We start from the raw sequence: 72,089 nt of genomic DNA on the forward strand, positions 1-72,089 counted from the left end.
ATGTTGCACTATCGGTTTTTCAATCCGATTTAGTGGTTCTTTATTTTCCCAATACCTTGGAACAAAGCAAAAAGCACCTCTAAGGGTAAGTGTCACACTGATTGTAGGAAGGTGGAATCTGAGTGCATGGTCGCCCCCACTTTTTTCCTGGTGTTTTGCTGGTCCCAGAGGCCTACCAGGTGCTGCAGCATGTATTATACCACCCATGGAAAGCCTTCCAAAATGACACCACAGGACTGCTGCTGCAGCCTGGGTAAGGTGGTGTATGCACCCCTTACTAAGATATAGGTTCACTATATCTCTCCATATCACTGCACATGTAAAACTATCAGTCACCCCTATGGTAGGCCTTAACAATCCTGAAGGCAGGGTGCTGGGTTTCATGTGAGAGAGTGCCCATGCATGAGCAGAGCCCGTCTGCAGCTTTCGGAAACTTTATTCTGGGGTGGTTTGTGATGCAGCCAGACCATATACTCTTAAGCGCATTATAACCAAACGGTAAATGCTAACTTTGGAATGGCTGCATGGAAACATGTCGTGTTTGGTGTCAAACACCTTAGAATCATACACCCACACCAGTAACTGGTGTGGGTGTATGATCCCACCCTTCTAGAGGGAGAGACATGACAGCACCGGTATACCCGGTACCAGCTTAACAGACCCTGGCATCACAAAATGGATGCTGCCAGCAACACACACGAGTCTGCCATCCGGCTGCTGGACGAAACCCCGGCAGGGGAGGCCTGGACAATAGGTTTCCTGTCACAGGGAGGTGTCACCACCTCCCAGACAGGCTTTAGTGTATTGGGGCTGGGTGGGTGCACTCCAAGAGTGCTTATAAGTCTGCACTGGGGGCACATTTGGTGTCGCTGTGCATAGTCCAGCTCAAACTGGTTGCAGGGGCTACCAGCCCCTGCTCTGTTGCGAAACTGGACAAAGGAAATGGGTGTAGCCACCCCTCTTTCCTGACCCTCCCATAGGTGGGCCCCTAGAGTTTGTCCCACCCCTTCCTTGAGTATAAGATAGGAACCCCTGGCTACAGGACTTTAGATTTACCTGGACGAAACTCTGATACATAATCCTGGAACTTCGACGATCTACAAGGCGCTAGATGACTGAAGAATCTCCATTGGAGTAAAGGAGTTACTCCCCTGATGGCAGGCACCTAAGACGCATCTGACCGGTTTGCATCTCCAAAGCTCCCGCCAGACTCCGAAGAATTTGCAACACAGGAGGTGGGTTCCCAGACTTCCCAGAGGCTGACTCAAGCTCCCAGCAAAGCTGAGACCTGTAGCCCTCACGGGGACCATGGAACCGGAACCCCTGGACACAGTGCACATGCTTCTCGTCGATCCTTGAGGCTGTGCTTTGGGCTACTTGTAGTCCACACCCAGAGCAGTGTCTCTACCGACGATTACTGGCCTACACCGAGTGTCCCGTGTGCTGGTATTGTGTGATTCCTATCGAGGTCCCTTCTCAATCCCTGGTACGTCGACTGATGGGTCTCTGTGAAGGCAACTCTGACTTTAATTGGGCCTACCTGGTTGTTCCAGACGTGCCCTGAATCTCCATCGCTTGGGGAGTCCCCAGGACCTTGCTTGTACGCACCAAAGCATCTTTTCGCTTCCTGAGTGGGTTGTTGTTGCCAAAGCTTGTTGGGTTCAATCTGAGCACCGACACTGCAACACTCAACATCCTTCATGGGGAAGCTCGAATCCAGCTCCTGGTCGTCGACACCTCCTGGTCCTCGTGGCTGCAGAGCCAAGCTTCACCTCTTCGCACCTGAAACAGCCGACATCGGTGGGTATTCGTCAATCATGCCCCTGGTCACTTGCAAGTGACCCAGACACTGTCCCCTCTGCTTTCAGGTTCTTCTGATCTTCGATCTAGGCTTGGATCACACCGGACACTTTTCTTCTACCCGGCAGCAGCACTTTGCAGCAGATCGCCATTGAAATCAACGACGATTCCCGACACCATTTGACACCTATGCACCCAGCTTCCCTGGGTGAGGTAACTCGAGTACTCCGGTGCTCCCGTGGGTGTTGGCCCTAGAACCCCGTATGTCTAAAGGGGTTTGCTCAAAGGCCTCTCCTAAGTGTCCTTAACTTCCAAAATTCCAACCGCGACTTTCCCATAGAATAGTACAGGGCTCGCGCCAGTGTTCTCACGCTGCACGTGTCCCCCGTGGGTCTCCTGTGTCACTACCATGGGTGGTTCCTTGGGGTCCCAGTGATTCTACGTGCTTTAGCACTGTGTCTAGTCAAGTCGTGGTTCTTATACCACTTTCTTAATATATGGTTTGGTCCGCCCCTGGGGCCCATTGTATATTGTGCGATTTACTGTCGTTTTAGAACTGTATTATTGTGTATCTTGGATTCTAATCTCATAAAGAGATTAGTAGTGAGTGTTTAGAAGGAATATGCTACTTACCAGTATGCATCTGTTCTTGGCATGTAGAGCTGCATATCTATACACTGTGCAGAGCTCGCCTTCTGGTGTTGGGCCCGGATGTTTGCAGTTTGTTTTTCCTCTTGGAAAGTCTTTGGAGGTCACGAGTTCGGCGACTCCTCTCTTGGTTCGTATTGCGCATGGGCTTCGGCTCCATCCTCAGATTGTTTTTCGCCAGCAGGGAAAGATGGAGCGTAGTGGAAACAGTAAAGAAACCCATGTGTGTTGTATCTAAATAAGATAAGACTGGAATGGATACAGATAGCCGGGGAGGCGGGTGGGCGTGTATAGATCTGCAGCTCCACATGCCAAGAACAGATGCATACTGGTAAGTAGCATATTCCGTTCGAGGCATATGAGCTGCAGATTATACACTGTGCATAGATTATATAGCAGTACCCAACCCTAGCGGCGACCACCGGCATCCGTTGCAGTTGTTTGGAACAGTGTTTTTAGAACAGCCTGGCCCACACTAGCTTGTTGCTTGGTTTGCACATCTACACAGTAATGTTTTGTGAAAGTGTGCGGTGTTGACCATGTGGCTGCTTTGCATATGTCATCTAGTGGTATGTTTCCTAGAAAGGCCATAGAAGCCCCTATCTTTCTTGTAGAGTGGGCTTTGGGGGGAACCGATAGCGTTCGCTTTGCTTTGTGGTAGCAAATCTGTATGCATTTTACAATCCACCTAGCTATCCCTGATTTAGAAATAGGGTTGCCTTTATGTGGTGGAGAGAAGGAGACAAATAGCTGTTTGGTTTTCCTGAAAGGTTGTGTACATTGGATGTAGTAAAGTAGAGCTCTTTTAACATCCAGTGTGCGTAACGCTCTTTCTGCAACGGTTTGAGGTTGTGAGAAAAAGACTGGTAATTCTACCGACAGGTTTAAATGGAATGGAGATATGACTTTGGGTAGAAATTTTGGGTTGGTGCGGAGTACAACCTTGTTGTGATGCATTTGGAGAAAAGGTTCCTGTATAGTGAGTGCTTGTATTTCACTAACCCTTCTAAGGGAAGCGATGGCCACTAGAAATGCTGTTTTCCATGTGAGAAATTGCACCTCACATTTATGTAATGGTTCGAAAGGGGGTCCCATTAACCGTGTGAGAACGATATTCAAATTCCAGACAGGTGAGGGTGGTACTCTGGGTGGAATTACTCTTTTGAGGCCTTCCATGAAGGCTTTGATGGCAGGCACTCTCAAAAGCGATAGGTGTTGCCTGTTCTGCAAGTAAGCAGCAATGGCAGCGAGGTGTAACCTAATGGAAGTATATGCTAGGTTACACCTTTGTAGGTGGAGTAAATAACATATGATGTGCTGTATGGACACAGTTAAAGGATTGATTGTGTTGTTGTGGCAGTAAACAACAAATCTTTTTCACTTTGCCGCATAGCATGCCCTAGTAGTAGGGCGTCTAGCTTCCCTGATAATATTCATGCAATCAGGGGGAAGGTTAAGGTATCCGAATTCTACGGCCTCAGGAGCCAGATCTCTCCATGGTTCTGGGTTAGGAGGCATGGTGAAAGGTGTAGCTTTTGGTGTGGTACTACCGAGAGTTCCAGCAGCGTGGTGTACCACGGTTGTCTGGCCCATGTTGAAGCTACTAGGATCAGTGTTAGGGAATGCTGTTGTAGCTTTCGCACTACTAATGGAATTAGTGGGAGAGGTGGAAAAGCGTGTGCAAATTTGTTTGATCAGTTCATCCATATCGCATTGCCTTTGGACAATGGGTGTGGATATCTGGCGGCGAAGCTTGGGCATTTTTTGTTTTCGTGGGTGGCGAATAGGTCTATGTGTGGATGCCCCCACTTCTGAAAGAACGGGTGAAGAACTTGTGGGTGAAGTCCCACCCGTGGATCTGCTGCGTTTGTCTGCTGAGCAGATCTGCCACGGTGTTTTGGACTCCTGGGACGTGTTGGGTCAGGAGAAAGATTTTTTGTGGAATTGCCCATCTCCATATGCTCTGTGCTAATTGAGAGAGCTGTGGAGAGTGTGTGCCCCCCTGTTTTTGAATGTAGTACATGGCAGTCATGTTGTCTGTGCTAATAAGGACTGCCTTGCCTGAAATCTTCGCCTGGAAGGATTTTAGGGCGAGGAAGATTGCAAGTAACTCCAGATGATTGATGTGGAGTAACTTCTGTTGCGGCGTCCATGTGTGCTGTGAGATGTAACAGATGAGCTCCCCAGCCGGAGAGCGATGTGTCTGTTGTTAGGATTATTTGTGGGACCGGGTCCAGGAACGGTCGACCTCTGGAAAGGTTTGTGGTGTTCCACCACTGCAGAGAGCGATGGGTGCGACCGTCTACCAACACCAGATCTGTCAGTTGCCCATCGGCCTGGTTCCACTGGCGCGCTAAGCACTCCTGGAGTGGACGCATTTGGAGTCTTGCATGGGGCACTATAAAGATGCAAGAGGCCATCATCCCTATCAGTTGCATAAACACTCTTGCTGGGAGAGAGTGTTGAGATATGAATTTTTGACGCAGAGCCTGTATCCTTGCTATCCTGGCAGGATTGGGATAGGCTATGGCTTTTGAGGTGTCTATGGTGGCACCGAGGTATTGTTTTGTGTGTGATGGTACCAGGTGGGATTTTTGATGGTTCACCGTGAAACCTAGCTGATGGGAGTAGTTGGACAGTAGCGGCGGTGTGTTGCACACATTGATCGTAGGACGTGGCTTTTATTAGCCAGTCGTCCAGATACGGGAAGACGTGAATGTGCTGTCTTCTGAGGTGTGCGGCCACTACTGCGAGGCACTTGGTGAAAACCCTTGGTGCTGTTGTTACCCCGAACGGGAGCACCTTGAACTGGTAATGTTGCCCGTCCAGCACAAATCTGAGGTACTTTCTGTGAGACTGGTGTGCTGGGATATGAAAGTATGCGTCTTTCAAGTCCAGAGTGGTGAGAAAATCGTTCTGGGAAAGAAGTGGGAGAACTTGTTGAAGGGTTACCATGTGAAATGGTCCGAATGTATGTAAGTGTTTAGAGGTCTGAGATCTAGGATAGGTCGTAGAGTCTCGTCTGTCTTTGGAATCAGAAAGTACAGGGAGTAGACCCCTAAATTTTGCTGATTTATGGGGACCTGCTCTATGGCTCCTTTTTGCAGGAGGGAGATCACCTCCTGTTTTAGTAGTGCAGTATGTTTTTGAGACATAGGGTGGTGCCTGGGTGGAATGTTTGGGGGGGCAAATGTTAGTTCTAAGCAATACCCTGACTGAAGAATTTGTGTCACCCATCTGTCTGAGGTGATTGTCTCCCAGACGTGAAGGAAATGTTGTATTCTGCCCCCGACCGGAGTGGAATGGTCTAGAGGGAGTGGGGGAAAGTCATTGGGTATCAGGTGTGGCAGAGCGGGCGGTATTGGTCTTGCCTCTGCCCTTGTTATTATTTCCTCTGTATCCGCCTCTTTGATAACCCTTTGTGAAGGTAGATTGAGGAGGGGATTTGTAGGACGTGGATGCAGTATCCGAGGAGTAGCCTCTGCTCATGCCTCGAAAGGAGGAGCGGCGAAAGGAGCGCCTAGGAGTGTGTGACTGTAGGGCTCCCATGGATTTCGCCGTGTCAGAATCTTTTTTTCATCTTTTCGAGGGCTTCGTCAGCTTTTGGGCCAAATAGATGATCTTGGTCGAACGGGTGATTTAATATAGGGGCTTGTACCTCAGGTTTAAAACCTGAAACTCTGAGCAAGGCATGGCGACGTAGAAGGACACTGGTGTTTATGGCCCTGGAGGCTGTATCTGCTGCATCTAGGGCACAGCGAATGGAGGTATTAGTTATTAGTTTTCCCTCTTGGATTAATTCATTGGCCCTGTTCTTATATTTTTCAGGGAGATGGTGCATGATGGTCTCTAACTCATCGTAATGTGCCCTGTCGTATCTGGCCAATAGCGCTTGCGTGTTGGCGATACGCCATATGTTGGCGGCTTGTGACGCAGTACACTTCCCCAACGCGTCTAGGAGCTTGGACTCTTTGTCAGGTGGTGGTGCTTCGCCTGACGCCCGAGAATTGGAGCGTTTCCTAGCTGTAGATACCACTAGGGAATCCAAAGGTGCAGGGCCTTTAATATATGAAGGGTCTGTGGGGGCGGCTTTGTATTTCTTCTCTATACGGGGTTTAGGACCCTGGCCCTGACTGGGTCTTTAAAGACCTCCGGTGCATGTTTAACCACCCCTTTTAACATAGGTAGGATGGCAGTAGACCTATGTGCGTCGTCAAAGGTGTCTAGGAGAAAATCCTCCTCTACTGGGTCAGTGTGTAACTCCACCCCATGGTAGTGTGCCGCCCTTTGTAATAAGTGGTGAAAACCCAAGGAATCTTCAGGTGGGGATGGCCTAGATGGGTAAAGGTCATCCTGTGGGACATCTGGGATGTCCGGGTTATTGTAGTCGTCCCATGGGTCTGGAGATCCAGTAGGGGTGGGATCCTGTGGCACATCTGCTGGATCGTAAAATGGGTCTCCTAAGTCGTCTGGGACAGGAGACAAAGTTGGGGAACGATGTGGGGGTGGAGAGGGTGGGGAAGGTGGAGGAGGAGGGGAAGGCACTTTGAAAGGAGAGGTAGCAGTGTCCTTCCTCTTTGGAGGTGGAGGTGGAGCTGGCTAGTCCAAGTGCCTCTTTTTTGTAGACAATGTCAAATGTCCAGTTTTTGGATCCTTAGTGAGAGTCTTTTGGAGAGGATCCGGTGTAAAAAGTTCTAGCGACACTGGTTGCTCGGCCGGCGCCGAAGTTTTTGGGGCCGACGGCTTTTTAGGCTTGTCCAAGCCGTGCTTCTTTGGGACCTCCGATCTTTTGGTCGGCGCCGAAGAAGGCTTCGGCACAGGAGTGTCGGTGCCGAGGGCCTTGTGACGTTTGGTCGGCACCGGCAGGGCAGGTTTCGACACCAAAGGCCTTGGTACTGGGTTCGGTATGGAGATGGAGGCCGATCTTTTCTTCGGTGCCGAAGGGTGTTTTTCGGTACCGATAGTAGGCTGGCTCGAGCCCGAGCTGCCGGAAGGCTTAATAGGCTTCTTTACCGGGGGCCCGAAGGTGGGTTGTAGACAGTATCCTTGGTCTTACCTAGGCCCGAAGGCGTGACCGAAGCCTTTTTGGGTATCGGCGTGGGAGGGGGTATTGTACTCACGACCCTCTGCGCCGGGGTGATGTCCTCCACATCAGAGTCGTCGGCCTCGGAAGCACTGACGAGGTAGTCGTCCTCTTCCTCGATGTTCTGCTGTCCTGGAACTTCGACATCGTCCCCGAAGATGTCGACTGGAGCGGAGGTCGAGGAGTGCGCCATGTTGAGTCTAGCCCGTCGATCTCGAATAGTCTTTTTAGAGCGAAAAGACTTGCAGGCGGGTCAGTCTCGAGCCTCATGTTGAGGGGAGAGGCAGAGGTTGCACACCTCGTGTAGATCGGTGTGGGGAAACTTGGACCCACATCGAGGGCACTTCTTGAAAGGAGTTCTTTCCATCAGCCGAGACCGGAATAGGCCCGAAGGCCGCCGTCGACGACCGGAATCGAAGAAGTGCCAAAGAGAAGGTGATTAAGATGATTTATTATCTGAAGGATCTCGATGAGCGAGGATTTTGCGTCGATCGTTGACCTGGAAAGTTCGGAACCGGAGCGCGAAGTATTACATCCGAGCCCGATGGCGGAAAAAAACAATCTGAGGATGGAGCCGAAGCCCATGCGCAATACGAACCAAGGGAGGAGTCACCGAACTCGTGACTTCCAAAGACTTTCCAAGAGGAAAAACAAACTGCAAACATCCGGGCCCAACACCAGATGGTGAGCTATGCACAGTGTATAATCTGCAGCTCATATGCCTCGAACATAAATATATATTTTATATATACCTTGTGTGATTCTCACTTCATTTAGTGATTCAATAGGTTATAGTCTGGTAAACCAAGCTGCTTTACACTCCTTCAAGACTTAGCCTGAAGGCTGCTCTCCATAGCTACCACTAGGATAGCTTTCAATAAAGGTTGTCTTTAAACCTATCATCAAAAAGGGTTGTTTGGACTGGTACAAGGTGCCCACTATAACTAATGGACAGTATATACCAGGCCAACTTCTCACACTGATCATTCACAGATATTTGGTCAATTATTTGGCACAAGAATTTCAAAAGTCCTGATTTAATTGCTGACTCGAAACCAGTTCCTGTGGCTGCCTTCACGATGTATACTTCTATCTTGAGCGAGTGCTCATCATGTGCAATTGGAGGAGAGAATACACCAAGACATTTGAGTGTCTTTGTCAATCCATTTGCAGGTGCCTAGGCCCGGCACCCTCCCACCTCCTACCTAAGCCTGGTTCTCCGATCAGTCCAAGGCCCTTTCAGACCCAGCTCGCTGCCTCGAGCCTCCTACCTCATTCCTTCGGCCCTCTCCCACACACCTTAACATCCCTCTCATATTTCATGGTCAGCGTTTCTCTTTTGCTCATCGCTCAGCCCTTTGAAGTTTTTTCTGGCCCAGGCTATTTTTCTCTTTTACTTGCGCTCTTTTGACTTTCACCCCATTTTGGCTCTTTTGATCTAGCTCTTTTCAGCCCAGTTAAGCTCTTTCTGCTTTCACCCTGTTTTTACTCTTGGGCTCTAGCTGTTTTCAGCCGGTTTGCTTTTTTACTTGTTGTAGGAAATGTAAGCTATGAACACACTGCAGGAAATGTAAAACGCGAGAAATTAGCACAACAACAAATGCATTTAGAAAGCACAGCTGTATGTGGTTTAAAAAACACTTTAGGCCCAAGTCTTGTTCTGACAAGAGCAAGGTGACAAGTTGACTTGTGGACACAATGGGATAAGCAATTTGAAAGGGGTTTTAATTAAAGGCCAACTCGGACTAAGTTTCCTGAACGACTATACTGCACTACAGCCATTGTTTTTATGGGTAAGAACTTGGAACAATCCAGAGGCTGTTCTTTGTAGGACAATGTTGGTAGACTGTATGAAGTTGGAAAACAGCTTAGATATACGCTGGTTAAGGTTTATTAAAATGAGAAATGTTTCATCTGACACAATCAATTCACTTTTTTTTTAATCTAAGCTGTGAGCGGGTAAGCCCAATGTGTAATTTTACCGGACATTCAGAGCCCTTTTTTAAGCCACAAAGACAACTCGCCCTTTATCCGCAAATAGATTTGAATGAAAGGCGGACATTTTTGCTGACCAGGCGCCGTTTAAAAACAGTCATTTTTTTGGTTGCTTTCCCTACTCAGGGTTCATGGTTCACATCACTCCCCGTCTGCCCCTGTGACAGATTTTCAAGTCAAAGCACTAATTCTTATTTTGTAGATTTTATACACCCCAGAGGAGACAGTATATGCATCTATTGCTACTTGCAGCAGGGATTAGATCTCATGAATTGGCAATGGAATATTTACTTTCCCTACGAACTACAGAGATTATACATGGGATTTAAACAGATTTCATATTTTTATTTTTTTTAAGATGTGCAGCAAATACTAGGCACTTTTAACAAATCTGTATTTTCTGCGGATGACTGTTTTTTAATGAAAATGTATGTATGTAATATTTTATGGCTCTTTTTGAGTCAAATAAAGTATATTGATTGATAATGGCCAACACATATTTAGCCAGCATGGGTATAGCACACAAGATCACCGGCACACACTCCGTGCTTCCAAACAGATTGTAACCCAATTAGACAATGCATGCAGGGACATTAGATTGGCTTAGAACACACGGACGTCTTAGGTGCACAATTATAAAAGCACACACTCCATTTAAATTACATTTACCACAGACACATGCATTCACGAGCAGAAAAATGCTTTGTTTGTTTAGCATTGTTCGAAGTGCAATTAAGAATGTGCAGAGGATTAGGTCAGAGTTTGGGGTCACAAGTTTTTAGGTGTTTTCTGTCTTCAATATATAACCTGCAAGTCAATTATTTACTGTTTGCAATAAAGTATTGTAAAAGAGGTGTTTAAGAAGAGCTGCCCGTGAAGCAGCATTTTGAGAGAGCCCAGCAGCTTGCCTGTCTGTAAGGAAGCTCTGTCTCTGTGTCGCGACAGTCATTAAAGAACTGTCCTTGCATTGCCAAGGAGTTAATGTCGCGCCTCCATTTTGGCGCTTTCAATTCTTCCTGCAATATACTTGTGCTCTCTCCACTTTCACTACATTTTTGCTATTGTGCTTTAGCTCTTTCTGCTTTCACCCCGGTTTGTTCCTTTTCAGGTCTTTAGCTCTCTTCCTCGGTGCGCTTTGTGCTGCCCTTAGTCCCCACCGACACCATCTCATGCTTTTTCTCTGCCTCGCCTGGTTATCACCAGAGTTGTCTTCCCAAACCACTTCCCCAGTGCTTCTCCCCCTCCCAGTACCTAATTAAGGCAGCAGCTGGGCTTCCTTGCTTCTGGCATGACAAAGACAAGCTCATCCACACTGATCCGCAACTGGACCGCGCCTAGCACTAAAAACCCTGGTCCAACCACCCCCAGCGCTGCAGTGCAGTGCTCTTTTTTTGCTAAACCCGGGACACCTCATCCCCCCCTCTTATGCCATGCCACACACCCCAATAAGAGGTTTCACCCGCACCAGCCTACTTACACCATAGGCAAGCACCATCCACAACAACACTCCTACACAGCTTTACTTGCAACAGCAAGCATGCAACCGAAATCTGGGTCCTGCTGTGCAGCAACTCACTGAACCTCCTCTTCCTCACGGAAAACAGGCTCAACCCAACATCGGCACCCAACACTGCAATCCCAGCAGGCTGCAAGATTACACGTCAAACGCCTTCAGAAGCTAGGAGGACTTTCAATCATCTACAAAGAACCATCAAGTGTTCAATGACCATAGAGAACACACCTCGATTCATGAAACAGCTGCACTTTAAGCTGCAAATCTTCAAAAACGTCACCCTAAGCAGAACCCACGTCTATCGGCCATCGGGAGCAGTAAATCGTCAAAAACGTCACCCTAAGCAGAACCCACGTCTATCAGCCATCGGGAGCTGTAAATCGTCAAAAACGTCACCCTAAGCAGAACCCACGTCTATCAGCCGTCGGGAGCTGTAAATCGTCAAAAACGTCACCCTAAGCAGAACCCATGTCAATCAGCCATCGGGAGCTGTAAATCGTCAAATACTTCACCCTGCGTGGAAACCTCGTCTATCAGCCATGGGACCACGCGCCACCCTCACCAACCACATCACGGACTTCATCATTCTCTCACCATTGACTCGAAAACCTTCATACTCTTCAGGGACTTCAACTTCCACCTGGAAGACCCAACTGACCCGTGCTCCAGAGCACTCCTAGAAAGCCTGAACAGTGGACTAATCCAGATCATCACAGAACCCACACACATCGTAGGGCACACACTGTCCATTAAGAGGCAACTGAGGTTTTCATTTTCAAAGCCCAAAGCACCCGTGTATAAGTTGAAGTCTTTCATCCAGCAACACCACACGGTACCACGATTATCGGTGTCACTCAAACTGAATGGCTGCAGTGTCCTAAGTGATAGTGCTCCATGAACAGCACGAGATGACTGTGTCGCTGTAGGTAGGAACACAGAAAGATTTGATCCTGCTGCTGTGATGGGTTTGTCATCCAATGTTGATGCAGCCAAACCGTTGTGGGCCTCGTAGAATTCACTCAATGACACAACTTAAATGCTCAGCACACGCATCTCTGCAGCCTTCATCGCCAGTGAAAGATCACTATGCAGGATCTTGGTCTTAAGGTTCTCTTGTGCCAGCGTGCTCTCCTTGTTAACGATGTACAGACAGCAGGTAAGTGCAATTAGGCACTTCTTTATTTAATATGATACATGCAATGCTATATTCACTGCAGGTCCATAACAGACTTGGATGGAGAGCATGCCGACACGCTTCTGTACGCAATACAGTTGGAGTCCAAACTGCATTGCCTGTTGCCTGCACTGGCCTTCCAGCGTGGAGACAAACATCAATGCACTAGGATCCAGTGCAACTGGAAGATAGGCAATCCATTATACACTACAGGGAGCCGGAGTAGGAACATCATTGCTCAGACCCTTCCGCCAGCTGCAAGGGCTCGTTTTTTTTGTCTGAAGCAACCAATCCAAGGCCTGCAGTGGGAACAGCACCAGAGCGCCACGGAAAGTAGTTATGTCCACAGGAAAGCCAACTCCGCTGCCCCCACACAACTCTTAAGGTCACTGCAGGTGTCTGCTTAATTTTTAAAAGTCTTGTTGTTTCCATTTAAAAAAAACCCAAAAAAAAACACTTTTTGCACAATCTATTTATTGTGGGCGATACATCTTCTACCCGAAATAGACCCTGTATCTCCACAACAAACTCACAGTTGAGCCAGAACCCCTGATAATCTGAGCGCAAATAGAAGCCAGAGTAGCACCTAGCTTCCAAACTCCTGGGACAGCAGCAATACTTGTAACAGGGACTGAAGAGGCCTTCTCTGCAGCTGTGCGGGCTCCAGAGTACTGGCCTGACAAGAACTTTACAACAAGTCACAGACCGAATCAGTAACAGAACTTCTGAGACCAACCAGAGGAGTGTGTTGAACGCAATGCATCTGAAGGAGGAGCGTATGAGTTTATTGAACAGAAACAAAGTAAGGCCTATGACCCTTACCTTGAACAAACACAGATTTGATACACATTAACTAAAAGGTCATTTTTATAAAAACAAGTTAAACTTGAACAAAAATATGTATACAGAATGAAACAGAGGTTGATCAAATATTCCATCATGAGAATCACCTTTAAAATAGGTTTTCAAAAGTGAAAGTATTTGCTGTCTAGAAGTGTTCGAATGGTTTTAAAACCATAGCTGGAACCGTTTGAAAATGTACTTTAACACGTCAGAAAATGCTATCCTCGGCAAACACTAGAAGCTGCTCAACTCCCTTTCATACCACAGGACCCAACTACAGACACCAGTCAAGTTAGGGAGGATCTACAGGCAACATCGAGGAAACTAAAAGAAGTCACTAGAACTAGCACAAGTTGATCAAGTAACATTTTAACGTCGGTCTTTTTAATAGTAGTCCCTTCCTTGGCTTCCATCTACTTTCATCTTTACATCAGGGCATACCCTCACATTACATCCTTCTGCAGGGTGACGGGGAATGCAATGGGACCTATCCACCCCTTCGTGGTCTCTCCGTCTTGCCTGACGTGTATCCATTGACACAGGTTGTACTGCTTTTTGTTCTTTGGAGTGGTGCTGGTGGCTGGGCAGCATAGGGGGATCTCGCTCCTCAGCAGAGACAGGCGAGGCAGAGAATGGTATGGGGTGGGGGAGGAACACAGTGAACATCAGTTCCTGCGTACCGCTTGCTACAAATAATATCGGGGAGCAGATTGGGAGGATTATATCAGGGGGTGCCTTTTAAGACTGTAGGGACTCCTGAGACTTCTGACCTAAAGTCTTCACCAACACTTTGCCAGCTTTGTGTCAAGGCGATGGATGCCTTATCCTTGACTGAGGTGGGCTGCGCCCTGTACAGCGGTGCCCACAGAACCTGCACTGGCAGTAGCCAAGTAGTGCGCACCAAGGGTGAAAGCAGGAGTTTGGTATCAACAGTACAATACTGGCACGGTGTTTGGGAACCACTCTACAATAACTTCTCAGTGAAGGAGCAAAGAAATCACACGATTCAAAGAAAGGGAGTAAAGGAGTCAGTAGATTGCTGCAAACTTGCAGAGTTTTTGCAGAGTTTTTGGAGCTCTCTTGGTTTGGGACCAAAAGACAGTTTGGGGAGTCAAGACTTCTAGCACCTTTTCCAATCTTCACCATCATCGAGACAGCCTCCATTTCAACTCCACAATAGAAACATTGCAGGTGAGACAATGACAGATGCTGATATACACAAAGGCAGGTGTGTCTGGTAAATATCAAACTCGGAAGAAAAACATTCAGTCTCTCACTTAACCTATTTTACCCTTCGTTCAAGTATTCAAATTAAATATTCCACAGCTAAGCACAAAAATGGAACACACTGCTATTGACACAGTCCTGGGATCTATCTGAGGTATACATTAAATCCTATGACCAGTTCCCTGAACCAGTATCACACGCCACTTCGGTGCACAGCTTGAAACATTCCAATGTTTAGAGCGAAGCATGTCAAAAGTCTTAGTGCTTGAAAATAAAATACCAAAATAATTCATGTAAGCTTATTTCACAAAAAATTGTGCAGCGCTCCCCAATAGCAGCATCCTAATGTCCAAAATAATCACAGAAGGCCAATAGAACAAAACGTAAACTGAGGAAGTGATGATGGAATAAACAATAGACCCATTAGTTGTTTATGGACACTTCCTGTGAGGTCAGCTCTAGTAGTAGTCTTGCCGGGGCCTCTGGTTGTAGGAGTTGTAGCTGTTCTGTTGCCCATATGATGAGTAGTGAGACTGCCCCTGCCGGTGGCCCTGGTAGTGGTTTCCCCATCCCCTTCCGTGCCACTGCTGGTCCGGCCTGCTGGACCAGTCGCGCCTCTCTCCTCTTTCTCTAAATTGTCTGTTGTCCTGGAACCTGCAACAGAATGAATTCAAAACCAATTTAATCAAAGAAGTGGTTGGTTGCAAAACAAGGTATTCATTTACGGTATGCCTGGCAGGTGCTATGTACAATGTACAAAGAATGTAGTTTAGAACTAGAATTTTGCAGTTGACTTTGAGGTCGGCACCCCACCCCTCCCTACTGTGGCTACTTACAGAGCAGTCCAAAATCCCTTACTGTGGCACTCGAACAGGGAACCATCACAGGAGCCCAACAGTGTGGTGTAGGGCCTGTAGGATCAACATGCATTTTGAAAATACTAATCTGTTCGGTAGCCACCCCTGTAAACCATGACTACATATGCCACAGATTGGTACATATGTTGACAGACTCTGAACCGATGGCTTCAGCAGGAAGACACTGGAAAACAGCACTGCTGGTTAAGCCCCTCCTCCCCCCCCCCCCCCAAGCACTCCCAAGAGGAGTCTTTTTCAGGTAATCTATTCACCTGACAGCTCACACTAGTCACTTCATAAGGTACAGTTCAGACTGAAGACCACTAAGCTCTTCAGTTCTCAGCTCTAAAATCTGACATTTCATCAACCCCACTCCTGTCCCGACAACATTTGATCATTTTTAATATTCACTGAAAGATCCTCTTGAGACTCAAGGAATATTCACTGAAAGATCCGCTTGAGACACAAAGAATATTCACTGAAAGATCCGCTTGAGACTCAAAGTTAATGGGACCTAAGGCCGTCCCCTTGGGTATCAGAAAAAGAAAATCTAAATAATGCCTCGGATGTCCTTCACTCCCTCAGCACTTCTTCAGTCTCAGCTTGAGACGATCTGCCTCTTAGGGACCTACCAAACTTTCTGGATTCCACAGAACCACGGCCGCGACATTCAAGAGGTGAAATAAGGCAACAGCAAGAAAGGGCAGAATTAAGGACATTAAGCTGTTTCCAGCTTCTGTAATTCCATCCAGATAAGGGCGCATCCCTACTCCACAAGACCCTTCTCTTCAAGCAACACCTCCTTCATACACAACCTGGCCTTGGTTTACTGCTTTTTGACCCAGTAAAACCTTCCCTTTTCTCCTTTCCTTCTGTATTCTTCTCGTACCCTCTGCTTTTCCCCACTCTCTTTCCCACACCCTGTATAAGTCACTCATTATTTGCTCTCTATTGTACTCTGTTTTGTGCAGCACTCGGATGCCTACCTAGGTAGTTTTGTGCTATAGTTGAGTGACATGCATACATACCACACACAAAATCCCCCAGACTTCAACAACAATACCTTCAGCTAACCTACAGGACTGTCCTTCAATCACATCACAAAACATGGTGGTCATGTTTGATTAAAAGCTTTGATTGTCAGAATAACACAATGCAGTTATCAAGGGTGTCACTGATCAACTTTCCTTGTCCCTGTAAATCATCCATCACCTGCGGCTCAAACATGGGATGGAACCCGCTTGGATCCTAGGGACTGTGCAACCCAACAATAGGTTGGGTGTTGCTTACCAAGGAACTCACAAATGCTACAAAACAGCCAGCCAAACTAGGTCTCAAGCTTTAGAAACTAGATTGGTTCAAATGGCTCTCTCTGGAGTCAAGTATCAAATTCAAAACTTCTTGCACCATCCAAAAGGGGCTTTGGCATCAAAGATCACAGCCACGTGCAAAAGATAGCTCCTCGTTGCATCCCCATCGTACTCCAGTCAAAACCATAGGGTCACCCGACTCAGACCCGATTGACTGATGAACAGTCAACTGTCAAACAGACAGAGGCAGGGCTTTGTGTGTAGCCGTGCGCTCCACAAGTGCGCATCATTCATTTATTCATCCACCAGAGGGAGATTGCTATACACCAGCTTCATCCGTTTCAGAGAGTCTTGAAGATCGCTGACACGCAGAGGCTCGCTTGCATTAAGATCCTCGGTGAAGCGCCACGAAGGACCCCGGTGAACCCCTCCTGTACACTAAGACCTCGGTGAAGGGCCACGAAGGACCCCGGTGAACCTCTCCTGTACACCAAGGCCTCAGTGAAGGTCCGCGAAGGACCCCGGTGAACCTCCCCTTCTCCTCCTAAGACCTCGGTGAAGGGCCACGAAGGACCCCGGTGAACCCTGTACACTAAGAACTCGGTGAAGAGCCACGAAGGACCCCGGTGAACCCCTCCTGTACACCAAGAACTCGGTGAAGGGCCACGAAGGACCCCGGTGAACCCTGTACACGACGACATCTGTGAAGGGCCACGAAGGACCCCGGTGAACCCCTCCTCTACACTAAGACCTTGGTGAAGGGCCAGGAAAGACCCCGGTGAACCCCTCCTCTACACTAAGACCTCGGTGAAGGGCCATGAAGGACGCCGGTAAACCCCTCTTGCACACTAAGACCTCGGTGAACCCCTCTGTACACCCAGACTCCTACGAAAGACCCCGGCGAACCTCTCCTGTAAACTAAGACCTCAGTGAAGGACCCCAGTGAACACCTCCTGTACACCAAGACCTTGGTGAAGGACCCCGGTGAACACCTCCTGTACACTAAGACCTCGGTGAAGGGCCACAAGGGACCCCAGTGAACCCCTCGTCTACACTAAGACCACGGTGAAGGGCCACAAGCCAAACAGATGGCATCTTCATTCTTGGTAGAGCCTCTTGGCATCTGTCTCCCTGCCTCTTCTCGCACTTCTATTCTATCTAACTGCACGTCCTTCCACTTTTCTCGCTTCTTTTCCTTCTTTCCTCGCACTTTGTCCTCTGCTCTTCCATAGACCTCAGTTTTTCACTCCAGAGATTCTGTAAAACGTTGTCATTTTCTTTCAGATTTTCTAACTTTGTTTCTTCTTTTACCACAGATTCCCTCTGGTTTTTTAAGCCACTCACTCCTCTGTCCAGCTGTTCTTTCCCTCTCCCGCTTCCCTGGCACCACGCCCCGCTCCCAGGTGACCTACTTATTGGAGGCCGCAGCGTGGTCCAATTGAGCAGGTTACCAGGCCAGCTCTCCACTGCTGCTCGCTACAGCAGGCTCTCTCTCGCTCGGCTTAACCGCTGCACTCCTCCACACTTGGTCCCTCAGCTTGCTCTCCACAGTTTGCCATCTCTGTCTCTGCCTCTTCCCGCACTTCTCTTCCGTCTAACTGCTTGTTCTCCTGCCTTTCTCACTTCTTTTCCCTCATTCCTCACACTTTGTCCTTTGCTCTTCCATAAACATAACATGACATAACATGTGTGTTAGACCTGGCACCATTGGCGTAGGTCTTCCTTCCATTTTTGTCATTGTCTCCTTCATGGTTGCGGGTGTTAGATGTTCTGGGCGCTGTGCCACTGCCATTCAGTAACACAGCACAAATGCTCCTTATTATAAAATAACTGATGAACCGATGTAGTCCTAGTAGTACCAAGGAACATGCTAGGGAAGTCGAATTTGGTATGCTTCCACTCCAAATATTAACGTGCATCTGGTAGTAGTGATTGTCTTGTTGTTCTGCGTGTGCAACTGCCGCTTTTGGAAAGTAGGTATCTTTTTGTCTAAGTCTTTGTGTGTTTCACTGGTATGTGTATTGGTTGTCTGGTTTAGAGGGCCAGGGCAGGCCGGGGCCGATCTGGGTCGAATGGAGCAATCTGCTGTTGAAGTATGGGGAGGGGTGACACCTTTGATCTGAGCAGGGCTGTGCCTGGCAAGGTGAATGAAGGCTCCACCTCCCGCTGAGTGTCTGATGGTGGGCCCCTCTCCCCGGAAGGGAGGATGCAGCCTCGTAAATAAAGTGACCCAAGTCAACACCAAAATGGTTCTGGCCGGGTTGAGTGATTTGTGAATTTCTCAAGAACAAAGACTTTTGGGGTATAAAGATCTGAGCTGAAACCCCTTTGTGGTGTGTAACTTCGGGATGCCAAGATGAACCTCTGGCCGTGTAAACGAGAGGGAAAGGACTTTGAAACTTTCATACATCCACTGAAGCAACTACCCAAGGGCCTGAATTGAGCTTGCCCCCTGCCAAAGTTTCAGGGACATTAGACTTCATTCCTCAGCATCCCCGATTCCTATTGAGGGAAATCCTACTCACAGGCGAGGCCTCTGTCGAGAAATCCAAGGCCTCTGGATCTACTGTGGGAAACGCTGTTTTTGCTTGTCTACGGAAACTATTGCTATCGCCATTGTGGGCCGCTGCAGCTGAGAAGCTGTGCCGCTGAGTGCCCGCATTTGCCTTGCCTACGGAAATTATTGCTATCGCCATTGTGGGCCGCTGCAGTTGAGAAGTTGTGCCGCTGAGTGCCCAACATTTGCCTTGTCTACGGAAACTATTGCTATCGCCATTGTGGGCCGCTGCAGCTGAGAAGCTGGGTCACTGAGTGCCCGCATAGGCCTTGCTACGAGATCTATTGTGGACGCCATTGTGGGCCGCTGCAGTCGAGGAGCTGTGCCGCTGAGTGCCTACCTGGGCCTTGCTACGAAAAACCTTGTTGTCGCTATTGTGGGCCGCTGCCGCTGAGAAGCGGTGTCGCTGGGTGCCCGCATTTGCCCTACTACGAGAATCAGAACCACCGCCACTGTGGGCCGCTGCAGCCAAGGAGCTGTGTCACTGCAGGCCCGCATTGGCTTTGCTACAAGAGTTCTTGCTATCATTGTTTTGGGCCGCCGCCATCAAGAAGCTGTGCCGCTGAGTGCCCATCCTTACTTTGCCACAAGAATCATCGTTATCGCTATCGTGGGCCGCTGCAGCTGAGGAGCTGTGCCGCTGAGTGCCCACGCTAGTCCCACATCAGGAGTCTTGTCAACTTCCGCGTGCGCCGCTGGGTGCCGCTTCTACGCCGTCCCAGGATTATCGTGAGTGCACGCTGTGGATTGCCACCGCCCAAGAACTGTGGCCGCTGTGAGTCCGCCTGCCATCCCGCACCTTCCCCGAGGAGCTGTGCACCGTGCCCCTTTATATCCCAAGTACCTTGTGCATCACCGGGTCGCATAGACCCTGGCCCGAACTAAGTTCGTTCCGCACGCACAAGTGCTCCCATCGCTCGAGACGAATCTGTAATTATGTGCATTGTGGTTCTTTGAGCATTCCTCAGTTTCGTGTTTAATCTATATAAAGATAACATTTTTTTATAACTGCTTGTGGTGTCTATTTTTGCAGCGTCTTTCCTGTGTTATTGTGTATGGTCCTAAATGCTTCACACACTGCCTCTGAGATAGGCGTGTCTGCTCGTGCTACGTTACCAGAGGGTTGAGCAGGGGTTATCAAAGGGTGTAGCCCCCTTACTCTGACTTAGGAAGAAGGGTCACTATTCGACATCGGCGCCAGCCACTGTCGACTAGAGGCCCACATTTCTAACAATGTGTATTTGTAAAGCGCACGTTCACCACTAACGGGGTATCTTGGCGCTGATGATTATTGTTACCCAACTCAATGGTACCCATTTTATCGACCTCAAATGGATGAAGGGCTGAGTGGACCCGCCAGGATTTGAACCTGTGACCATGAGGTCAAACACAGGCCCCAGCAGTGGATGCATTAGTCCACAGAGCCACCAGACCCGGCTAACCTGGTTTTCTCCTCACAGATTTCCTAACTTGTCTTTTTCTGTCAGATTACCTAACTTTGTCGTTTCTTTCAGATTCTTTAACTTGTCTTTTTTTTTCAGTCTCTCAAAATGTTGTCGTTTTGTTTCAGATTCCCTAACTTTGTTTCTTTTTTCCACAGATTCCCCCTTGATTTTTTAAGCCACTCACTCCCCCCGTGCCTCCCTTCACCTCCCGGCACTGCCCTCTCCATTGCAACATCAAATCTGCCACACAGAAACCCCACCTTCACCGACGAGGAACAACTACACTGTCTACTCATCAACACCCACTCTCTCCACAAACATGCCAGTGAAATCTGAGACACCTTAACCTCTCTCATGCCAGACCTAGTCTTCTCACCGAGACATGGCTAAACCCAGCATCAGCTCCCGTCATTGCTGCAATGTTTACCAGTGGATACAAAAGAATACACTGCAACCTCATCAACAAACATGAGGGCGGAATAGCCATCATTCACAAAGAGGACATCAACTGCACATCAACCACGGATGCTCCCACTTCCACCATGGAACACCTCAATTTTCAGATCAACTGTAACAGCAAAACCACACTAAGAGGCACCCTCGATTACCGAACCCTCCAGAAGCCCGCCTTCTGAAAGGACATCACAGATTTCATCACCCCACTAGCCATCCACTCCAAAGACTTCCTCCTCCTAGGGGACCTCAACTTCCACCTGTAGGACCCCTCTGACCCAAACAACACCAACCTCCTCAAGATCCTGGAGAACCTAAAACTCGACCAGTCAGTAACCAACCCGACACACACCGCTGGACACACACTGGAAACCATTTTATACGCCAGCATCAAACTCACCTACAGCCAAATCAGCACAATCACCTGTTCCGACCACTCTATGGTGCACTTCCTCATCTCCTCCACCACCAATCCATTGACCAATCTCTCCAGCACCCCTCACAGTAGCTGGAGCTCAGAGGACCTCTGGGGACACACGCTTGATGCATCACTACCTCCTCCCCCCCCCCCCCCCCCACCACAACCCTGACAAAGCAGTCAAAAACTTCAATACCTGGCTCACCCACTGTACCGAAAAACTCACTCCCCGCAAACACCCCAGACCCTGCAAATCCCCATACTGAGCCAACTGGTTCACAGACAAACTGTCAACACCAAACTGCAAGAAACAGGCAAGCCAACAAGACCCCCTTCCAACAGGAAAAATCTCACAAGAGAACTAAACAAATACCACTCCCAACTATAGAATGCAAAGAAAGAGGTCCTCAACAACCGCCTCAAAGCCAGCTCCAATCACAGCAAGGAACTCTTTAGCATCGTCAAGGAGTTAACCAACCCAACAGCAACAGAAAACGCCATCACCGCCACCCAGGACCTCTGTGACTCCCTCGCAGAGTTTTACTACAACAACATACAAACACTTCGACTCCCAAGCCCCCGATGACACCCTCAGCACTCTATATACCAACAAAGACAACACCCCAGCCACCATCTCAATCTGGGAACCCCTCACCATGCAGACCACCACCACCCTCATGAGCTCCATCCACTCCGGAGCTCCAAGGGACCCCTGCCCTCACCACACGAAAAAAGGAACCAACTCCACCAGCAAGGAGCTCACTCCCATCCTGAAAGCCTCCATCACCCATGCCTACTCCCCACCGCATGGAAGCCCACAGAACTCAAACCTCTTCTTTAAAAAAAAAACTAAAAATAAAACTTCCTCGCACCCAGCAGTCCTTAAAAATTACCGAACCATCTTGCTACTACCCTTCGCAGCCAAAGTCCAAGAAAAAGCAAACACCACTCACTTTATCAACCATTTTGAAACCAACAACCTCCTGGATCCCTCGCAATCAGATTTTGGCGCCAACCATAGCACGGAAACTGCCCTCATAGCAGCCACAGATGACATTAGAGCCCTCATGCCAGAAACCGGTCCTAGGAAGCTTGTTTCCGGTCCAGGAAAGACATGGCTTGGCAGTTCGGGCTGGACTGTTCCCATGAGGCACAGGGTCAGACTGATTTGCATATGGCCATGTCTGAACTGGGGTGGCAGAGTGGGCTAAAGAACGGTGATGGATTAAACCCAGATCAGTTGACTGGGGGTGAGTGCTTGCAATGTTCAACACTCCATCCATCATTTCCTTTGGTTTTGCTTTGTTCGCCATAAGTTGGCAGGGTATGTCAGACGTGAGTCCCTTGCTCCCTTTGCCACTGGATTCAAGCAAGCCTGGCTGAAGACGGCTGACATGCCAGAAACCGGTCCTAGGAAGCTTGTTTCCGGTCCAGGAAAGACATGGCTTGGCAGTTCGGGCTGGACTGTTCCCATGAGGCACAGGGTCAGACTGATTTGCATATGGCCATGTCTGAACTGGGGTGGCAGAGTGGGCTAAAGAACGGTGATGGATTAAACCCAGATCAGTTGACTGGGGGCGAGTGCTTGCAATGTTCAACACTCCGTCCATCATTTCCTTTGGTTTTGCTTTCCCTCATGGACAAGGGTGAAACCGCTGCCCTCAATCTCCTAGACCCCTCCACAGCCTTCGACACTGTATCGCGCTACACTCTCCTCCACAACCTCCACCAGTTTGGCATCCAAGGAAATGTCCTCAAATGGATTGCCTCCTTTCTCACAGGCAGAACCCAAAGCATCTACCTTCCACCCTACTCCTCAGCCCCAAAGTACATCATCTGCAGAGTTCCCCATGCTCCTCTCTAATTCCCACCCTCTTCAACACCTATATGCCCCCCATAGTCCCTTTGGTTAAATCTCATAACATGAACATCATATCCACAGCGGATGACATCCAACTCATCCTGTCCCTTTGCTCTGACCCTACTAACACAAAAGCCAACTTCCACAGGTGCATGACCAACGTCAGTTGGATGCAGTGCAATTGCCTCAAACTTAACACCGATAAAACCGTGATACTCCTCTTTGGGAGCACAGCCTCCCCCCTGAGATCACACCTGGTGACCCACCAAACAAGGCCCCCACTTCCGAGCCAACATAACATGCAAAACATCTAGGCATTATTCTCAATAGCAATGTATCCATGAAAAAAATGTGAATGCCATCTCCTCAGCATGTTTCCACATCCTCCGCATGTTGAAGAAAATCTTCAAATGGCTCCTCACAGACACCAGAAGCACCATTATCCAGGCACTAATCACCAGCTGCCTGGAATGCAGCAGCACCCTCTATGTAGGGATCAACGCCAAACTCCAAAAAAGGCTCCAGACAATACATAATGGAGCCACCGGGCTAGTCCTCGACCTCCCGTGATGGACACACAAGACGACCCCCACCTCACAGCACTGCACTAGTTCCCACTAGCAAACGCTGCCATTCCAAAATCCTCACCCACAGTCATAAAGCCCTCGACAACGAGGGACCAGCCTACCTCGATCAGAGAGTGAACTTCCACCAGCCCACAAGACCTCTTTGCTCCTTCTCCCTCCACCTCTTCCACTCCCCTCAAATCATCAGAAGCAGCAGCCGATACTTCTCTCACCTAGCCCCCAAACTCTGGAACGACCTCCCCCTACCTCTTCGATTAGCACCAACATTATTGGAGTTCAGAAAGAGACCGGAAACCTGTCCCTTCAACAAAGAGCTCGGAGCAGCAGAATTCCCCCACTCCCCCTAAGCATGTGGAGACCCTCATGGGTGATCAGTAGAGCTCTATAAAGTGAGTTTGATTGATCTCTCTATTTAAAGAACAAGACCCAGAGCATCTGGACGAATGACCTTGAGGTCAACACCCTAAATGCTACTTTATCCTTATTGAGAAGGAAGATGCTCAAAAGATGCTCCATTTGTGCTAGAACAAGGACATGAGGCAGGGACTCGAGCTATAAATATTGGTCGCCGACCTTTCTCAACAATTTATTGGCCAAAGTGGATCAAGGAAGCACCTAGGATGAGGCTTCCAGCTTGCACCATTGCTTCTCCAGCCAGTGATATTAGCCGGATCATAAAGAAGCCCCCAGAGTAGAGAAGATCTGCTGAGGCCTTGAACATCATGGAAGACAATTCTTGGTCTAGCTGCTGAATTTCTCTTTACGTTTGGGAGAGTCCACCTGAGCATACACTCGGTCTTGGGCTCATGAATGGAAGTGTTTGGATGAAGCCTGGGGGGGAAGGAGGGGGGGGGGGGGGGGGGACACTAGAGCAGCGCCCAAAGGTGTATTATTCTTTAATAACATCTCCTTGGCCCTTTAGCGTGTCCCACAGCTTGTTTGTTAAAGAGTGCTATTCAGATCACGAAGCTGAATGAAAGGCAGCCTCCCGGGGGATCATGACAGTATGACGCAAATACCTATAGTGGCCATCGAGTGCCTGTGAAAGGCTTTACCAAGCTCAGTTTCATTCAGCAAAACGCTGCTGCGGTGATGGATCTTAAAAATGTGCTCTTGCAAAAAAAAAAAAAAAAAAAAAGGCAACATTAAAAAGACCCGCTTTTCACCCGCTGCTCATACAATCATGGTTTAAGGTTATTCAACCATGAATATGATACCTCGGACAGAATACACTCCTTAACCCGAAAATTGCTAAACTGGACCAGAAGGGTCCGCGGAGATACATATATATATTTTTTTTTACTTTGTCATTATTTATCAAAAAACAGAGACATGGTTCATTCGTTATAATCGTCCTTGGTAACTGCATCATATACACAATGCTATTGTTAGACCTGGCACCATTGGCGGGAGTCTCCCTTCCATTTTTCCGCTGTGTCTCCTCTGTTTTTGCTGGTTATAGATGCTCTAGGCGCTCTGCCACGGCCATTCAGTGCCACAGCGCGAATGCTCCCTTTGTAAAGATGACATGTGAATTGGTACATCCATGATTGGCTTATTTGGTTTACCTGTTAGTCCCTAGTAGCGTGGCCTGTGTGTGCCCAGGGCTGGTAAACTGAATGCTGCTGGTGGGCCTGCAGCACTGGTTTGTGTCACCCACAGAAGCAGCTTGTAAAGGGTGTCTCAGACTTGCCACTGCAGTGTCTGCGTGCAGTCCAGAACTGCCACCTTGGCTGTGAAGTGCACCCACTTCCCAGCCCCTGAACCTTCCCTTGGCATCCTGTAAGCCACCCTTATGATAGGGTGGATTGTATGTGTAAGGTAGGACATGCTCTGATGTGTGTAGAATGTCCTAGTAGTGAATTACACCCAATTTCGTTTTACACTACTGTAAGGCTACCTGTTCTCCATAGGCCAGAATGGGAGGTCTGGGCTATTACATCCTATAGTCCTAACTGACCCACAGAACATGGTAGAAAAACGAATTTAGTATGCCTGAGCTCAGAATATTAAAATACATATTTTAGTGAAGGTTATTTTTATATTCTGTGTTTGAAACTACCACTTTTAGAGTATAGGTACTTTCTTGCCTAAGCCTTCCAGTGTGCTCTGCTATTATGTGTATTGGATGTCTGGTTTTGGAGGGACAGGGCAGGCTGAGTCAGACCTTGGTTGAATAGAGAGATCTGCCTTGGAGTAAGGGGAGGGGTAGCTCCTGCACTTGAATAAGGCTGTGCCTGGCAAGGTGAATGCTGGCTCCACCTCCCACTGTGCGCCTGAAGGCAGACCCCCTCTTTCTGAAAGGAAGGATGCAGCCTGGTAAACAAAGTGCCCCAGGGCTGGGCAGAACTGGTTCTGGCTGGGTTCAGAGACTTGTGACTCCTAAGAACAAAGACTTTGGGGGTATAAATATTTGTGCCCAAACCCCTACAATTGGTATTGCTCCTGGACAACAAGAAGAACCTCTGTCCGTGTGACTACAGGAATCTGCAGGAGAAGGACTGTCCTGGTGCTTGTGTGCTGTTTCTTGGACTGGCCTGCAGAGGAAAAGTACTAGGAAGGAACTTTGATTTTGTGGCTACAGCAATCACCCAAGGGCTAGAAGAGAGCTAGCCTCCTGTAGGAGTCTCAGGCACATCTGACTCCACCACCAGCCTCCTTTGTCCTCCCAGCGAGGATTTCTATCTGCAGGTGAGGCTCCAGGGCCTCTAGTTCTACTGCTGAGAAAAGAGTGCTGAAAATCGTCGCTAACCCCTGTTAGCGAGCCGCTGCAGCCGGTGAGCATAAGAAAAATTGTCGCTCTGCTGCCGCCGAGTGCTCGCTACCAGAGATCCTCGCTTCATCTGTCAGCGGGTCTGAAAACGCCCCGCTATAACGAAGATTATCGCTTCAGCTAACAGCGGGCCTGAAAACGCCCGCTATCCCGAAGAGTATCGCTTCATCTGTCAGCGGGTCTGAAAACGCTCGCTAACCCAAGTATTTGAATCGCCTGACGGGGGGCCTGAAAACGCTCGCTAAATCCAAGGATTGTCGCATTGTTTGTTAGCGTGCCCCAAAGCGCTCGCAAATCCCGAATTATCGCACCAAGCTCATTGCAGCGCGGACGCCGAGCGTTCGCCATTCCCCAAGCATCGCATCAGGATCGTCGCTCCCTCGTGGAGCGCCAATTTCTTCTATCGCAGCAAGATCGCACACGCAACAGGCTCGGTGCATCATCCTCCCTTAGCGGCAAGGATTTTATCGCATCACCGGCTTAGCGTGAAGAAGTTTGTCGCTTTGTCCTTCCCGCAACCCAGCGCATCATCCTCCCTTGCGGTAAGGATTCAGCGCATCGCTGGTTAGCGTGAGGAAATTTATCGCTACAACTCTTTAGCGACATTTTTGTTGCTTTGCTACAGTATCCAGATACCTTGTGAGTAAAAGGGTCGCAGAGACCACTGCATTGAACTGAACATCATTTTGTGCACCTTGAACTATTTTTGCAGCATTTTTAAAGTAACCATATTTTTCTCGTATTGTGGATTTTTACTGTTATTGGTCTTGTGATTAAGTCTATATAAATACACCTATTTTTTATAACTACTTGAGTGGTGTCCATTTGTAGTGTTCCTCATTGTATTACTGTGTATGGTCATAAATGCTTCACACACTGCCTCCGAGATAAGCCTAGCTGCTCGTGCTATGTTACCACAGGGTTGAGCAGGGGTTATCAAAGGGTGTAGTCTGCTTACTCTGACTTTGGAAGAAGGGTCCCTACTTGGACAGTGGCCAGCCATTGCCAACTAGAGACCCCCATTTCTAACAGTTATCATATAAATCTCACATTGTAATAAACAAAGGCATCTTACAATTTCTTAGCTTAAATGCTCTGAGTAATACAATATGTGTCGTACAATTTCAACAGGCCACTCAAGTATCTAAATGTCCCTTCAAAGTCTGTCGAGGCAGCAGATCCTGGCCATCCATCAGATGTGGTCTGTATCTCAGAATAATAGAAAAGTGCTGATGTGGTGTGCGTAAGATGGCGTTAAATCCAGCAGTGCAATATGGAGCCGTATATGACTTGTCAGTGTGGAATCTAAATATGCTAACCTATACCCGTAGGTACTAACCCTGAGTTGGACTGGGAGGCGGTGAGGTCCGCAGATATTTAGCGTTAGAAGGCTGAAATGCAAGGACACGATACACGTTTGTGAATAAGTTCCGTAATCAATTTAGTTACAGTCTGGCCATTCTTCTGCCCTTCGGTATCCCTGTGAATTGCAAAGTGAAGGGTGTGATTTATTTTCTGCATCACCTACTTTTAGTTCTGCCAATTTAGATTGCAGTTTAAGGGTTCCAGATTCCTGTTTGGGTTTGAACTTTACTTCATGTGGGAGATCTGTGTTGTGAGCAGCTGCATACTGGCATGAATCTGACTTTTTAATTGTTAATTTGATTTTCTATGTGCTTCATCTTGGGAGATTTTCATTACCCTAAGTTCTCCTAATATCTGGTGTAGGATCTAGTCTGTTGGAGGCCCCTTATACATCCGAGGTTTACAATACTGCCATTACTTGCGATTGTGCAGATTCCAGCGCTGCCCATTGAATGCTTACTTGGGCACTGTCTTGGGAACTTTCGAATACCATCCACGATGCTGAAGTAGATGCCAACATAGGTGAAAAAGTAGAAATGTGCTGTGTCTCAGCGGAATCTTTGCAAGCCACGCCATCATTACTTGCCATGTTATACATTGACTGTAGGTTTGGCTCTTCTTTGCATGTCTCCTTAGAACCAACCGCGGAAAACATAGGGTAAGCTGGCCATTTTTTAAATATTGCATTATTTCTAAACAAGGATCCATGTATGTCATTTTCGGGTTCAGGTCGTTCCACGGGATTTGAATCTACATTTTTCCCTTGTTGAATCCATCTTATGATTGAAATGTCGAGAAACCGCTTTCTAGATTCCACTCCATCAGCCTCATTACACCTTTCTTCAAGAGCAGCCTGGCCTCTCAATGTGTCTGATCTTTGCACGCCCTTTTCCTGATAGGATTGATGGTCAATCAATCGACCAGGAGAAATGATCTGTTGCACCATTTCTGAGATCCTGACGCGTACCCCAAGGTGGAAGAGGTATGGCTATGATACTTAGTGCTGCATGCCGTCTTGCCAAGCTGTCGGGTCGTTATCATGGTGTCTCTTGACATTCGTTTCATTTGTCCCCAAGAATTGAGAACAACTACTTGTGAAGTAGGTATGCATCGGATTTCAAAAGTAAAAGTGAGAGCACAATCTTGAGTCTTGAACTGACCAAGGGAATTCTGGAGGTCCCCCGAAGGGTTACAAGCCACATCCGTAGCTACACGGACGGCCTCGGGCACACGAGTTTAATTGACCTAGAAAGGTGCCTATTGCATCCCCCTAGGCCGCACACCTACCAGCAGTCAGTACTTGTTGATTTTTGTTTTTTTTTATTGCTCCACCTTGCCTCTTATTGTTTTTTAAACATTTAGCAATTTTGGTAATAGTGTGAGGTACTGCTTATACGTGCTGTGCTTTCATTATACCTCCTTGTACCTTGATACGATACAACTTTTGAGAAGCATGTACTGCTGCGCTAATATGCACTGCTACGGGGCAAGGGGACCTTGAAACAATCCAAGTTATATTTCTTCCCAATATCCCCCAGTACCTCACCAAGTGCTGCTGTCCAGTCCTCCTGCAGTATGCGATTTGCATGGTACTTTGCTGGAGGTTGGAAGGTTACAGGGTAACAAGGTGTACCATGCTTTTGCCAGACCTCTCTGCTCAGCTGATTCGAGATGCTTACCACAAATCCTGGTCTGTGGCTTCTGCATGCTTGGAGATGTGACATAGCCTTCTTTCCGAGCGGACCGCTTGCGTTCTTTCCACCAGTTCAGAAACCCCCCTGGTCTAGGAAGGGCTAAAAACAAAGGCTCCCAGGGAGGGAGGGGGTGGTTGAGCAAGCCACAAAGGCGCAAAACAGCGCAAATGGAGATCGGGTTCACTGAGAAGGAGTGGCTTGTTACACGCCTGCTATCTTGGATGCCGTCATTCACCTGGAAGCAGCCTCAACCACGGAGCATGACGGGTGCTCCAATGCCATAAGGGAAAACAAGTACCAGATTACAGAGAACTATTCCTTCAACATTTTTTCTAACACGTCAGTATTCACCACTTGGTGGCGTAAGGAATTTAAAGGCTTGAGTGACAGTTTATAAAAAGATCAAGGAGCTCCGGCGGGAATTGTCCAGCAGTCCAGACTGAACGTACTATAGAAGGGACAGTCACACCTTTTCCACTCGGTGGACCAGGCGAAGGACTTGCTGCAGTCTATTCAATGAATTTAAGGGGGGGGGGGGGGGGTAGTGACCGGGAAGGGGGTGGTGTAAGCAATACATGTTCGATTTTTAAGTTATGGTCTTATGTTTTTTTGATTAACTCTGGTTAAGCTGCGGTGCCGTCCAGGACGCCTTCAGTTTCCACTCAGGGAGCCTTATAGGTGCAATGTCAGTGAACCATCAGGGAGCGAGGGGGTGCCAGGAGGGTGTGCACAATAGGAGTGGATGGAGGTGGTCACTGGTGAGCCAAGGACTGGCATGGCTCCAGAGGTGGCAGGGATAGAGGGTCAATTCAATTCAATTAAGCTTTATTCGGTTCAAATTAATGACCATAAAAGCACAAAACATACACATTATAAAAGTACAAAAGGAGAGTTACAGTGAACATTGGCAACCCTTTAAAAATCACAATAAATTGGTTAAAACACAGAAAAACACAATTTGTTAAAAACACATACTTTTCCTGGAGTTGATGCATTTGTTTTAAAAAGTTGCAGTATAAAAACAGATGTCCGCAGATTGCAAATTAAATATTAATTTCATTGCATGCTCAACTGTACGTATTCCATTTTTAACAAACAAAGGTTTAAGAAAAGCGATACGAACATTTGTGTACAGTTTACAGAACAAAATAAAGTGCAGTGTGCTTTGTGTGGAGATCCCATCACATCTACAGGGCCCAAATGGATGTTTACTCGCAATCGGATGGGCCACCAAATGGTGTGCCGTTCCAAATCTGAGTCTTGTTAACACAAATTTATGCGAGGGCCTAGTAACCAAGGTTAACTAGACAGGAAATCCTTCCATAGATAGGTACCTATTGTAAAACATAACAGTGGACAAAGTACTGTCTGCAACTGCCCTCTTTCTCCCAGCAAAATCCAGAAAAGCCCTTTTTAGCTCAGCTTTAGGGATCGATAAAACTGCTTTAGGATCTTTTACAATATTTATGTTAAAAATATCTGAAAAGCATACAACGATGTATTTAATCCAGGGTATTGCTACAAATTTATCTAATCGCAGACAGTCCTGGATAATAGATCTAGTAAAGGACTTCTCATCCTTCAGCCATATAGACCGCCAGGTCATCAAAGGCCTAAGGGATAAAAAGTCAAGTAAGTAATTAACAGATAATTCACGGTGACTCAGAGCATTAGAGCCCGAGGTAGGCAAGCATAGAAGTTTAAGGAAAAGATTTTCTTCCAGCTGTAAATTCTGGGCACAACAATAGCCCCAAACTCCTGCCCCATACAGTGCAATAGTTACACATCTGGCCTGATAAATCTTAAGCATGTCCCTGGTCCTGCGGTCCCCGATTTTGGTGGCAAATCTGAAGATGCCGTGGGCATTTCTAGCCATTTTATTACGAATATTATTAAATTCATGAATCCACTTCTTATCACAAGAAAAGGTAATACCTAGGTAGCAGAACTTATCCACTTGTTGCACCTTTTCATTATCAATAAAATAACCTTTATTAGTATGTTTTAAATTCTTTAAACCACAAATCAAGGTGTGTGTTTTCCCTTTGTTAATAACAAGTTTCCCATCTTTAATAAAGGACGAAAAACTGTCCATCAGCCACTGCAGTCCCACAGATGTTCTAGATAACAAAACAGCGTCATCGGCATATGATAGCACCGGCACTGGAACACCATTGATCATGGGAGCATCTGCGTTTACTTCCTTTAAAATAGCATCAATTCCATTAATAAATAAAATAAATGAGGAGCTAAAACACAACCCTGCCTTAAACCACGTTTGACGCCAAAGTTTGGGGTACATTCTCCCTTATTACCAAAGCAAGTTTGGGGTACATTCTCCCTTATTACCAAAGCGCACACAAGTTTTTAATTTCTCGTACGTTCTGGCAAGAAAGAATATTATACCCTCTGGTGCTCCCATTTTCAACAAGGTTGGCCACAAGATCGAGTGGTCCACCATGTCGAAGGCGCTGCTCAGATCTGCGAAGCACAGGTACATAAGGCCTGGTTTTGCATCAGTATACTTCCCGATCAGCAGTTCTAAATTAACACACTGATCAAGCGTACCCCTGCCTTTCCTGAATCCGTACTGGCTATCTGCCAGAATACAATCCTGTTCCACCCATTCCTCCAATCTTACAAGCATGACTCTACTCATAACCTTTATAGAGGAGTCCAATAGAGAGATAGGGCGGTAGTTCTTTGCATCGGACCTGCTTCCCTTTTTATAAATTGGGACAATAATAGACTCCCCCCAAGTTGGGGGGAGCTCAGTACAAACAGCAGCATTAAAGACAACGGCCAGCAATGGTCCCCATACTTCAGGTGCAGCATTATAGACGTCAATCGGCACCCCATCCGGGCCTTGGGCTTTCCCACCCTTACTCGCCCGAATTCCACTTTCGACCTCCCTAACAGAGATATCAAGTGGCAAAATAGGCCAACTGGAGGAACAGGCATCAGCAATTTTACCAGAGTCAAAAATAATCGAAAAGTGGGTAATCCACCCTTTCGCTGGAAACATTTGCAGTTAACTCGGGTACATTGGCCTCTTTAAGAAATGGTGAGTTAACCGTTGCCCAGAACAGTGTGCAATTAGATAGTTCTGCAGCTTGATTAAGTGAGTTCCAAGCTTGCTGCTGCAGTTCCCCCTTCCTATGTTTAAGAGCGTTTTTATAGTCTGTCCTCAAATTTATTATTAAGTTTTTATCCCTGGGCTTCTTTGCTAAAGCCTGCTTGAGGCTGGTTAGAGCTGCCGAACAACAATGGTCAAACCAACCAGGTCCGATCCTTATGCGGCCCCTATTACGACCGGTACACTTTGCATCAATGGCAGTGTTGATTCCTTTAAAAAAAGATAATACCCGCTCATGGTCAAATCTATTTTCCAAAATAAAAACAAAGTCTACCAAATTCTCCTTTATTATAGAGATAGTCAATTCTGAGGCTTTTTCCCCTTACCCACCTAAGCCTTACCCCATTAGCCCTGTGAGCTTCTACATTATCGATTGTAGTTCCCACCTCTACAGCACTATCTTCCCACAAAGTGGTGGCCATAATAATACAATTGTGGTCACTTATGGCTGATATTTCAATTTCCGGAGGGGCAAAGCAATCTATAATACTGGAAGATACTATCACATGATCAATCACAGAAGCAGTACGCCAATTTTTGAAAGTTGGAACGGGCAGGCCATTTCCATCCTTACAACAATCTAATATTTCCAGGTCATGACAACTCATTAGTTTATGCAAGCTTTCCCCGTAGGTATCATGACCAAAGTGCAGTACGTCCCATCCAGCATTATTAGTAACCCCGCAAGCCTTTAACGGTGACAATTCACACAACGTGGTGTTAAAGTCCCCACACCAGATAATATCAAATACAACATTGGATTCCAAACTCAGAACATCAATGGCACTGGCCAAATCTGTTACTACTTTACTCCTGGTGCCGTCGAAGATATTATTGTAATCGTTAATCAAAAGGATATTGCGGCCTTGCCCTCAGAGATCCAGAGCATCTGAACAAGATCACCTACTGGTATATGCTTGTTAACCACTATCCGGCGGTGGACCGATATAAGTATAAGTAGACCCCCTTTGGCTCTACCAGGTCCCTCTCCCCGTGCGGGTAGGTTATAGGACACAAATCCCTCATAATTAACATCACCTTTGCACCAGGTTTCTTGGAAACATAAAATATACTTGCTAATAAAAGTTTTCCAGCCTGGATCTCTGCCCTTTGATTTTAAGCCGGCCACGTTCCAGCAAACCAATGTGGTACGGGTGCCTCTTCTACTAACATTCGTGATTACAGGTCCAGTGACAGAGGCCCCCCAGATAGGCTGCCCCATTTTACACAGTTCCTCATATCTCTCTACAACAGTCTCTACCTCGGTCAATGAGGACATAGGTCGTGTAGCCATGATTGTAGTTTTAATTACACAGTCATCCCTACCAATACTTTTATCCTTCTCTTGGTACTGCTCTACCCCCAGCATAAGTAAATCATTAGAGTCCAGGGAGCTAAAGGCATGAAATCTATTTTGAGTTGGAATACAAGGGTAAGGTCTGTAGGTAGCCGGGTAGGTGATATTGCCTCTGTTCTCACAATGATTAGTGTTAAGATGACTGTAAAAGAAAGCCAACGATCGAGCACATACGTTAGCATCAGAGGTCGGGAGAGACGCAGCTCTTAGGAGAACAGTGGCAGCATGTTGTGGATGTTTGAAGTTTACAATCACACAATCCCCCCTTGAGCTTTTCCTAGAACTCCCTATCCATTTAACTCTCCTGGTAGTCAGGATTTGGTCAGAAAGATTTAACGGAAAACCACATTGCTTGTTCAGCCAGGATATACTTTTATTTTTTAAGGAGGCATGTGTTTCCTGTTGACCCCCATTTTCTAATGGCGGTACATTCATTAGTACTACCACATATGGTGCGCATTCAGGCGGGAGGTTAGTAACATGCCCTTTCCTTATTTCTTTCCAGCACTCACTGTTTTCAGTAATAGTGGCAGTCTGACTGTCACTGCAAATCGACGCTTGGGGGGCTGTGGAGTCATGTGTAACATTCTCCCCACTGCCTGTAATCTTCATAGAGGGAACAACCTGGGTGTTGCATTTTCCGCTAATTATAGGGGTAGTTACACTTACTGGTTCTTCAATAGCCTTTTTAAGGAGTCCGCCCAGTCTAGCGACTTCTACTGTTAGTTGTTCAATTTTTGACACAAGTGGGTGCATAATACCTCTGATCTTTAGGTCAATAGTGTCCGCTAGGTTCTTCATTAAATCGGCGTCTAATTTGACATCATTAGACTTGGCAGCCTCATCTGTGTCAAAATGTTTTAATGGAGAGGCTGCCCGTTTCCTTACAGTGCGTGTTCCCCCCGCTTTTATTTTGGTTTTTCCTACATGCTCTAACTTGCTGCACTACTGGGGCTGGAGAGTGTTGTACTACGTTATCAATAGAATCATCTAAATCCGCTAAAATGGGGAGAATCTGCTCATGCTCGGTCAGTACCCCAGCTAAACCATCCAAATTATTATTATTAGTATGAATACAACTATTGTTATCCAATAGTGAAGGGGCTGACTGAGACTGGGTAGGGGTTGCCCGCGGTGGAGATGTACTTATCCCTAGTGACTGCCGCCTTTCATTATTTATTTTGCTCACCACCTGCACCAAATAATTATCCAAGGTACGTGGTCCAGAAGGGGCCTTCTGCTTAGACATACTACAAGGATAGTTAAAATACAATAATACCCGAATAAAGCTTACAGAATTATACTAGATTTTACACACCAACTGGTGAAATAGCACATTTCACATACAAAACAATAAACGACAGTCCGACGCAATATAAAAGACTCACTGTGCAAAGCAGCGTTGAGTCCAACAACTTAGTAGCAGCAAAGTCTCGGGCCCAGCCCAGCCTCCTCTGGCCTCTGAGGGCCACAGAGGGCCCGCCCTTTGCCCGGCGCTGCCCGCGCGCGGTCCCGCGACGCGGGGGTTGGGGCGATCTCTTAAGCGCCTCCTGGCGCGGAAACGGCGTCAGCGGCTTCCTGCCGCAGGGGTCGCTGGGAGGTGTAGTCCCGTCTCCGCTCCGCGGCCGCTATGGATGTTGAAGCGGCGGCGGGAGACAGGACGAGTCAAGGGCCAGATCACAGCAAACCAGGGAAGAAAAGTCACCGCCGCAGACCCGAAGGTAAAACACAGGAGCCCCAGGGTAGAGAAGTTTGCAAACTCACTGTTGCTTCAATTAGAATTTAAAGGTGTTTGGCTGAAGCCTCAAGTTTTCCATATTAGGGCAGGGAAGTCTCTGCAGGGAGTCAGTAGGCTCAGGGCTTGGGATGAAGATAAACGCGAGTCATCTAGGTTGTTACGTATCGCTTAGCAATGAAGCCAGCATGTATAAGGGTAGTCTCTTGCAACGCTAATGGCTTTAACTATCAAATTAAGAACAGGTCAATTTTGGCACGGCTTGAATCAGCCAAAGCCCAAATCATCTTTCTTCAGGAGACCCATTTAAAGGCTTCGACTGAGCAACCTACAGCTCCCAACTTTGTTTCCCATGCATTTTAAGCATCAGCAAATGCAGCGGTTAGGGAGGTGCCATTTTGATTGCTCGCAATTTTCCAGGAGAGGTGTTACAGGTGGATCCTAAGGCGAGCTGGATATTGGGTAGTTTGCAGGTTTATAGCAATTCCATCCATCTGGTTAGCTTCTACAGGCCAACAGAAGACTAGGTCAGTCCCCTTGTGGAAGTTTATAATATATGACTCCCAGTGAATGCTGTTTTTAATTGGGGATGATTTCAACGCCGTTCAGAACATAAAACAGGATCGTTCCTGTAAAAATAAGTAAAAAAATAAAACGAAGATGGCTCGTCTTAACAAAATTAATGAGGGACCTTGCCCTGGTGGACACCTGGCAGATCCATCACGCTTTAGAAAGAGAATATACCTTCTTTTACAAACGCTTTAATTCTGCTTCAAGAGATGACTCCTTTCTGATATCTCAAGAATGAGACAGAGATGATCAGGCATACTCTGTCCCCTTCCTAGACTCTGGTGATGAACGGCCCTCCGGTCGAACAACCTTGATGGTCGCTGGATAAGTCATTATTAACAAAGGAAAGTTGGATTATGGAGCTGGATTATGCCTTAGAGCAGAGGTCTTCAATCTGTTGGGGGCGACTCCCTGGGGGGCCATGGAGCCCTGGGAAGTGGTGTTGTGCATTTCCAGGCCTCACCTCTGTCTGGAATCAAAAACATGTAAAAAGGAAAAAGGACAACCAACCGGGGTGCTTCAATGCTTCAGCCAAAGTTAATTGAGTCTCCTTCCTGTGCTGTGGAAGGAAAAGGCTGAGCAGGCAGGTAAAATAATCCTTCCTGCCAGGGTGCTGCTTGCCTGAAGGAAATGGAAATGTGCGAGTTAATCTGCAAATGTAAAGGATGCTTGGGAGCGGTTCTGGCTTTAAATGCTCGAATCAGTCCAAGCATTGTGATGGCAAAGATTTAAGGTTTTTTTAGTGGTAGTACCAAGAGTTAACATCTGGGCTGTGAAGTGCATGCTTTCAAACATAATTGCTTGTATACAGCGCTTAGCACCCCTGAGGAGGTGTTGAAGGGACAGTTATGCAAAAAAAAAAATAAGCATTTGCATTACTTATGGTCTGGTATTATTAAAATGTAAATTTTGGAAGCTCCATTTTATCCTAAAACTATTTGCACAGTTTGTAGCAGTCCATCTTATAATGTGTGTGATCGAAGTATAAAATAACGTTTTACACATTCACAGTGCTTTCTGTCCCAGGCTGTGACCTCGAAGCACTGAAAATACACAAGTCGCTATTCTCCACTGCACCAATCAAATGTAATTCTGTGGCTCTCTGGTTATACACAGACCTCTGCAGTGCATGAACTAATCGAGGTTTCCTAATGTACTACAGTGCATTTCTTACGGAGTAAAAACTTTTTAAAATGTATTTTTCATTTACGCTACCCATTATTTTATATGTAGCCGCCTGATGGTGAAAGACCTAAAAAACGAATAAAATATTCTGGGGCTGATTTATGAGAGGCTTGCACCGCCGGACCGCCACTTCTTTTGAACCTCCAGTGGCACAAGCATCTCAACCATATCTATGAGGTGAAGCAAAGTCACCCTGCGTGGCGTTGCATGGCCTCATAGTTATGGAGTAAGACAACGCAGCGCAAGTCACTGCGTAGTCTTACTCTGTCAAGTAGGCGCTCCATGGGCATTGCAGTGGGTGTTCCCATGTAACACCCATGGATTTTGACACTGCCCCAGATTTACAAAACCATGTAAATCCAGGGCAGCACCTTACGCCTCCCCACAACAGTTTTAATTTCTCCTAGTTTTTTCCTTTTTCCATGTGTGCTGCGTTCTGCAGCTCACATAGAAAGAGGAAAACCACTCGAGATTATTTTTGTGCAGGAAGGTGCCCCTTCGTGCACAAAAACAATCCTGCCTACATTGGCGCTAGGCAGCAATTTGTGCGCCAAGGCAGTGGGAAAGGATAGGATTGAACCAGATTTCATAAATAGGGTGCATTGCTTCCCTTTCATATTGGCGTAGGATAGCGCAGCAGGAAGACTTGCGGTGCTGCCCTACGCTAATTCCTCATAAAGGAGGCCCTTTGTTTTTAGCCACACCTTTGACCACGCTCACTGATTTTTGGTTCGATAAACACTGTTTGATATTATTTTCCCTCCATTGGTTGTGCAGTTATGAAAAACTAAAATAAAGGTTTAAAATATTATTTCTCCACTGTAAAAATGATTTGCTGTGGGAATTGGGGGCATTTATGGTGGTTGATAGTTGTCAATGATGAGGAGTACCAAGTTTTGTCAGGAGGGGTTCCTTACACCTGAAAAACTTTGACGGGGGTGGTCTCGGCAACAAAAGGTTTGAAGAGCTCTGTCTTAGAGGTGTGCTTTCTTAGAAATATAGGTACAACTACAAGCTTTGCTGTATGGAAGACCTGCAAAGCTTTGATTAAGTGTGAGGCAATCTCGTTTAAAACTCAAGTCAATAAATTAGGGTGAGAAAAAGTTGTAGCCTTTCAATAAGAATTTGAATGTGCTTTTAGTGAGTATTCCACATCTCACACTTCGGAATCTAAAGCCAAAATAGCACAAGCAAGCCAAAGTTTAAAGGACGTCTACATTTCTAGAGAGTTAGTCAACCAGAACGTCTGCTTCAGAAATTCTAGGAGGAAAACAAACATGCAGGGCGGGCTATAGCTTGGTCTGTGGAAACTTTTTTTTTTTTAAATGAACCGCGGGGCTAATAAAACAATTTTCAATAAGACCAAAAACCAACCCATTCAGTCAACGGATCAAGTTGGCAAAGTCTTCCTTGAACACTACGCAGACCTATGACTCTACTCGTATAAACATTACGCTAGAAAGGAACGTGGACTTTTTACATCCAATAAAGTTGCTTAAACTGACCAGAGATCTTCAAGATTCAGCTGCTGCCCCAATCTCATTAGCAGGAGTCCAAGAGGCCATTAAATGGCTGCTTCGTGCTAAAGCACGTGGTACCAATGGCCTACTGGCAGAACTATAGAAGGCATTTGAGGAACAAATAGCAAGCTTTCTAGTCGTTTTATTTTAATGCAATACTGGAAGAACATTAAGTACCCACCTCCTGTACGGAGGCCGTTATTGTAAGCTTTCCCTAGAAGGACAGCCACCTCCACAACCTGGCTCATATCGCCTCATTAGTCTATTAAACAGTGATTACAAGTTACTCACCAAGATCACTGCGCTAAATCGGTGGTACACGGACACTAAAGTGGTTTCTTGCCCGCTAGATTAATGTAATTTAATGCAAATTTCTCAATACAAGCTATGGATTACTATTTCAACAACAAACTCAAAGCAGCCATAATAATGCTTGATGCTGAAAAGGCTTTCAACCTTGTGCAGTGGGAGGCATTATTCGTCACTTTACTTCACTTCGGATTCCCCACAAAACTAGTCAATTTTTTTTTAAAAACCTATATGCCAAACAGAAGCAAAGATTGAGACCAATTCATACGCCCTAGGGCAAGCAACCACTAGAAGAGGTGGTACAAAGCAAGGTTGCCTGATGTCTCCGGTCCCCTTTGCCCTCCTTGTAGAGCCTTTGGCAGCAGTGTTGAGATACGATCTCCAGGTGAGAGCTGCTCTTTTAGGTCAGGGCTCGAAAAATTCACTCGACCGCTCACATTTGCGAGTCAGATTAATTCAGGACGAGCTATTTTTAGGTCCTACTCGCCCTTACTGGCGAGTAGGAATACAAACTGACACTTGACCTCTGCCTCTGAAAACAGGGGAAATGTGACAAGATAGCAAGATTTAAAGGCATCTTTATTGCTCACAAAGTAAATGAGCAATAAAAATGCTTTTAAATCTTGTTAACATGTCACATTTGCTCAGCTTTCAGATTAGAGGTCAAGTGCATTTCAGTTGGGTCGAGGAGATTTTGGAGGTTACTAGACCTGCAGGTGCACTGAAGATGAAACTTTTCGCTGATATGATTAGTAAGCTGGTGAGAAACAAAACAACACATTCCATAAAATTCAGACAATGACCAATAAAGGGGGCTACAAGATAAAACCAGCCGAGCCCAAAGTCCTTCTGTAGAACTGCACACCTTCAAATCTACTCGTTGATATGAGGCAGCACTTTTCAGCCTCTCATCCCACAAGTTATTTGGGCATATTCATATCCTGCGCCTTCAAAGACATGTTCAAGTCAAACTATACTACCACCCTAAATAAAACACGTTCTTCATTGCATAGTTGGCAAAATCTACCTCTCACCATATATAGGACGGGTCGCACTAATCAAGATGACGATCCTCCCGTTTACTTTTAGGTTCTCGAACGTCATGATCAACGCACAGCAGTCTTTCTTTTCTGAGTTAAATCAAGCAATATGCCACTTTTTGTGGCAAGGGAAAAAGGCTTGAACTAATTTGAAGGCAATACACCTGAATTCTAGAAGACGGTTGGCAGGCACTTCCACATATGAAGAAATACTATCAAGCAGCATTCTTGGAATGGCTTATTCGAGCCGCGACAGTAAATAGCCAGTCGAACTGCTTTTACCTTCAACATATGCTGCAAGAGATAGATGTTCATCTCCTTGTTTTTCCTAAAACCTAAATTGTCCAATCACACCAGATATAAGCTCCCGTTGATGCTTTTTTTTCATGGCACAACCGTCCGCTACTACAAGACAGAGCACAAGAACATTATCCTGGACTCCTCGCTCAGCATGAACCACCAGATCAACGCCGTCTCATCATCCTGCTTCCACATGCTACGCCTGCTACAAAAGATCTTCAAGTGGATCCCTACTGAGTCCAGAAAGATGGTCACCCACGCACTCATCAGCAGCAAACTCGACTTCAGCAACACACTCCATGCTGGCATCACGCAGAACCTCATCAAGAAACTGCAGAACATTCAGAACACCTCTGCCAGGCTCATCCTCAATATCTCCTGCCATATCACCAGCCGCCTGAGAAATCTCCTCTGGCTCCCAGTCAACAAAATAATCATGGTTAAGCGCCTCGCATACAACTACACAGACCTACACAACGCGGGACCTGCATACCTCAACCACTGCCTCTCATTCCACACACCCACTGGAGACCTCCGCTCTACTCATCTGGCCTTGGCCACCGTCCCAAGTATCCGCAAGACCATGGCTGGAGGAATATACTTCTCCTACCTCGCAGCAAAGTCCTAGAACAACCTGCCTCTACATCTCAGGCTATCACCGTCACTGCCTCAATTCAGGAAGGAGCTCAAGACCTGGCTTTCCGACAGAACCACAGTGCCTTCGGCATATCAGCAGCCCCCTCTTAAACCCTCCCTCCAGCACCTTGAGACCCTTACGTGTGAGTAGTCGCGCTTTACAAGTCGATTGACTGATTGAAGAACAGTGCTAGAACTGGAATTTTTATATTAGCCTCCCGATTCAGGCAGAGACTACCGATTTCAAGCCTAATCTCACGCTTCCTGCATGCAAAAACCCGACACTTCAGCGTGCTTCTGATGGCAGACACTGATCTTCTGCAACTCCGATTATGCAGTGCCAGTACCTTGCTACTGCAGGCAAGTGCACCACATTTTTGTCACACTCTCTGCCATAGCGCTTTCTCTGTGGTCTGGCAGGTAAGGCGGCACATATATTTGTTTTTCTCATATCTGATCCTGCAGCAGCACACTTGCAAGTCCCATACATGCCAATCGACTAAGCAGGCCGCAATAGAAGCCAATGGGTGAAATATTCTTCAGATTATTTTTTTGATCTCCCACTTTTCTCTTCCAAAATGTTGGCTTGTATATATCGAAAGCCTTGAGTTTGATGCTCAGACGACATTGTACAACACGAAAAAGTCCAGTATAGTAACTTCAACATGTCTAGGAAATCGCATGATATGAATATACCCAAATAACTTGTGGGACAAGAGGCTAAAAAGTGCTGCCTCACATCTATGGGTAGATTTGAAGGTGTGCAGTTATACAGAAGGACTTCTGACTTAGCGGGTGTTTATCTTATAGCCCCCTTTATCCATAAATGTCTGGATTTCATGGAATTGTTTTAAGAAGGTTTTGTTTCTCGCCAGCTAAATAATCATATCAGCAAAAAGTTTAATCTTCAGTGCACCTAAAAAAGGAGCTCTCACCTGGAGATCTTATCGTTCTCTTTGTGCTACTGACGGCTAGTAAAGGAACCTGAATACCAAAGAAGTACGCTCGTGCTCGATGAGTCTAGTCAGCAACTCTGTGATAACATCCAGGATTCTCAGAATTTAGGTCTAAAGACTGGTTGGAAGACCTGGATACATAATAGGGTCAATATAATTTTGTAGCGTTCAGGGATTTCAATCTTCATACTGATGATTACTCTAGCAACTCTGTCAATTTGTGTCTTCTCTGGAAGGCTTTCATTTGGAACTGTTGGTCAAGGAGCCCTCTCTTTCTGCAGGCCATACACTTGATCTCATTTAATTAGAGTCAGACGGGCTTTTAAGCGCTCTTGGTCTGACCACTTGTAGATAACTATTGTCCACACATGATAGGCAGGCGACAGAACCAACCCTGAAAACTCCTAGACAAAGGGCTAAGATAACTGAAGCATCCTTTGTGAAGGCCCTACAGTCTAGCACCTAGATCAACAATGGAATTCTGGAATCCGATGTCGACAGCTTCAGCAACTGATTAATCTTGGCTTTAGACTCCATTGCCCCCATTAGAACACGCTCTTCCAGTAGACTCTCTGCTTCCACACCTTGGTTCTCGAAGGCTCTTAAAGTGCAAAATTCTGGCTGCAAAAGACTAGAACTGCGCTAGAGGAGGGCCTATGATAATGAGGATAAATTAACATATTTGGTGGCGCTGAAATGCTACCATTCCTTTATACAGAAAGCGAAAGCGAAAACATTTTATTGCTGCTTCTATTTCTGAAGCAGCTAATAAGCCCTGCAAACTCTTTAAAATTGTCAAAAAAACTAAAAAAAAAAACTTTCTGCCTCTGCTACAGAAACAGCTCTTACTCCCACAACAGTTCTTTGTTAAGTACTCCATTTTTTTCTATCAACAAGTCCAAAACCTTTTAATCCAATTTTCTACTTTAACTTTTCCTGTTGACCTTTCCGGTCTCTACTACTCCAGGCCCTTTGCTAAAGGAGGTTTGTCCGCATTTCCTCGGCTGAGTTCGCGATGGAACTAGCAAGGTGCAAAACAGGATTGCCATTAGACCCCTGCCCCCCCCGCCTTTCTAAACTAGCGACTGAAGTGGTGATCCCTATTATAAACATGCTGATGAATAAATCAATGGAATTGGGCGAGGTTCCACTTGGTTGGAAACATGCTTTATGGCTCCCACTCCTTGAAAAGCCATCAGCAGATCCTATGGTCCTGAGAAACTTTAGACTCTTTTCTCTTCCCTGCACGGCAGCTAATCTTTTAGAGAAAAGGGTCAATAAACAGTTGTCACATTTCCTAGAATCTTATTCTGTTCTGCAGGATTCCGTCTGGTTTTCGCTCGGGCTGTAGCACGATGCTAGAGGCGGTGGAATTTATCAAGGAAAAACAAGGTCAGGGCTCGCCTGTGCTGCTCAGGATGCTGGATTCGACCTCTGCCAATGCCAATTTACTTGACAGAACTGAAAGAATTGTTGTCAGAGGCCAAGCTTTTAATTGGTTGAAATCCTTTCTACTGGATGGCTCCCAAGCAGTTTTTCTTCCTCCTTTTACCTTTTCCTCCAAACCGCTGGTAGGTGGTGTCCCCCAGGGCTCAGCGCTTAGCCCGACTCTTTTCCATATCTGGAGCCTCTTGCCAAATTGGTGGAAACTTGGGAGGTGCGGGTGGTCTCTGAGGCTGCTAACATCCAGCTCTTCTTGCTTTCCGGGATCATACACTTTCATCTCTTAGTTCTTTTAAGCTGTGTCTGAAAGAGGCGGTTGCCTGGATGGAGGAAAGTTATCTGAAACTAAACTCAGATAAAACAGAGGTTCTTTTCTTTGGCACTAAGCTTGTCTCAGATGCTAGTTTGTGCTGGCTTCCTGAGGTAGGAGCACCCCGACCCCATCTTTGTTGGCAAGAAAACCGGGGGTAAAATTTGATTTGCATCTTACTTTGGAATCCCAAGTCAGCTCTCCCTCTGCTTCTTGTTTTGCTAACCTGAGATCCCTTAGAAGAATGCTCCACCTCATTCCGATGGACTCACGAAAAACAGTTGTCCACGCATTGGTCTATGCTAACTGTTTCTATTTGGGCCTTCTGGCCTTTCTTCAACAACGGCTCCAATTCATCCAGAATTCGGCCGTTCGTCTCATTTTGAAAATTCCCTCCCATGTTTTCATTTCTTCTCATTTAAGACTTCTCGGCTGACTTCCTTTGATCAAGAGCATTCAATTTAAAGCTCTTACTTTACTCTTTAGAGCCTACAATCACAAGGGCCCTCTATACCAGAGGAAGAGACTGATACCGTATTTCCAGTCCAGAGCCTTGAGATCCAGCAGCTTGAGACTTCTCTATATTCCTCAAATTTGTAAAGCTAGAGGAGGTGGTCATTCCGTTACGTGCTTGGCTTCTAGATTATGGAACGCTCTGCCACTCAGTCTCTGCTGCATCCCCTCAGACTCAGCTTTTGGAAGCAATCTCAAAACGTTGTTTGATACAAACCTGATGGCTGAGTAATTTTGTTCACATCCTCTCTTCCCTTCGGACTGGTCGCTAGCACCGGGACACCTCTACGGAGGCAGCTGTGCGCTTCACAAATGTCATGAATTGAACTGAATCAATAGCATCCCACCAGAAACACGGCAGCGTCACTGCCAAAAACAGACAGTTGATGAAAGCAGAGACTAGATATGGTACTAACTCCGTGGCAGCAAAAGCTGAAAATACAGAGAAAAAAGGTCTTTACTTTTGGTGCTGAGGATTTGAGCAGACTACAAGATCGGAAGATCACAGTTCTCTGCCCCAGAGATGCTGCTGGTCTCCAAAGACAAGAACCACTCTCCTAAGGAAAGGTAGTAGACAAACCAAATGAGATCTAATAGAGAGGAATGACAACATCCACTTGAAGGTTGGGGATGGACACACTCTCCATAACTGCCCTGCATGGAACAGGCTTATGTTCAAAATAAACTCCCCCGGGTACGGATACGAGTCTGCTGGGTGACCCCTAAGCCACAACCCTGGAGGATTGGGCACCACAGAAACAGAAGGGTAACCGCTCTCCATGGTTGTGTAGAGGCTAGGGATTGAAGCACTAAGGTATGTATTGAGCATATATCATTGTGATAGGGGCGGAGCAGCCCAGATGACAGGTGTTCGGCCTTTCCGTTGTTTCTGCTACCACGCTACCTGCCAGTTGTGCCAAGTTGATGTGGCTGCTACTCTCTTTATTGCTGCCCTTCTTGATCTCTCCCCTCAGGGTGCCAAGGAAAAGGGCTTAGGGGTAAAAGGTGAAGAGGTAAAGGGCAAGCCCTCCCTGGATGTGCCTTTTAGAGCCTGGTAAGGGGACTGGGACAGAACTCCGCCTCTTGACATTCTTTCCAACACGATTAGCCCCAGAAACCCCTCACTCGCTTTCAAATTCATCCAATCTGCCTTCCTTCAACAGCAGTACCCTGACATCAACGCCATGACTCGGGACCCCAGATATCAGTAAGGATTGCTCCCGATCACTCTTGGATGGACCCTACTGACCATGTTGCCTATAATGAACGAAGCGGTCCATCACTAATCTAACGCACGTGGCGTGACCCTCCTGGGAGACCTGTTCAACCGCCCGTCATACATTAAAGCATCGCGCAGCCCTCTCGCCATCACTAATCTGATGCACGTGGCGGGACTATTGAGCTCATTGGCCATGACCGGCTGGATCTAGTGCCGTCACCCTCCTGGGAGACTCCAGTGAGACCTGTTCAACCGCCCGTAATACATTACAGCGACGCGCAGCCCTCTCGCCATCACTCTCCTCCCTCCACTGTCCACCTAGACAAAGCAATCCGTGGCAGGATACAGCCAATCACAGATGCCATCAAAACACTTCCCACAGGCTGCACTGAAATTTAGCATTCTCGGTCTGTGTGGAATATTTATAGTTGAAAACTAGCCAAACGGATGCAGAGTTAACCAAGTTAAAACTGAGCCTCTGTGCAGAGTGCTATCTGTCCACAGATGTACGTCAGCACCTTGCAGCAGCACGAAGCACTATACAACACTATTTTGTATTAACCACGATAGATGCTGAAGCGGTTCTTGGACCAACAGCCATTTCAGCCAGTCTGTCATCATTATGCACACTGGAGAAGAAGGTAAACACAGGTTAGCGCCTACCCAGACAGGAGTGCACTTAGGCTAAGAAAACGATCTTCCTGGTCGAAGCAAGGAAAGGGAACTAACTGTAGAGAGGGCACAATTATTTATGTTCAGGGCTCAAACACTACTTTAACGTCCCGTATTCTGAATGCAAACCCCTCTGCTGCATTCAGACCAAGCTCATGCTGAGGTCCGTTAGAGGAGGTAATAGCACTCTATAAAACCTCCAAGTATACTTACATTTTGAAATAAAACAGATAAGTCTCACACACTGCCCTCTCCTGCCCACATTGTCATAAGTTTTGTAGCTGGAGCATTTGGAGACTTCAAGCCCTACATGGCGAGCTGGTTTGGAATCAAGCTGTCAACTGCTCAAAGGACTTGGTCTCATTTTCAGACGAAGATAAAGGCTAAGACGGAGAAAGAGGGGATAGTGGGACAGAAAGATGGATGGAGAGGGACAGAGGAAGGAGGTCATTAAAAGAGGCAAAGAGAACGACGGAGGAACACAGAGAGAAACAGCGAGGACTGGACTAAGGAGGGACAGAGACAGAAATAGACACTTAAAGAGGGAGGAAGGCAGAGAGAAATGTGCGGAGACTGCCAGAGAGCGGGCAGGGATATGGTGTTTAACAATATAATAGTATGTCCTACTCATGAGCCGGGTGCATATTCCAAGTCACTAGGCCTACAGGTCTGGCAACGTTTTGGAGATTCTTTTAGCTCTACGTTTGTGGTTCCACATCTAATAGTGGGTGAAAGCAAATTGTCTTTGCCTCAGTGTTCTTACTCCGCTCCACGACTTGGACGATTCTAGCATCACAGTTTTACCCTACGGTGCAGCAAGTCAGTCCGATCCCATGTACGATGAAAACTCTTGGACTAGGATTTGCCTATGGACATGTAAAGGAACACATTTGTACTCTATACATTGGACTAGCTCAGATTATTAATAAATGCTCAGCTCTTTCCACATAAATATATGGCAAAGAGTTGAAGTGGCGCCCTCTGAAGTCTCACACGAAGGATAAGATATTGCAGACTTGGAGCACTTCCTGCACAAAACTCTCTCTCCGGTCTGCAGGATGCGCCACTGTTTGAATTCGCTGTGGAGGACGGCATTTCTTCTACCATCAGCTATTGGGTAGAGTTGTGACTCTACCCAATACACAATTACAGGACTTTGAAAAACAGCATTAAGACATTCCCATTTTATTGCAAATTCTGATTATATAATCTTTTTAGTGCATGGATGCCACTAAGTGAACATTGTCTGAACTACAGAAATGCCATTCGCACTGGAAATATGCCTCAAGGGGAGCGAGATCTGAAGACGTCCAGTGTGCCCTTCATTGGAGCAGAAATGCCCAGAGGTGTTGTGGAGGAGTCAAGATGCAGGTCCAGAGCTATGAAGGAGTGAGTGGACGATCTGAGGGCTGGTCACAGCTTCACTGCTATTTCACTGATGGGCAGTCAAGCTCCGCCTACTGTGCAGACAAGATGGCTGTGGCTCAGTCACACTTCACTCCAACATGCCTCTGCAATGCTGTTACTTTAATGAGCATGCTCACTGGACAGCCACTCCCCTAAATAAGCATGAATGAGGAAATACAGATTCTTGTGTGAAATACTACTGTGTGAAAGGGCAAAAAAACAGCTGGTTTCATCTTTTAGGGTGTTTGTGGTACAATCTCACATCACTTTGCCATCTCAATCCTCTGTTTTCAGCTAACCATCAGAGTTTACTCTTCAATATTCACCTACTCTATTTGCGAAGTGGTTCAAACACCACTGAGAAATATCTAAACAAAAAGGATCAGTTAAAAAAAATGTAAATAGAAAAAAATGGAAGTGCTTACCTCTGATCCCGATTCCGCTGATGCCCCCCAGATTTGCCTCGCCAATTGTCCAAGATCGGTGGGGGATCCATGCCACGCTTCACATACTGCTGGTACTCCTGATCCTCAGCGGTGAAGCGATGAGCAAACATTTCTTCATAGTTCGGGGTGACATCTGATGTGGAGGTCATTGTACGACTGGGCACAAATACGGTTAATGTTAGACAAACACATTTCCCAAGAATCAACAACTTACATCACATTACAGATGCAAATTCAGTTGACAGCAGCAGGGCCGGCGCAGGGCTGTCTGAATTCAACAAAATGCGATCTGAATGCATGTGATTTCCAGTGCCAGTTTTATCATTTGGGACACGAGTCATCACTTCGAAGACAGTTACAGGTATACTGGCCATGACCTCAACCTGCTATTGCATCGCTTTGGCCTGGCATATTTACTATTATAACTCCAGGCCAAGCCATTTGGAAACAGGACCCACCTTGAGGTCGACAGAGTGCCCACGTTTAAAGTAATGGTCAGTCGAAGTAATGAGCAGATATAGTTATCAGACCACTCATTGCCGGTTCTGTGCGGATGCGCAGCGGACGTGCAAAAGGCAAGCCCACCTCTACATGTCCACACCTGGACCGTGCCCAGCGCCACAATCCTGGTACCACCCTCCCATGCAACTCCACAGAGCTCCTTCAGTCTCCAAACCCAGTCTATAAATGCACTGCTGCCGCACCACACAGAGGGAGCGTTACCTTGCACCCGCTGCGGCTTCCCCTGCAACGCTTCACCCGCCACTCCTACTTCACCCACACAACACACAAACAGCACACCGCCAACACCCATCTACAAAGTTGCACCCCAAAATAAACTATAATGCATGGTCCTCAACACCCGTTAATTCAGCAACCACGCCATGGAAATTTTATACAACATCACCTCGGATCTCCTGTTTCTTAAGGAAACATGGTTAATCTCGGAGTCGGCTTCAGACACTGACATGGCTATCCCAGCAGAAACAGACTCTCACACTAGGACAGCAAACACACACCAAGAGGAGGAATCACAATAAAATTAAGACTCCTTCAACTGCACTACATCCACAGAGACTGCAACCCCCTACATGGAACACCTACATTTCAAGCTATGAGCATCAACAACATACATCGCGAGCAGAACCCTCGTCTACGGACCACCGGGACCTCGCACCATCTCCACCGATAACATGGCAGACTTCATCGCCCCTAACAGTTCCAGCCAAATAGAAGATCTCAGCGTCCACCTTGAAGACAAAAGCGACACCAACATCATTGGCCTCCTCAAGAGCCGTGGGAACCTGGAACTGACAAAGCACACCAGTAGGCCCACACATTCTGCCGGAGACACCTTTTACCCAGTCTTCACCATCTTCAACCACATTGAAATTACCTCAACCAGGCCACTCACTTGGAGTGACCACGCCATCATCCAATTCCAAATCAACATCCTCTGCAAAACGAGACTCGCCTTCATAAACATGGCAAAATGCAGCTGGAGCAGCATTCAGGAATCCAACTGGGTACACCCTGCCCCTGAATCAACCAACTTTTACTAACTACCTCAACAGCAACCTCAAAGAGCTGAACAAGTGGATCACAAAATATGCCAACTCTGTGGCACCACAGAAACACAACGCACAGCGGAGAACACAGAAAAAGGCCAGCTGGTATACTGAGGAACTCTGCAAACAACTGGAAAGAAGATAGAGAATAAACCATCTAGAAAATGACAAAATATATATACACAAGACAGCCCGAGACATTACCACCAACAAATCAAAGAAACCAAGATGAAGGCCCTAGAGAGCACATAGACAACAGCGGCAAAGAAATGTTCGCGATCAACTTCACTTCACCAGATAGCACCACAAACAGCATCACCTACTCATAAGAACTTTGTGACAAGCTTTCTGAATTCTTCAGCACCAAAATAAAAGCCATCTACAACAATTTCGCCTCCCAACCGAACTCCTGCCCCATTACACCCAGAGCCTTCTCACAAACACCCACGGAAAAACCCTGGCTGCCTTGAAAAACACGTACCACAGAAGAAACAACCAACATCATGTGGACAATCAACTCTGGGGCACCAACGGAACCCTGTCCCAACCAAATCTACACTATGAGTACCGCCCCCTTCAGCAAACTCCTGACCCGCACCCTGAACAGCTCCATCACCTCAGAGACTTTCCCAGGTGCCTGGAAACACACGATGGTCATCGCATTTCAAATTAAAGTCCTGGCAGACCTCACGCATCTAGCAAACAACCACTCAATCATCCTTCTGCCCTACCAAACCATGGTCATGGAAAAAGCCACAATCAAGCAACTCTTACCACATCAACACACACCAGCTTTTAGACACCATGCAATCTGGTTTCCAGCAGAACCACAGCATAGAGACTGTAGTCATCGCAGAAACTGATGACAACAGGCTGATGCTCGACCGTGGAGATAAAGCAGTATAAGGGCTGCTGTACCTCTGCAGCCTTTGCACGGTCTCCCAATCCACCTTGATCAGAAGGCGACACGAAACCGCCATACAAGGACCGCCCTCAACTGGATACAGAATCAACCTGTCACCCTACACGTCGGAAGCCAAGAATTTCATATGCAAAGTTCCCCATGGATCTTTTCTCAGTCCAATGGTATTCAACATATATATGACTCCGCTAGAGGGCCTCATCAGATCACACAACATCAACGTACGCTCCTACTACACAGGCGATACCCAACTTATGCTCTCCCTGTTGGACACGACCCCCACCAGCAAGACTCATTCTCAACCTACCTCGTCGCACTGACGTCAGCAGCGCTCTACGACGGCAACACAAGCTACACCGGCATCACAGGCTGCGATCCATTCATAACGCAGCAGTAAGACTCCTTCTCAACCTACCTCGTCGCATTGACATCAGCAGCGCTTTACGACAGCAATACAAGCTACGCAGGAATCACAGGCTCCAAACCATTCAAAATGCAGCAAGACTCATTCTCAACCTACAATCAATCAGGGTTTTATTAGGCGCGCTACTCACCCGCGAGGGTCTCAAGGTAATGGGGTGGGTGGGGGGAAAGAGTGCAGCTCCGGTCAGTCGAAGAGCCAGGTCTTGAGGCTTTTCCTGAAAGTGTGCAGGGTAGGGGAGCGTCTGATATTGACAGGGAGCTTGTTCCAGGCCTTGGCTGTGACATAGGGGAAAGCTCTTTCGTCTTCTCCATTTCTGCGGATGGTTTCTGCCAGGGTGAGGTCGGCGGAGCGGAGATCCTTTTTGGGCATGTGGAAAGTGACTCTTGTTGAGCTATTTGGGTACGATGTTGTGGAGGGATTTGTAGGCATGGGTGAGCAGTTTGAAGGTTGCTCTCTCCTCGACGGGCAGCCAGTGGAGGTCTCACAGGTGTTGGGTCATGTGTTTGTGTCGTGGGGTCCCGAGGACGAGTCAGGCTGCGGCATGCTGGATCGTTTGGAGCTTGTGTAGGAGGGTTCTGTTGATTCGGGCATAGAGGGCGTTGCCGTAGTCCAGCCTGCTGGTTAGGAGTGCGTGGGTGATGGTTTTCCTGCATTCCGGGGGTATCCATTTGACGGTCTTGCGGAGGATGCAAAGGCAGTTGAAACTGGTGGAGGCGACGGAGTTGATCTGCCGGTCATGGTGAGGGAGGAGTCAAGGATGATGCCGAGGTTCCGTGCATGGTCTGTAGGGGTGGGTGGATTCCCAAGGGCGTAGGGCCACCACGTGTTGTCCCAGGCTGAGGTGGAGAGTCCGTGGATGAGGAACACAGTCTTCTCAGCGTTGAGCTTCAGGCAGCTATCTTTCATCCAGGTCGCAACGTCCTTCATTCCTTCCTGGAAGCAAAGTCTAGTGGTTTGGGGATTCTTTGTGAGGAAGAGGATGAGCTGGGTGTCGTCGGCGTATGATACTATGCTGAGCCCATGTTATCTGACGAGGGCGGCGAGGGGGGCCATGTAAAGGTTGAATAGTGTGGGGCTTAGCGATGGTCCTTGGGGCACTCCGCAGTTGGTCTCTGTGGGTTCAGAGAGGAACGGAGGGAGTCTGATCCTCAGGGTTCTGCTGGAGAGAAAGGACTAGATACAGTTGAGGGCGGTTTCTCGTACCCCCGCGTTGTGGAGTCTGGCTGCGAGAGTGCGATGTGAGACGGTGTTGAAGGCTGCGGAGAGGTCTAGTATGATGATGGCCGCAGAGTGGCCCTGGTCGAGTAACATGCAGATGTCATTGGTGGCAGCTAGGAGGGCGGTCTCGGTGCTATGGTTGCTAGGGAATCCGGACTGGGAGGGGTCTAGGATGGAGTTCTCTTCTGAAGGTGGTCAGCTGAGCATCTACGACTCTCTCGGTGACTTTGGAAGCGAAGGGGAGGAGAGGAGAGAGATGGGCTAGTAGTATTTCAGGTCCGTCAGGTCGGCCGTGGGCTTCTTGAGGAGGGGTTTAACCTCTGCCCGCTTCCAGTCATCTGGGAAGAGGTCGGCTTCGAAGGAGATGTTGATAGTCTGTCCTAATTCAGGTGCAATGGCAGCGGCGGACCTGTGGTAGCAGTGGGTGTTCTTCATAGTCGTGGTAGTGTGTTCGACGGTGGCGGGATTCCAGGTTGTGATGGTAGGTTTGTTGTCGGTGGTGATGGGGGGCGGTGGTGTCCGGCGTCTGTTCGCTGAAATTGTCGTTGAGGGCCTTGATTTTAAGATGGAAGTACGAGCGGAGCTTGTTGCAGAGTTCCTGGGATGGCGTGATGTCAGTGGTTTCGGTGGGGGGTTTGGTGACTGCTGTATGACGTTGAACAGTTCCTTGGCGTTGGTGTGTGTGTGTGTGTATCTTGTTCTTGATGAAAGTCCACTTGGTGTGTCTTATGCGCTGGTGGTATTCCTTCAGGGCGCTCCAGTAGCTGTTCAGGTCATCCATGGTTTTCCTGTTTTGCCAGGTTTTCTCGAGGCGTCTGCAGGAACGCCTGGCTTCTTGGAGTTCGGTGGTGAACCAGGCGGCCTTCAGGGCCAGAGGTGGTGTTAGTCCAGGTTTCCGCGAGGAAGGCGACGTCAAACGAGAGGGTGTCGAGCAGGACCCAGATCTCAACGGCGAGTCTGTGTAGGGAGCGTACGTTGAGTAGAATGCATGTCAGGGCTTCGGTGGTGTGGATGTCCAGTGAGCCTTCGGCGGGCATGCGGGAGCTGTTGATGGCGAAGGATCGTCGGCAGTGTTTGCAGGAGAACTGTCCATGGGTGGTGTTAGGTGTGGGTCTTTGGCAGTTGTTGTGCCTTCCGGGGTTGAGTGCGTGGAGGGCGGCGGAGTTGTATTGGTGTGGTTTCGGAGGTCCAGGGTTCCTGGCACTAGCCGCGGTCGGGTCGCGGACAGGCACAGATGGGCTTGCCTTAGGCACGCCTTTGGCGTGACTGCGCAGCGGCCGCCATTATGTAGGGGAGGGACGAATCAGCTGGGAGGTGGGAAGGGGCAGGGGCAGGCAGGGAAGCGGGAAAGCGTGGGCTTGGTGAAGCCCAAAACAATTACGAGAGACCAACAAAACAAAACAATTACATGAAAGTACAAGCCCAAATCGGCAGAGCAATAACCCCCCAAAAGACAATTATCCAATACAATACCCAACAATGCAAACAGATGAGGGGTGGCTGGGACCGGCAGAGGCAGCCATGGGCAGCCAAGGGGCAGACCGCAGCCTCGAACACTCAGGCAGGGGGCTCAGCGGCGGTGCAGATATCGTGGAGCTGCTGGGGAGAGAGCAGCCCAGTGACGGTGGGTCAAGGTCTTACTCTTACTACGTCGTTGCACTGACATCAGCTGCACTCTACGACGGCAACACAAGCTACGCAGGAATCACAGGCTCCAAACCCTTCAAAACGCAGCAGCAAGACTCATTCACAATCTACCTTGTCGCACTGACATCCGCCCATATCTCAGAGAACTGCACTTGGTTCCCATCCACAAACACACCCAGTGCAAACTGTTCACACACACATAAAAGGTACAACACTGGCCGCATACACTTCTATACACCTCCGCTCAGCCGAACTCTCACTGGCACGCATACCCTGCATCTGCAAAGCCACAGCGTACATCTCCCCCAAAAGCTTGGAATGGCCTCCCTCACCACAATAGAGCCTCCTCATCGCTTCGAGTTCCGCAAGAAGCTAAAGACTGGACTGAGTAACCGCCCCAAGAATCCACCTGAAATGCACAAATTATTAGGGCGGGAGGACAGCTCCCAGAAGTATCAGTGCGTCAAGCGTACACAGAAAGCATTTGTGTTCTGAAGGTAGATAAGTAGCAGGAGAGATTTGAGGGGTCATGGGTACGAGTGTGTAGAAGACAAATGGAACAATTATTTGAAGACACTTCCATGAATCCTGCCAACGTTCTAGAGCACTCCCTCTTTAAAACATGATGAGCAAAACATTTGTATATGGTGGGAGACATCTTCGTTTGAGTGCTTCTGCAATCACCTATACTAATGGCTGTTATCCGCACTGAAAAGAACCTGGAGCTGGTTCATCTCTGCACGTAGTGCCACGACTTTCAGATCAGCCACTGAGTGATTCCCATGGACCTTGCTTCCAACATCATCTCTCACAAAGATGCAGCTGCAAGTACTGCGCAGTCTGATCACTGGCAGTCGACTCGACACTGAAAGGTTATTTGTAGTGTTCCCAATATGTCCCAGGCTTGTTTAAAACTCATTGCTACAGGCCAGCATCCTGCACAACTCTAGGGCGGACAAGCGATCCTTGTAATAAGTATTGTCACAGTCCTTTTAAACGCAGAAACAAGATACTATTGTGAACTCACTGAAAGGCCAAGGACATCCTTTTAATGCTGGACTCTTTCAGGGGGTACTGGGTCGAACAGGAGACTGTCTGGCTGAGGTTGCATATGTACCACTCACAGTATATACACTTTTAGGAAAGAAAGTTAGGTATATTATTTTGTATTATCATGGAAATGTGGCTAGTAAAGTAAATGATTGCCGTATAACACCAACAACTATACTTGCCACAACCCTATCACATGGTGGTGGCAAAGGTCACATACAAGGACCACAGTGTGGGCAGTGGCACGCAGTACTTGGACCATGGGGGATGAAAGCCTCGATCTGGATCACACCAAGGGCCAGGTAGGGCAGCGTGAGCATACAAACACGTCCATGGAGCATTTGATTGACGCATTGAGAGTGAGGTGAGGAGGGATCTGCATCAAGGAGGGCTCTCAGACTGCACACGCTCAAAGGTCAGGGCACATGGGTCATGTACACTCATAAGCCACTTGAAGTGATGTGGCGATCCAGGCTTCAGGTACATGGTATCTCACGTCTTAGGTACAGAACAGGGAGCAGCAATGCAAGGTTCAGCCCATGGGTGTTTACTGTTTATCAGGATGCAGTAATGAAGGAAATGGGCCTTGCGCAATCAGCAGGTGCAGAACAAGAAGCAGTAATGTAGGAAGACGAGCCTTGCATAATCAATAGGTGCAGAACAAGAAGCAGTGTGGAGTACGTGGGCCCCTCACGACCCTGAAGGGCAGAACTGGATTTGGTGGAGGCAAGTTCAGGCAAAGCTTCCCCTCCCAACTATCAGGAGCCGCTCAGGAGGAAGCAGGCAGACTTCAGAGGCTGCATGCAACCTTGATTGAGGTGTGAAAGCCCTTGTGTGTGCAGGGACAACCAAACTGCTTCTGACACTATGGATCCACCTACATCTTCAGGAACTAAATGCATGCAGGGTGACCAGAACACAGCTACACGGTCTCATTTTAGCCAAGCAAACTTCACAAAGAACTGTGGAATGAACGCGCCAGGTCACAGCACGCCAAACACATTTACACGGGTGAGCCAGGAGTATGCCTACTCAGTGAGCAGAGTTACAAAGGTTATCCTTCGCCTGCCACCGTTAGTAGATTTAAGGTCACTTGCACTAAAAGACGTACCACTTTGGGTTATTTCCAATGTCTCATCAGCTTATAGCGCTGTTATATATAGAGTGCGAGTCGAGTGCGCTGGACACTTATCCTGCTAAAAACCCTCAGAGGATCTGCCTGAGCAGCACTGGGGGGGACCAGGACGTCAAGAGGACACTGCACCAGCTGCGTCAATGAAGCCACTGTTCAATGCCTCTAGGGATCACTCAAGTATCATTCTGCTCACCAGCTCAGAGCCTGGTGACATCCTGTGAACATGCAGCCTGCTTCTCCTTTAGCAGCTCTGGCTGACGCACCATGCTGAAAGCACTAGTGCATGCAAAGACTAGAAGTGCAACCTTGCACGGGGGTGTAGGGGGCACAAGGGCAGAGTCCACTTGTGCACTGACTGGCTGTTACCCACAACCAACTAACGATAAGCAAGGTGGAAAATGCTAGTTAAAAGCAGGGGCACAGGTAAACGATGGGGCTGGAATCACTTTAGGTGGGGGTCGGGAGGGTATTAGTCCATTTCTGACTTTAGCAGGGGCGTGTGTCGTGTCCCAAAACGCCAGCAGCGCCCAACCCTCACCCCCTCCCCTGCACCCCAGGCGCCACTTCTGCACAACTCGGCCCCTCCCCTGCACCCCCAGTCCCACTGCTGACCCCTCACCCCCTCTCGTGAACCCTCAGCCCCTCCCCCTCACCCCCAGTCCCACTGCTGACCCCTCACCCCCAGTCCTGAACCCTCAGCCCCTCCCCTGAACCCCCAGTCCCAGTCCCACTGCTGACACCTCACCCCAGTCCTGAACCCTCAGCCCCTCCCCATAACCCCCAGTCCCACTGCTGACTCCTCACCCCCTCTCGTAAACCCTCAGCCCCTCTCCTGCACTCTCAGTCCCACTGCTGACTCCTCAACCCAGTCCCACTGCTGACCCCTCACCCCCAGTCCTGGGCCCTCAGCCTCTCCCCCCCCCACCCCCAGTCCCACTGCTGACCCCTCACCCCCAATCCGGAACCCTCAGCCCCTCCACTGAACCTCCAGTCCCACTGCTGACCCCTCATCCCCAGTCCTGAACCCTCAGCCTCGCCACTGAACCCCATGTCCACCGCTGACCTCTCACCCCCAGTCCTGAACTCTCAGCCCCTCAACGGCACCTTGTGCCCCTCCCCGGACCCTCCCCCCCACTCCTGAACCCTCAGCCCCTCCCCAGCACCTCGGGTCCCTCCCCTGGACCCTCAGCCCCTCCCCCTGAAACCCCATTCCCACTGCGGACCCCTCACCCCCTCTCGGGAACCCTCAGCCCCTCCCCTGAACTCTCAGCCGCTCACCCGGACTCGGAGGGCTCGGCGCAGGAATAAACGTTGGATGTAAAAGCCGGGCAGGAAGGACAACACGCGGCAACTTCCGCTTCCGAGTCACAGGAGGCAGCGTCAGCACGGGGGCTCGAGGAGGCGGGAGTGCGGCGTGACGTCAAAAGGAGGGGCGGCGTGCGTGACGTAAGAAGGAGGGGGCGGGGTGTGCGGGCTTGACGTAGGAAGGAAGTGGGTGTGCGTGTGCGTGACATAGGGAGAGTGGGCGAGCGTGACATAGGGAGAGTGGGCGAGCGTGACGTGAGGAGAGGCGGCGGCTGCTGATAGCGCCTGTTTCCAGTGTAAGCAGCTGTAACGCGGGAGGGGGGAGGGGGGAGGGGGGAGGGGGGGACGGGGAAGATGGCACCGGAGCAGCAGGAGCCCCCCTTTCCCTCCCCCGGGCCACCTCCGCTGTATGCGTGACGCTTAAACACCCCCACCCCTGCTGCAGCAGCTCCAAGCGTGACACTTAACCCCCCCATCACCCTGCTCCAAGCGTGACACTTAACCCTCCCCACAACCTCCCCACCCCCCCCCCCCACCATGCGTGACACTTAACCCCCACCACCACCCCCGCTGCTCCTTGGGCGACACAACCCCCACCCCTGCTGCTCCATGCGTGACACTTAACCCCAACCCTGCTGCTCCATGTGTGACCCCTAAAAAAAACCCTCCACCCCCGCTGCTCCATGCGTGACACTTAAAGCCCCCCACCCCCCCTCCCCCGCTGCTCCATGCGTGACAGTGGATTGTTATATTGAAGCAGATGCAGTTTCAGGTTTGAGGCAGACAAAAGAAAGCATTGTTTAGCTTTAAAAAATTGGGAGTCTCACCGGAATCGGGTACTTCGGCAGGTACAACACGGTTATGTCACCAGTATAAAAATTAACTACAGAAAAGGCTCCTTTTTATTCAATGTAAAGGTCTAAAAATCCCCATAAAAGAGATAAACATCGTTTAAGTTGCTCATTTAAGGGCAGTACCATATTTTCTTCTCCCGATTTGATCAGCCTGGATTTTTAAAAGAGGGTTTGTGATTCAAAAGCAGAACAGTGAATTGTTTAGGGATAAAACCTGGGTTTGTGCCCCCCCCGCCCTTTGAACATCCTAAAATATTTAATGCAATATGGTGAGAAATATGAGAAGGGATGCAGTGTACAGCAGGCAAGAGAAAGACCGTGTTGTACTTTCAGGCTAGCACAATTGCTAAGAGTGTGTTAATCGTGCCCCTTAATCCTGTTGAGGCAGTGCAAGGGCGATCCCTCAATCCTTGGTACGAGGTAAAGGAGCGGTGCTTAACAGACTGCAACTTCAGATAATGGAAACAAATGTCGCCCTGTGTGATCTGCGTATTTGCTCACCAGATTCAGTGGGGTGCACTGAAGCTGGTCTAGTTCTCCCAATCTTTCCGTCCTCTTTCCTTCCTCGCATTCTCACCTGCAGTCTTTCCTTGCTCTTCACTCACCTCTCCATTCTCACACTTCTCTCACTGTTCACTTTTCTTCCTCCCATTTGCAATTTCTTTTCTTGCACTACCATCCGCTCTCCTTTCTTTCATGGTCCTGGTTGTCCACAATGCCTCTTTCCCTTTGATTCTCTCCACTCTATTCTCCTGTCTCTTCTCTGTCCACTTTTCTTATTTCTCTCGTATAGTCATTTGTCACTTGATTTTCCCCATTTTCTGCTTTCACCTTGTTACTAACTTTCACTTCTCTCTGTTGGCCCCATTTTCTTTGTATTATCCATCACCACTCTCTTCTCCTTTTCAGATGCAGAGACACACAACAAGTAAAAAAGTCCAGCAAACCACTAACCTTTGATTAAAAAAGCTCTGTATTTCCGATAAAAACATTAAACCTAACCTGTACTAAGATAACTACTTTGTCTCTTCATAGCACACAGGCTAACTTTCTGTACTTGAAGGCACTCAGCAAACTTAGTTCTGTGCTACTCACATCATATACAGGAAATGTGTTGTGTTTATTAGTATCTCAGTGTAAATGAATCACATTTTTAAAGCACATTGCTACATAATACCTGCTACCTCCTCATTGAAAACAAGTCTGTATTTTTTTAATTGTAATTATGTTTTACATGTTTCCTTAACTGTGGTATCCATAGGTCTTTTAATGTCCCTGTTCTCTCCTAAACTGCTTGTAATGGATGGATTAAACTCAAACAGCATTGAGCTGTCTGAGCAAGGACTAAAATCCACAGCGCTTCTAAGTTTGGGATTGTAGTGTAGGGAACTCTGAGCACCCAACAGATGTGATGTGAACTCAAACGAATTTTTGAAGTGTTGGACTGCAAGCAGCAGATGACGAGATATGCCTCTCTCTGTGTCTCACCCACACCTGCTGTTACCAAAGTAGTCAGTAAGTGCTGCAGAGCCTGAAAGCATGAGGTGACAGGATGCATCACAGTGCTAAAAGACGGTTGCTGCTCACAAGATGCAACGTCGAGTTACATTGAGAATACTGCTGTCATAATCTGGCCATGGCTCAGCAGCTCCCCCTATTTTGAATATGGACAACTTTAGCGTAGCCAAACAACACAGCACAGGCATGTGGTAATGTGTTAAATAAGAATATATAAGAATACAGAGTAACAGCTGTGTCCCTGTCTGGCTATGCCGTACCCATCACAAACGTCCCTCCACTCGACTCTGGGCAGAGTCTTCTCTGCAGGCTGGAAGGTTGCACAGCTTCGAACACCAATAAGCTGTCAGTACCTCGAGCAATAAGGCACAGAATGAGGAGCTCCATTTGCGTGACTTTGCATTTCAGTGCGTTGATGCGGACACCAGCTCTGAAATGCGTGACACTAACCCCTGATGCTTGGCACTTGGCAGTCTGACTCAGCTGTGCTGCACAGATGACTTCATATCGATTATGGGAACAGCAAACAATGTGGAAAGTTAGTTAACAATTACCCTTTTTACCATTCTCAGCAACTTCATTCTATGAAATGACAATGAGCTCATGAAATATTTTTGATTCCCTCTAATGTTGCCCAAAGGGTCGTTTTCAGTCTGCCCATTGGGACATTGCAACAGATGCTTGTTTGAGGCCACACACAGTACTTGTCTCAGAATATGTGACTGGCAATTTTTGAGTTTGATTCGTAATGCATCTTCCATTCCTCATAAGATTGAATTACTGATTGGGCCTCTTCAGTTGGGGTAACTTGGTTCCAGAGGCACAGGGAGCACAGGACCCACGACTGGGCACACAATTGCCACTTAGAGTGGTACATCAAACACATAAACGGTGATGGGAGGACCGCCTTCAATTTGTATAATCACTGATAGCATTGCAACCCATCCTTCTTTTGCCCACCATGCCACCTCAGTTTGGACGCAGCCTTATGCAAATCAGTCTTGACCCTGCTCCAATTGGTACAGTCAGGCCTGAACTGCCAGCGTAAGTCATCCCTGAACTAGAGCACAAGAAACCCAAGACCGGGTTCACCCTGATTGGGGCTTTTTAAGCTATGCCGACAGTAAATTAGCTTCCCTGATAAAGTGGTATTTTCCTAGACTGCCAATTTTATGTTTTAAAAATGCTGCAAAAGCAGAACACCTCCCCCCCCCCCCCCCCCCCCCCCCAGCTCATGGAAAATCATCAAAGTTCCTCAGTGCAGAAAGACAAAGAGCTCTAATGAAAACGTTTGGGCAACTTTTTCTATTAATCTATACCATTAAAATATATAAAATACATCCATATACTTTGCTGCCACAAATCCATTATGGAAGTGACTTGTTGGAATGCGTTCAAGCTGCTTGAAGCTGAGCAGCAACCAAAGATGTCAACAGAACATTCATTTATGTGGGGGCGGAGCTTGCCGCAGCGCAAGATGGCCGCGTAAAAGAAGAGCTTCGCGAGCCATCGGCACCACGTGGCATGAATCCTGGCAATCCCGACAATAAACTGCCCGCCAACACACACATCTGATGCCGCTAAGATCTAGACACCGATCGATGCCTCTCCGGTGAGGATTGAGGCCGTGAAATACCCAGTGGCTGCAACTGGCTTGGGCCGAGAGACAGAGGCGGGTCGGTGGCCGCGCACCCTCTGAACAACTACTTGCGGCGCCGGAGGCGGACTGAGATGCCGCTACCTGCAACTCTGACCGGAGGGCTCTGGGGGTCTTCCGATGCTGCAGATCATCTGTGACGCCTGCCCCCGGCAGCCGCGGGGGGGCCCTCGCTCCTGACACGGAGTCCTGCGGCCTGGCGGCCTAGACGTGCCGTGCGGTATATTGCACTGTAGCGGGGCCCGGCGGACGCCGTGCGGAGGTCCTTGGGAGACAGCACCGGGGCCCCCTGCTTCACAAGCGCTGGCCTGGCCTCCCCATCTGCGATCTGCGGGGAACCCATACACCTCGCTGGTGGCAGGGCGGGCCCCGTGTGGACGAGACATCAGAGGAGGTGAGCAGACCCCTTGGGGCACGCGGATCGCCGGAGCTGGGCCTTCTCCTTTGCACAACTCACCCGTCTGCCGGCGTGTGCGTGAGGGCTGCTGCCCACCCCTACTGTGGCCCGCAATTTGTTGAGAGACTTGCGCATCTGGGATGAGAGGCCCTATAGCTGGTCGCGCCCGCACGCTACTATCTGCAGACCTGCGGTGGGGAACATCACGGCCCCCATCCACCACCATCCTTGGCAGAGGACTTCCCTGGCTTTTCTGCAGCGCCTGGCCGAGTGTGGAGGCCCAGGGCGCGTGCCTGGAGGCGGGGGCCACCACAGCCTCCTGGCCTCTTCGTGGGGGGGGTCGCCCCTAGAAGGCGGGGCATTCTCCGGCTGCGGCGGGTGCCCTGCGCCCCGCGCCTCTATCGTAGGCAGGTTTGGAGGGGATCGCGTACGGGACAACTCTGCGCCCCCCCCCCCCCCGAGGGTTCCCTGCCTGCTTGTTTCCTGGACGCTTCCTATTGCGCGGCAGCACCCTGGCGCTCTAAAGACAGTGACGCGCATAGCATTTGGACGCGTTGCTCACCATCTATATTTTGAGAGGACTGCCTCCACTCTTCCCGGTCAGGAGCCTACACCATGGGTAGGGTAGATAAGACCCAAATCCGACTTCCATTCGACGCTAAAGGCACTAAATCCAAAGAGGGCGCACTCTGCAGACTCTGGTGTGGACCACTCAGAGGATGATCTGAATGAGGTCAAGCAAATGTTTGCAACCATATAGAAAAGTCTGTTGGCGATGGACGGGAAAATCGACTCTCTGGTATACCGAATGGATAGGATGTCGGAGCGCCTTGATAAACAAGCGGAACGCACAGATATGGCCGAACGCAGGATTACGGAGGTCGAGGAAGCCCAGACCGAGACAGACCAGGTACAGTAACAAATGGCTAAAACCATCGCCATACTCCAAGTCAAAGCAGAGGATTTGGAAGCCTGATCCCGCCGCAGCAACATTCGTATAACGGGCCTACCGGAGTCCACCCCAATGGGCAATGCGGAACAATTCACAGAAAAGTTACTCATTTCCTTACTGGGCCGTGACACCTTCTCGGACCTGTTCGTGATAGAAAGAGCACATCGGCCGTTGGGCCCGCGGCCACCTCCATGCGCCCAACCACGCCCAGTGATAGCCAAGCTTCTGAAATATCGCGATCGGGACTCGGCTCTGCGACGAGCCAGAGAACTAGGGGAACTCCGATATGAGGGCTCAGCTATCTCACTCTACCCTGACTTTACAGAAAAGGTTCAGGAAGCTCGGCGCCGCTTCAATCCCCTCAAGCGGCAACTCCGTGACCACAACGTCCCTTACGCGATGCTGTACCCGGCCAAGCTGAGGGTGAATTTGGAGGGTTCCTCACGCATTTTCACGGACCCGAAAGCTCTGCAAAAGGCTCTGAAAGACATGCTCAAGAAGTCTAGGCGGGAGGCGGCACAGGGGGACTTGGCAGCGGCGATGGGGAGTTCACAAGAAAGCTCCCTTGAGAACAATGACTATAACGACCAGATAAGAGGAGCTTCCACTCAGCTAAGCCTTGTTCCACTGCTCCTCCTTGACCGTGGTTTTTTGCCTGTGGTTCCTTGAGGCGGTGCAACCGCTCCTTATTATTGCCCCTAGGAACCTCCAGAATGATCGCCCGATGAAGCCACCCATTGAACACTGCAAGTATTTGTGTTATATATGACTTTGGGGGAATGGGATGTGCTTTATTGCCTGACTGGTGCAGTTCCCCCTTTTTTGTGTTTTGACGATATCTACTGGTAGGCAGTCCACATCTCAATGGACATTGTTAACTGCACTGTACCCGTTATATGCTTACCTTTCCCAGTTGCTCTTCTCTAATAACGGATTGCCTAGTTACGTTTAGTATTACGTGGTTAAGTGACGATGGTTACTCGTAGTGCTTAGGTAACATCCACCCCTGCGTGTTACACACTACATGGCTAGTTGCCATACTTATCTAGGGGTTGGGGTGGGATAGCTTTGTCTGTGCCACGATTGGGGTGGCATGGCGTGGGAGGGGATTGTTGTGGTTTTTTGCTTGCTTCTTTTGTTTTCCTTTTTGGTTCTTTTATGGCGCTATTGTATGAGACACACACACAGAGATATGCACAAAGGCTTCACTACATATTTGGCCAGCTCACCAGAGGCCATCAAGGTATTTTTTAACTGCTTTAGCTGCAATTCACCACCTTAGTTAATGGAGACTACGCTGAGGTTCTTGTCCTGGAACGTTAGAGGCCTCAATGACCAACGTAAGATCAGGAAAGTCATGTCATACCTCACTAGGCACAACATAGACGTCGCACTCTTACAGGAAACACATCTCCCTGTGGTGAATCTTCAGCAGACTCGAAGCAGGATTCGCGGCACGTTCCATGCAGCGGGCTTCACCTCGCACGCACGGGGAGTCCTCACCTGGATTAACCCCAAGGCCCGCCTCACGCTCGAAGAGTTACACACAGATATCAATGGTAGATACGTGGTGTCTAGATGCAGGGGGAAAGGTTTGGAGTGCATAATTATCAATGTATATGGCCCTAATCATGACTGTCCGCAGTTCCTTCATGATTTGTTAACACTAGCTCGGCAAATACCAGATACCCCGCAATTATGAGGGGGGGGATTTTAATTGTACTCTCAACCCGGATCTGAATCGGTTGGGGGGCCCGACGCGGCACTGTTCACAGGTGGCAGAGGCTATATTAGATGCTCTGATGGAGATGAACATGGTAGATGTATGGCGCTTGCGTTCAGGGGCAGCCGGCGGCTTTACGCATTATTCAGTGCCTACTAATCTCCATACCAGAATAGACTATTGGTTCTTGGCAGGATCGCTTAGAGGCCACGTGCGTGAATGTGAAGTCTACTCCCACACTTACTCGGACCACCCCCACTGCTGACGACATTGGCTACTTCCTCCAAGCGGCCCCCACATTCACGTGGCGCTTTCCCCCATACGCATTATTAGATGAGGCCTTCAGGGCAGAAATGCTGGAGGCAATGGAAATCTTTTTTTCACCAATCTGGGCTCTGTTCCGCACTTTGCCACAATCTGGGAATCTTTCAAGCTGTATGTCCGGGAAATTGCCATCTCTAAGCATCATGGGGTTCTGAAATCAATTAGGGGAAGGCTGACCCTTTTAGAACAAAAACTAGCTGAACTAGAGATAGACGCGCTAGAAACTAACGACCCTTTAATTCTGACCACCCTTAAGGAAACACTAGAAGTATACAACGTAGAGGCAGACAGAGTGGTCAAGTTAATGGGTAAATACGCAGTTGCAAGGATATACGGAGAGGGGGAGCGACCAGGTACGACCCTGGCGAACCTCATGAAAGGGCGCCAAGCCGCTTCCCAACCCATAAAGCTGACAACTGGTGAGGGGGAAAACACTAACGGTGTTGCGGAGCAATTCCGGCGGTTGTATGCCGACTTATACAAAGCTAGGTCTCACTCTACACCATCAGACATGCAAGAATACCTAGAGTACATCAAGCTGCCCTGGTTGCTAGACTCCCATAGAGAATACTGCGTCCCCTTGAGGCATGGGAGATACATTCGGCCCTGTCCACTATGCGCTCTGGCAGTGCACCGGGGCAGGATGGGCTCACGGTGGGATTCTATAAGGAATTCAATGAACTCCTAACCTCACATTTAATAACTTTATTTGAGGAGATGGCCGAGGGTGGCACTATGCCTCCCTCGATGAGAGAGGCGCTCTTAGTTGTTCTCCTGATGCCCGGGAAACCCCCACAACACTGCTCCTCTTATCGATCACTTTCATTATTAAACGTGGATACGAAAATCTTTGCTAAAGTACTAGCGAATAGACTTAGCCCCCTGATGTCAGTTCTTGTGGGGCGGAACAGGCCGGTTTCATACCAGGACGTACACTCACCCACAATTTACGCACAGTCTTTGGAACAATTCAACGTACCAAACCAGACACCAAGGCTTCTGCAGTTTTTTGGGATGCTGAAAAAGCATTTGACTCTGTGGAGTGGAACTTTATGCTACTGACCCTAGAGCGAATGGGTTTGGGAGGAGTCTTCCTACGCCTGATCAGCACATTATATACGGACCCGGTGGCCGGGGTGCGGGTGGGAGATACTGTCACTGCCCCCCTGAGGATATCCAGAGGCACTAGACAGGGCTGTCCGCTCTCCCCGCTACTATATGCACTGGTAACTGAACCGCTGGCCTGCGCGTAGCAGTAATACCATAGCCACAGGGGGATCCGGTTTCCCGGGTTCAATCTTATTCTTTCGGCGTACGCGGACGATACCCTACTATATATTTGTGATCCAATCCAAAATGTGTCCCCTGTTCTGCGTGAGGTGGTGAGATTTGGCACATTTTCAGGGTTGAAAATTAACTGGGAGAAATCGGTCATATTCCCCCTTACCCCTGGGACGCTCCCTGAGGAATTGGACTTTCCCCTACAGTGGTCCACAGACCCGGTACGTTACTTGGGAATTCGGATCCACACAGACCCTGAACTAGTGTTCAGAGAAAATTACGGCCGCGCTATCACTAAACATGAAGAAGATATTGCGAGGTGGATCCGACTTCCCCTTTCCCTATTAGGCAGAATATCCCTCATGTAAATGGTGGTCCCCCCCAGATTTTTATTTCTGTTCCTCAATATTCCGATGGTATTACCGGCACACTTCTTCAAATCTCTACGAACACTGCTGATTAAGTTGGCCTGGGCCGACAAACAGCAGCGGGCGAGCTGGAAGATCCTAGTCTTACCATACTCTATGGGGGGGCTTGGTGCCCCCGACCTCGACCTATACTACCAGGCCGCCCAGGCCTCACACGTATATTACTGGTTACATCAGCAGTCGCCTCCTCCACACCTGCACATAGAGCGACTGTCGAAGGCCCCTGCTCATTTGGCGACGGCATTGTTCCACGCATCACGCCACACCACTGGGGTCCTGGACTCGATTAACGCCACCACACATGCTTGGCAAAACCTTAATCGGCAAGCACTCTCCATATTATATTGTCCTATCACCCCCATTGCTTGGAGTGAGTGGCTCCCGACCCTTACTGCTTCAGAAATGATAGCAGCATTACACTCCCTGGGATCGGACACAATAGGTGATTTTTTTGAAGACGGGGCGGGTAGGGACGGAGACAGCTTGTTATTGGTCGAACCTTCACCAACCGCATTAACCACATTTCACTATTTTAGGGCCCGAAGTGCACTGCGGGAATTGCATGGGGACGATTTACAGGAACCCCCGGAAGTACATTCTTTTACTGCTTCACTACGAGCAAACTCCCCGAAGAGGCTGGTATCACACATATACTCTAAGACACATGAACTGAGACAGAACCACTATGTCAAAGATAGGCTTCAGTGGCAGACTGACTTAGAGCTCATCATAGATGACAGCATGTGGAAATATTGCTGCAAGGCCACCAAGCGCATTTCTCTCAATGGTCGGCACCGCCTCATACAGTTCAAATTCCTTAACAGAACCTACCATACACTTGTGCGGTTGCGCAGATTTGGTCTCCGTGATACGGCCAACTGCGAGAGATGCGGGAGGAGTGAGGCGGACTTTATACACTTGTCATAGCTGTGCCCCGCTATTGCGACCTTTTGGCTACAGATCTTCGCCGAAATAAGTGCAGTCACACAAGAAGTGCTCAGCCCCAACCCGCTGTTAGCCCTGCTCGGCTAGAGACATGATGTATTGTAACACTCAAACAGAAGCGTATAGTGAACTATTACCGCCCCGGAACCGGCCAAAGAACTTCTGGAGCTTATACACTACCTACATTGAGGCTCGGGCTCGAGAGTCGCCTCCCCCACCTACCACCATAGAAGGGCCATGATAGCCGTGATAGCCCCTACTGGTATTGGAACACCTGAGGCAGGCCTATGAATCAAACATGGTGTGATGCTGCATCCACATTGAAGTGTCTCTTATTTGGTTAAAGTTATTTGATATTGTTATTTGCACAGCCTCCTGATTTTAGTTAACTGTCTCCTATTAATTGATTATTTTTAAGTGTGCATTATAATTTTGTATGGTTTTGCATTTCACAATTTTCGGTATGTCGTATGTATTTATGATTACTTTGCGTTGTATTCATAAAAAACAAAAAAAAAGAACATTCATTTATGATAGCATGGCACATTTGTAATAACGTTCAGGATTTTCAGATTCAAATAAACATTTGATTGAGTCATATCATGCTATATGTGGCTATTCCAAGATAATTGTGGTGCAGAATTTCAGTTTTGCACAACAAAATCATTTTGTACCCAACTCTTTGAGTCACTGTCCTATGACATGACACTTCACCAGTCTTGTAGTGTCCTGCATAGTGTTCTCTCTGTAAATCCCACAAGGACTCAGTTTCCCTTCTTGCTCATGTCTGTCCTGCTTTCTCTCTTGATTTCAGTCTTCTTCCTTCAGTTTGTTTACTCTTGACTCAGAATTCCCTTTTCTTCCTCTTCGAAATGTTCTTGAAAAGGATGTCAGTGTGCCATTTTATTGAGACGTCTCTTTGGGACGAGATGTTCTCTGGTGTTCTGCTCGGGCCTGATCAGAATAACGTAACACTTGGGCAAGAATATGCAGCAAAGGAGCCCGGCGCTGGAGCAGAGGATGGCGAAGACTTCCACGGCCAGCATGTACTTCCCCCGTGTGCTCAGGTGTGCTGGGATGAAGGATATCCACACACTGACGAACACCAGGAGGCTGAAGGTGATCAGCTTGGCCTCATTATATTGGCCAGGTAAATTGCGTGAGAGAAAGGCTACCACGAAGCTGACCATGGCAAGTAGGCCCATGTATCCCATCATGCAGTAGAAAAAGAGGCCCTCCCCTTCGTTGCACTCAAGGATGATGTTCGCTTGACCTGATGTCAGGTTCAGTTCTGGGTATGGTGGGGAGGTCAGGAGCCACAATGCACAGATTAAAATTTGCACCATGGTACAAGAGAGGACAATCCACGCTGGAGTCCTGTTTCCGAGCCATCTCTTAGCCAGGCTGCCTGGCACTGTGCTTTTAAATGCGCTGACCACGATGATTGTCTTAGCAAGGACCGAGGAGATGCTGATGGAGAAGACAGTCCCGAAGAGAGTCTGCCTCAGCAGGCAGGTGAGCATCCCAGGGCGGCCGATAAACACCAAGGGGCACAAGAAGCAGAGCATGAGGGCGAGGAGGAGGACAAAGCTCAGCTCACGGTTGTTGGCTTTCACGATTGGAGTGTTCCTATGTTTGGTGAAGACACAGACTACAGAGGTAGTGAGGAGGGAAAAAAATGTGGCAAATGCAGTCAGCGTCAAGCCCAGTGGATCACCATAGGAGAGAAACTCTATCTCCTTAGGGATGCAGGTGTCTCGCTTCTCATTGGGCCAGTGAGTTTCAGGGCACTTGAAGCAGTCAGAGGCATCTGAAAAAGAAAGAGGCTCTAAGTTATCTGAATGCAACAGCAGCTGGAAACATATTGCAAAGGGGATGCTGCTATTTCAAGCTAGTGGGAGCAGATCTTCCCAACATGGAGTGTACTCCAAGGCGCTTGGTCTTCAGCACGCCAAAGTCATCTTTCTTTAGAGGTGTCAGTCCTGAAGGTGAGTTCAGGGTTCCTGACCTCTGTCTACTGGACATTTCACACAGAAAAACACTAGAACGTGCCCAGGAAACAGCAACCATTTACTATTGAGTGTTTGATTCCTCAGGAGCTGAAATACTAAGCCCTGGCATCACGTCTACCAGCCAGTTCCCTTTTAAGGTATCAGGAGCATCCCCAGATTTATCAAACAGTGAAACTAACCAGTCTCATTGCTGAACTCTCCACTGGAACAGGCAACGCAGTCAAAGCAGCAGGCAGGCTCCCCCTCCTTAGAGGCCTTTCTGTATCCAGGGCGACAGCCGTCGCTGCAGACAGAGCGCGGCACCTGCAATGGAAGGGACAGAGGGGGCACTTAGGGGAGAGCTCATCAGAAGGGGTATGGACCCTGCATCGGAAGGGACAGAAGGCACTTAGGGGACAGCTCATCAGAAGGGACCCTGCATTGGAAGAGACAGGGGGTACTTAGGGAAGAGCTCATCAGAAGGGTATAGACCCTGTATCGGAAGGGACAGAGGGCACTTAGGGAAGAGCTCATCAGAAGGGTATAGACCCTGCATCGGAAGTGACAGAGGGCAATAGGGAGAGCTCATCAGAAGGGGTATGGACCCTGCATCGGAAGGGACAGAGGGCACTTAGGGAAGAGCTCATCAGAAGGGACCCTGCATTAGAAGAGGCAGAGGGCACTTAGGGGACAGATCATCAGACAATATGGATCCAGCATCGGACGGGACAGAGGGCACTTAGGCGAGAACTCATCAGAAGGGGTACGGACCCTGCATCAGAAAGGACAGAGAGGGCACTTAGGGGAGAACTCATCAAAAGGGGTATGGACTGTGTATCAGAAGGGACAGAGAGGGGGCACTTAGGTGAGAGCTCATCAGAAGGGTATGGACCATGCATCGGAAGTGACAGAGGGCAATAGGGAGAGCTCATCAGAAGGGGTATGGACCCTGCATTGGAAGGGACAGCTGGCACTTAGGGGAGAGCTTATCAGTAGGGTATGGACCCTATATCGGAAGGGGCAGAGGGCACTTAGGGGAGAGCTCATCAAAAGGGGTATGGACCCTGCATCAGAAGGGACAGACAGGGCACTTAGGTGAGAGCAGGGCCGGACTGGGCACCGAAACCGGCCCTAGCAAACTGCTCGGCTGGGCCCCCTGGGGATGGAGGGGGGTGCACGGCCGAACTGTTTGCTCGAGCCAGTTTCGCCGATTTTGTTACAGGCGGACGATATTGCAGGCCCCCGGTAACAAAAACGGCCCCCAGAGGGCCAAAACCGGCCTACCGGGGAAATGCCCGGTGCCCGCTACGGCCAGTCCGGCCCTGGGTCAGAGCTCATCAGAAGGGTACGGACCGTGCATCGGAAGTGACAGAGGGCACTTACGTGAGAGCTCATTAGAAGGGGTATGGACCCTGCATAGGTAGGGACAGAGGGCACTTAGGTGAGAGCTCATCAGAAGGGTATGGACCCTGCTTTGGAAGGGAAAGAGGGCACTTAGGTGAGAGCTCATCAGAAGGGTATGGATCCTCCGTTGGAAGGGACAGATGGCACTTAGGGGAGAGTTCATCAGAGGGGTATGGACCCTGCATCGGAAGGGACAGAAGGCACTTAGGTGAGAGCTCATCAGAAGGGTATGGATCCTGCATTGGAAGGGACAGATGGCATTTAGGGGAGAGTTCATCAGAGGGGTATGGACCCTGCATCGGAAGGCACAGAGGGCACTTAGGGGAGAGCTCATCAGAAGGGTACGGACCCTGCATCAGAAGGGATAGAGGGCACGTAGAGGACAGATCATCAGAAGAGGTATGGACCCTGCATTGGAAGGGACAGCGGACACTTAGAGAACAGATCACCAGAAGGGGTACAGACCCTACATCGGAAGGGACAGAGAGGGCACTTAGGGGACAGACCATCAGAAGGGGTGTGGACCCTGCATCGGAAGGGACAGAGGGCACTTAGGGGAGAGCTCATCAGAAGGGTTATGGACCCTGAATCGGAAGGGACAGAAGACACTTAGGGGACAGATTATCAGACTGTATGGATCCTGCATCGGGAGGGAAAGAGGGCAATTAGTTGAGAACTCATCAAATGGGATATGGACTAGGGGTGGGCGTAATTTGCGTAGTCGCGCTATGCAAAGATTGCTTGTTCCGCCTTTTCACAGTGCTTTTTGCCTGTTTGCGAACGCTGTTTGCGTTCTCGAGGAGAAATATCTCGTGAACACGCATTTCGAAAGCGCGAACAAGCGAAATATACCGCAAAGCTGTGTATCGCGGAATTTTGGGTAATTCCACGGACTCCGCGGAACGCAAAATTACTCAAATTCCGTGAGTGGAACGGAATTTACCGCCCAGGCCTAGTATGGACCCTGCATCGGAAGGGACAGAGAGAGC

General features: G+C 48.3%; 1 protein-coding gene across 4 annotated transcripts; it reads right to left on the reverse strand.

Annotated features, from left to right (window-relative positions):
- Positions 1-12,977: 12,977 nt before the first annotated feature.
- Positions 12,978-57,735, reverse strand: LOC146813632 (RNA guanine-N7 methyltransferase-activating subunit-like protein). 4 transcript variants are annotated; one of them, XM_085610106.1, is made up of 3 exons: positions 57,600-57,735; positions 48,337-48,513; positions 12,978-14,937 (listed from the first exon to the last, which is right to left on the reverse strand). In XM_085610106.1, exons 2-3 carry the CDS (start codon positions 48,504-48,506, stop codon positions 14,742-14,744), a joined length of 366 nt encoding a protein of 121 aa, XP_085466232.1. In that variant the 5' UTR covers positions 48,507-48,513; positions 57,600-57,735; the 3' UTR covers positions 12,978-14,741. The 4 variants fall into 4 exon arrangements, with proteins under 4 accessions (XP_085466232.1, XP_085466233.1, XP_085466235.1 ...); XM_085610107.1 differs by lacking the exon at positions 57,600-57,735 and adding an exon at positions 57,552-57,595; XM_085610109.1 differs by lacking the exon at positions 57,600-57,735 and adding an exon at positions 57,392-57,428.
- Between the last annotated feature and the right edge of the window lie 14,354 nt (positions 57,736-72,089).

This window comes from Triturus cristatus, chromosome 6 (assembly GCF_964204655.1).
Source record: "Triturus cristatus chromosome 6, aTriCri1.1, whole genome shotgun sequence".
Classification (NCBI taxonomy): Eukaryota; Metazoa; Chordata; class Amphibia; order Caudata; family Salamandridae; genus Triturus; species Triturus cristatus.

What these genes read in the sequence shown, in the direction of transcription:
- LOC146813632 (XM_085610106.1), bottom strand. Translation starts at nt 48,506, where the DNA reads ATGACCTCCACATCAGATGTCACCCCGAACTATGAAGAAATGTTTGCT. An exon ending in CAGCGGAATCGGGATCAGAG is followed by an intron (nt 14,938 to 48,336) that starts GTAAGCACTTCC and finishes ATTCTGTTGCAG; the next exon opens with GTTCCAGGACAACAGACAAT.